Source organism: Ranitomeya imitator, chromosome 10 (assembly GCF_032444005.1).
Source record: "Ranitomeya imitator isolate aRanImi1 chromosome 10, aRanImi1.pri, whole genome shotgun sequence".
In the NCBI taxonomy this organism is placed as follows: domain Eukaryota; kingdom Metazoa; phylum Chordata; class Amphibia; order Anura; family Dendrobatidae; genus Ranitomeya; species Ranitomeya imitator.
In genome coordinates, this window is record NC_091291.1 from 72,680,532 (window position 1) to 72,750,601 (window position 70,070).

At 45.6% G+C, this 70,070-nt stretch overlaps 1 protein-coding gene across 1 annotated transcript; it reads left to right on the forward strand.

Annotated features, from left to right (window-relative positions):
• Positions 1 to 28,905: 28,905 nt before the first annotated feature.
• On the forward strand, positions 28,906 to 59,428 carry FOXR1 (forkhead box R1). The gene is made up of 6 exons (XM_069741179.1): positions 28,906 to 29,026; positions 48,725 to 48,814; positions 52,290 to 52,465; positions 53,184 to 53,383; positions 57,377 to 57,609; positions 59,223 to 59,428. Exons 1-6 carry the CDS (start codon positions 28,906 to 28,908, stop codon positions 59,249 to 59,251), a joined length of 849 nt encoding a protein of 282 aa, XP_069597280.1. The 3' UTR covers positions 59,252 to 59,428.
• Positions 59,429 to 70,070: the final 10,642 nt, after the last annotated feature.

Here is a 70,070-nt window from a genome sequence, read left to right on the forward strand (position 1 = left end):
CGCAGTTTTGTGTTTTTCCAAGGGTAACAGGAGAAATTGGACCCTAAGGGTATGTTCACACGTTCAGGATTTCCATCCTTTTTTTTTCAGGACAGTTTTTTTTAAAAACTGCAGCTCTTGGCAGAAAACGCAGGTCCTTTTTTTGGTCCTTTTTTTGTCCTTTTTTGATGCGTTTTTTGATGCGTTTTTTTATCCTTTTTTTTATGCAGTTTTCTATGCAGAGACTGTGTGTTTCCTAGGAAGCTTTTTAGGGCTAAAATGGCTGAAAATACCCTAACCCTACCCCTAACCCTACCCCTAACCCTACCCCTAACCCTACCCCTAACCCTACCCCTAACCCTACCCCTAACCCTACCCCTACCCCTATTCTAACCTTAGTGAAAAAAAAAAAAAAAAAATTTCTTAATTTTTTTATTGTCCCTACCAATGGGGGTGACAAAGTGGGGGGGGGTGTCATTTACTATTTTTTAATTTTGATCACTGAGATAGGTTATATCTCAGTGATCAAAATGCACTTTGGAGCGAATCTGCCAGCCGGCAGATTCGGCGGGCGCACTGCGCATGCGCCCGCCATTTTGCAAGATGGCGGCGCCCAGGGAGAAGACGGCCGGACGGACACCGGGACGCCGGGTAAGTATAAGGGGGGGAGATTAGGGCACGGGGGGGGGCATCGGAGCACTGGGGGGGGCATCGGAGCACGGGGGGGGGCATCGGAGCACGGGGGGGCAGCCACACTCCGCCCACGCACTTCCGCCCGCTCCCCCGCACTTCCTGCTGCAGCGGTTCTGCACATCAAATCGCAGTAAAACCCGCAGATATATTTTTGATCTGCGGGTTTTACTGCGATTTTGACCTCACAATGGAGGTCTATGGGTGCAGAACCGCTGCGGTTCAGGAAAAAGAAGTGACATGCTCCTTCTTTTTTGCCGCAGCTATTCTGCGCGGCTTTTTAAACGAAATTACGGACCATGTGCACAGCAGTGACTGTTTTCCATAGGGTTACATTGTTATGTACCCTGCATGGAAAACTGCTGCGGAACCGCAGCGGCAATACCGCTGCGGTTCCGCAGTAAAAAACGCACTGTGTGAACATGGCCTAAATGTTGTTGTCCAATTTGTCCTGAGTATGCTGATACCCGATATGTGGAGGGGAACCACCGTTTGAGCGCACGACAGAGCTCGGAAGAGAAGGAGCATCATTTGGAATGCAGATTTAGATGGAATGGTCTGCAGGCATCACATTGCGTTTGCAGAGCCCCTGATGTACCTAAACAGTAGAAACCCCCCACAAGTGACCCCGTATTGGAAACTAGACCCCTCTAGGAACTTATCTAGATGGGTTGAGCGAAACGGGTCGTTCATTTTCAAAAGTTGCCGACTTTTGGCAAAGTCGGGTTTCATGAAACCCGATCCGACCCCTGTGCGGGGTCGGCCATGCGGTATGCGACTTTCGCGCCAAAGTCGCGTTTCAATGACGCGAAAAGCGCCATTTCTCAGCCAATGAAGGTAAACGCAGAGTGTGGGCAGCGTGATGACATAGGTCCTGGTCCCCACCATCTTAGAGAAGGGCATTGCAGTGATTGGCTTGCTGTCTGCGGCGTCACAGGGGCTATAAAGGGGCGTTCCCGCCGACCGCCATGTTACTGCTGCTGATCTGAGCTTAGGGAGAGGTTGCTGCCGCTTCGTCAGAAGCAGGGATAGCGTTAGGCAGGGTCCATTAACCCCCAAACCGCTTGTGCTGTAGCGATTTGCACTGTCCAACACCACCTTCGGTGTGCAGGGACAGTGGAAGCTACATTTTTTTTTTTCCCCCCTCAGCGCTGTAGCTCATTGGGCTGCCCTAGAAGGCTCCCTGATAGCTGCATTGCTGTGTGTACGCCGCTGTGCAAACCAACTGCTTTTTTCAAAGCACAAATCCTCTTGTTCCTTCCTTTCTGCACAGCTATCTTTTTTGTTTGTCCACACTTTTTATTTAATTTGTGCATCAGTCCACTCCTTATTGCTGCCTGCCATACCTGGCTGAGATTACTGCAGGGAGATAGTAATTGAAGGACAGTTCCTTTTTTTTTTTTTTTTTTTTGTGGGAGATTAAGATTGACATTTCTGCTAGAGTGCCATCTCTGTCTGTGTCATCTCTCACTCAGTGGGCCATAGAAAGCCTATTTATTTTTTTGCTTGATTTGGGTTCCAAAATCTACCTGAAAAAATCACTACATCAATCAGTGGGAGAAAAATATTGGCCTCAGGGCTTGTGTGCCACTCCTGACTCCTGTGTGCATCATCACTCACTCAGTGGGCCATAGAAAGCCTATTTTTTTTTTTTTTTTGCTTTATTTGGGTTCTAAATTCTACCTGAAAAAATCAATAAATCAATCAGTGGGAGATTAATATTGGTCTTCGGGCTTGTGTGCCAGTCCTAAGCGTGCCATCTCTCTCACAAATAGTGGGCCATTGAAAGCCTATTTATTTATTTTTTTTTGGTTTTATAAATTCTCCCTGAAAAAAAAAGGGAGATTAATATTGGCCTTTGGGCTTGTGTGCCAGTCCTAAGCGTGCCATCTCTCTCTCTCAGATAGTGGGCCATAGAAAGCCTATTTATTATTTTTTTTATTGGGTTTATAAATTTTCCCTGAAAAAAAAAAAAAAAAAGTGGGAGATTAATATTGGCCTCTGGGCTTGTGTGCCACTCCTGACTCCTGTGTGTGCCATCTCTCACTCAGTGGGCCATAGAAAGCCTATTTTTTGTTTTATTTGTTTTCTAAATTCTCCCTGAAAAAATCATTTTATTTTATTTGGTTTCTAAATTCTTCCTGAAAAAATCATTTTTTTTAATTATTTTTTTTTCTAAAGTCTCCCTGAAAAAAAAAAAATCAAATCAGTGGGAGATTAATATTGCCCTTTCTGCTTGTGTGCCAGTCTTGACTCCTGGGTGTGCCATCTCTCTCTCTCTCTCTCCAATTGTGGGCCATAGAAAGCCTATTATTTTTTAGCTTGATTTGGGTTCCAAAATCTACCTGAAAAAATCACTACATCAATCATTGGGAGAACAATATTGGCCTCTGGGCTTATGTGCCACTCCTGACTCCTGTGTGCGTCATCTCTCACTCAGTGGGCCACAGAAAGCCTATTTTTTGTTTTATTTGTTTTCTAAATTCTCCCTAAAAAAATCATTTTATTTTATTTGGTTTCTAAATTCTTCCTGAAAAAATCATTTTTTTTTATTATTTTTTTTTTCTAAAGTCTCCCTGCAAAAAAAAAAAAAAAAACAAATCAGTGGGAGATTAATATTGCCCTTTCTGCTTGTGTGCCAGTCTTGACTCCTGGGTGTGCCATCTCTCTCTCTCTCCAATTGTGGGCCATAGAAAGCCTATTATTTTTTTTGCTTGATTTGGGTTCCAAAATCTACCTGAAAAAATCACTAAATCAATCAGTGGGAGATAAATATTGGCCTCTGGGCTTGTGTGCCACTCCTGACTCCTGTGTGCGTCATCTCTCACTCAGTGGGCCATAGAAAGCCTATTTTTTGTTTTATTTGTTTTCTAAATTCTCCCTGAAGAAATCATTTTATTTTATTTGGTTTCTAAATTCTTCCTGAAAAAAAAAAAAAAATCAGTGGGAGATTAATATTGCCCTTTCTGCTTGTGTGCCAGTCTTGACTCCTGGGTGTGCCATCTCCCTCTCTCTCTCCAATTGTGGGCCATAGAAAGACTATTATTTTTTTAGCTTGATTTGGGTTCCAAAATCTACCTGAAAAAATCACTACATCAATCATTGGGAGAACAATATTGGCCTCTGGGCTTGTGTGCCACTCCTGACTCCTGTGTGCGTCATCTCTCACTCAGTGGGCCATAGAAAGCCTATTTTTTGTTTTATTTGTTTTCTAAATTCTCCCTGAAGAAATCATTTTATTTTATTTGGTTTCTAAATTCTTCCTGAAAAAAAAACATTTTATTCTATTTTTTTTTTTTTCTAAAGTCTCCCTGAAAAAAAAAAAAAAAAAATCAGTGGGAGATTAATATTGCCCTTTCTGCTTGTGTGCCAGTCTTGACTCCTGGGTGTGCCATCTCTCTCTCTCTCTCCAATTGTGGGCCATAGAAAGACTATTATTTTTTTAGCTTGATTTGGGTTCCAAAATCTACCTGAAAAAATCACTACATCAATCATTGGGAGAACAATATTGGCCTCTGGGCTTGTGTGCCACTCCTGACTCCTGTGTGCGTCATCTCTCACTCAGTGGGCCATAGAAAGCCTATTTTTTGTTTTATTTGTTTTCTAAATTCTCCCTGAAAAAATCATTTTATTTTATTTGGTTTCTAAATTCTTCCTGAAAAAATCATTTTATTCTATTATTTTTTTTTTTCTAAAGTCTCCCTGAAAAAAAAAAAAAAAATCAGTGGGAGATTAATATTGCCCTTTCTGCTTGTGTGACAGTCTTGACTCCTGGGTGTGCCATCTTTCTCTCTCTCTCCAATTGTGGGCCATAGAAAGCCTATTATTTATTTTGCTTGATTTGGGTTCCAAAATCTACCTGAAAAAATCACTACATCAATCATTGGGAGAAAAATATTGGCCTCTGGGCTTGTGTGCCACTCCTGACTCCTGTGTGTGGCATCTCTCACTCAGTGGGGCATAGAAAGCCTTTTTTTTTTTTTTTTTTTTTTAATTTGGTTTCTAAATTGTCATTGGAAAAATCATTTTATGTTATTTGGTTTCTAAATTCTTCCTGAAAAAAATCATTTTATTTTATTTTGTTTCTAAAGTCTCCCTGAAAAAAAATAAAAAAATAAAAAAAAACAGTGGGAGATTAATATTAACATTTGTGCTTCAGTGACAGTCCTGCGTGTGTGGCATCTCTCTCATTTGGTGCCTCCAAAAACAGAGTGTGTAACATTGTGCCTGATTTTCGTTGTGGTCTCACCCACCTGTAAAGGGGTAGCTAAATCATACTGAAGTTATAGCTCACCGTGTAAGTTGTGTGACAGCAACAAATACCGTTAGTTTGGTTATGTTTTTAAAACAATGAGGAAGTCTGGTGGAAGAGGTCGTGGCCGGGGGCGTTCATTGTCAGCTGGTAATGAGGGTAGTGGTAGTGGTGGAGCATCAGGTGGTCGTGGGAAAAAAAATATTGCACCTAAGTCTGGAGCTGTGGAGCCAGGTTCGTCGTCTGGCTACACAAGGCCTCGAACGCTCCCTTTTCTGGGAGTAGGAAAACCGCTTTTAAAGCCGGAGCAGCAAGAGCAAGTTTTGGCTTATCTTGCTGACTCAGCCTCTAGCTCTTTTGCCTCCTCTCGTGAAACTGGTAAATGTAAAAGCAGCGCGTCGTTAGTGGATGTTCACGGTCAGGGACAAGTCGCTTCCTTGTCCTCTTCAGCAAAAACAACAACAGAGAAGAATGCAGCAGGCGACACAACGGGTTACTCCATGGAGCTCTTTACACATACCGTCCCTGGCTTAGAAAGTGAAGCAGTTAACAGGCCATGCCCATTACAAGTTGAATCTGACATGGAGTGCACTGATGCACAGCCACAGCCAGACTACTATGCTGGTCCTTTGACTCAGACCACAACATTGCCCTCGCAGGGTAATGATCAAGAATCAGACCCTGATGAGACTATGTTGCCCCATCACGAACGCTATACCACCGACCGACACGGTGACACAGACGAAGTTGCACACGAGCTACAAGAAGAGGTAATAGATGACCCAGTTCTTGACCCCGATTGGCAGCCATTGGGGGAACAGGGTGCAGGCGGCAGCAGTTCTGAAGCGGAGGAGTAGGGGCCGCAGCAGGCATCAACTGTTGTGAATTCTGTGGCTGAGTTCACTTCTGTGGTCACAAGTGGTATTGCAGTCTCTGGGCTTCCTCCCTCAGGTGTTTTGGTGAGCTCGTTGGCTGCCTTGCTATTTAGCTCCACCTGAGTCTGTCTTCCTTGCTCCTTGTCAATGTTCCAGTGTTGGATCTGAGCTACTGCATCTTTCCTTGGGCCTGCTGCTCTGCTAGATAAGTGCTTCTAGTTTGTTTTCTGTTTTTTCTGTCCAGCCTGCTATTAACTTTTGCTGGAAGCTCTTAGAAGCAAAGGGGTGCACCGCCGTGCTGTTAGTTCGGCACGGTGGGTCTTTTTGCCCCTTTGCGTGGTTTTCGTTTTAGGGTTTTTTGTAGACTGCATAGTTTTCTTTGCTATCCTCGCTCTGTCTAGAATATCGGGCCTCACTTTGCTGAATCTATTTCATTCCTACGTTTGTCTTTTCATCTTGCTAACAGTCATTATATGTGGGGGGCTGCTTATTCCTTTGGGGTATTTCTCTGAGGTAAGTCAGGCTTGTATTTTTATCTTCAGGCTAGTCAGCTCCTCAGGCAGTGCCGAGTTGCATAGGTAGTGATAGGCGCAATCCACTGCTGCTTATAGTTGTGTGAGGATAGATCAGGTACTGCAGTCTACAGAGATTCCACGTCTCAGAGCTCGTCCTATTGTTTTTGGTTATTGCCAGATCTCTGTATGTGCGCTGATTACTGCACGCTGTGTTGCCTGATTGCCAGCCATAACAGTACAAGGAGCCTCACCAATGATTCCCAATAGAGGGAAAAAAGAAATCCTGACAGCATTTTTTTTTCTTAGCTCTGTCTTCAGTCTTTTTTTTCCCCTAGACATTAGAGTGCTTCAGGACACAGCTGTGGACATGGATATTCAGGGTCTGTGCTCTTCAATGGATAATCTCGTTGTAAATGTACAAAAGATTCAAGATACTATTGATCAGAAATCGATGCTAGAACCAAGAATTCCGATTCCTGATTTGTTTTTTGGTGACAGAACTAAGTTCCTGAGCTTCAGAAATAATTGTAAGCTATTTTTGGCCTTGAAACCTCATTCTTCTGGTAATCCTATTCAACAGGTTTTGATTATTATTTCTTTTTTGCGCGGCGACCCACAGGACTGGGCGTTTTCTCTTGCACCAGGAGATTCTGCATTGAGTAATGTTGATGCATTTTTCCAGGCGCTGGGATTGCTTTACGATGAGCCTAATTCAGTGGATCGGGCTGAGAAAAATCTGCTGGCTTTATGCCAGGGTCAGGATGATGTAGAAGTATATTGTCAGAAATTTAGGAAGTGGTCAGTACTCACTCTGTGGAATGAATCTGCACTAGCGGCTTTGTTCAGAAAGGGTCTCTCTGAAGCTCTTAAGGATGTAATGGTGGGATTTCCTATGCCTGCTGGTTTGAATGAGTCTATGTCCTTGGCCATTCAGATCGGTCGTCGCTTGCGCGAGCGTAAATCTGTGCACCATCTGGCGGTATTGTCTGAGAGTAAACCTGAGCCTATGCAGTGCGACAGGACGATGACTAAAGTAGAACGGCAAGAACACAGACGTCTGAACAGACTGTGTTTCTATTGTGGTGATTCTACTCATGCTATTTCTAATTGTCCTAAACGCACTAGGCGGTTCGATAGCTCTGCCGTTATTGGTACTGTACAGTCCAAATTCCTTTTGTCCATTACCTTAATGTGCTCTTTGTCATCGTATTCTGTCATGGCGTTTGTGGATTCAGGCGCTGCCCTGAATCTGATGGATTTGGATTATGCTAAACGTTGTGGATTTTTCTTGGAGCCTTTGCGGTGTCCTATTCCGTTGAGAGGAATTGATGCTACACCTTTGGCCAAGAATAAGCCTCAGTACTGGGCCCAGCTGACCATGTGCATTGCTCCTGCACATCAGGAAGTTATTCGCTTTCTGGTACTGCATAATTTGCATGATGTGGTCGTGTTGGGGTTGCCATGGCTACAAACCCATAATCCAGTATTGGATTGGAACTCTATGTCGGTAACCAGCTGGGGTTGTCAGGGAGTACATGGTGATGTTCCATTTTTGTCTATTTCGTCATCCATTCCTTCTGACATCCCAGAGTTCTTGTCGGACTTTCAGGATGTATTTGAAGAGTCCAAGTCTGATGCCCTACCTCCGCATAGGAATTGTGATTGTGCTATCGATTTGATTCCTGGTAGTAAATTCCCTAAGGGTCGTTTATTTAATTTGTCCGTACCTGAACACACCGCTATGCGCAGTTATGTGAAGGAGTCCCTGGAGAAGGGCCATATTCGCCCATCGTCGTCACCATTGGGAGCAGGGTTCTTTTTTGTAGCCAAGAAGGATGGTTCGCTAAGACCGTGTATTGATTACCGCCTTCTTAATAAGATCACTGTTAAGTTTCAGTATCCCTTGCCATTGATTTCTGACTTGTTTGCTCGGATTAAGGGGGCTAGTTGGTTTACTAAGATTGATCTTCGTGGTGCGTATAATCTGGTGAGAATCAGGCAGGGAGATGAATGGAAAACGGCATTTAATACGCCCGAGGGTCATTTTGAGTATCTGGTGATGCCGTTCGGACTTGCCAATGCTCCATCTGTTTTTCAGTCTTTTATGCATGACATTTTCCGTGAGTATCTGGATAAATTCTTGATTGTTTACTTGGATGACATTTTGATCTTCTCAGATGATTGGGAGTCTCATGTGAAGCAAGTCAGAATGGTTTTCCAGGTACTGCGTGCTAATTCCTTGTTCGTGAAGGGATCAAAGTGTCTCTTCGGTGTGCAGAAAGTTTCATTTTTGGGGTTCATCTTTTCCCCTTCTACTATCGAGATGGATCCGGTTAAGGTTCAGGCCATCCAGGATTGGACTCAGCCGACATCTCTAAAAAGTCTGCAGAAATTCCTGGGCTTTGCTAATTTTTATCGTCGCTTCATCTGTAATTTTTCTAGCATTGCCAGACCATTGACCGATTTGATCAAGAAGGGTGCTGATTTGGTTAATTGGTCTTCTGCTGCCGTGGAAGCTTTTCAGGAGTTGAAGCGTCGTTTTTGCTGTGCCCCTGTGTTGTGTCAACCTGATGTTTCTCTTCCGTTCCAGGTCGAGGTTGATGCTTCTGAGATTGGTGCAGGGGCGGTTTTGTCACAGAGAGGTTCTGGTTGCTCAGTGTTCAAACCATGTGCTTTCTTTTCCAGGAAATTTTCTGCTGCTGAGCGTAATTATGATGTGGGCAACCGAGAGTTGCTGGCCATGAAGTGGGCATTCGAGGAGTGGCGTCATTGGCTTGAGGGTGCTAAGCATCGCGTGGTGGTTTTGACTGATCATAAGAACCTTACTTATCTTGAGTCTGCCAAGCGCTTGAATCCTAGACAGGCCCGTTGGTCGTTATTTTTTGCTCGTTTTGATTTTGTGATTTCATACCTTCCGGGCTCTAAAAATGTGAAGGCGGATGCTCTGTCTAGGAGTTTTGTGCCCGACTCTCCGGGGTTATCTGAGCCGGCGAGTATCCTCAAGGAAGGAGTCATTGTGTCTGCCATCTCCCCTGATTTGCGGAGAGTGTTGCAGAAATTTCAGGCTAATAAACCTGATCGTTGTCCGGCCGAGAAACTGTTCGTCCCTGATAGGTGGACTAGTAAAGTTATCTCTGAACTTCATTGTTCGGTGCTGGCCGGTCATCCAGGAATCTTTGGTACCAGGGAGTTGGTTGCTAGATCCTTCTGGTGGCCATCTCTGTCGCGGGATGTGCGTGCTTTTGTGCAGTCCTGTGGAATTTGTGCTAGGGCTAAGCCCTGCTGTTCACGTGCCAGTGGGTTGCTTTTGCCCTTGCCGGTCCCGAAGAGGCCTTGGACACATATTTCGATGGATTTCATTTCTGACCTTCCCGTTTCTCAAAAAATGTCGGTCATTTGGGTGGTCTGTGATCGCTTTTCTAAAATGGTCCATCTGGTGCCCTTGGTTAAATTGCCTTCCTCCTCTGATTTGGTGCCTTTGTTCTTCCAGCATGTGGTTCGTTTACATGGCATTCCTGAGAATATTGTTTCTGACAGAGGTTCCCAGTTTGTCTCGAGGTTCTGGCGAGCCTTTTGTGGTAGGATGGGCATTGACCTATCTTTCTCCTCGGCCTTCCATCCTCAGACTAACGGCCAGACCGAACGAACCAATCAGACCTTGGAAACATATCTGAGATGTTTTGTTTCCGCTGACCAGGATGATTGGGTGTCATTTTTGCCGTTGGCTGAGTTCGCCCTTAATAATCGGGCCAGCTCGGCTACCTTGGTCTCTCCATTTTTCTGCAATTCTGGGTTCCATCCTCGTTTCTCTTCAGGACAGGTTGAGTCTTCGGACTGTCCTGGTGTGGATTCTGTGGTGGACAGGTTGCAGCAGATCTGGACTCAGGTAGTGGACAATTTGACCTTGTCCCAGGAGAAGGCTCAGCTTTTCGCTAATCGCAGACGCCGTGTGGGACCCCGACTTCGTGTTGGGGATCTGGTTTGGTTATCTTCTCGTCATATTCCTATGAAGGTTTCCTCTCCTAAATTTAAACCTCGTTTTATTGGTCCGTATAGGATTTCTGAGATTCTCAATCCGGTGTCTTTTCGTCTGATCCTCCCAGACTCCTTTTCCATACATAATGTATTCCATAGGTCGTTGTTGAGGAGATACGTGGCACCTATGGTTCCATCTGTGGAGCCTCCTGCCCCTGTTTTGGTGGAGGGGGAATTGGAGTATATTGTGGAGAAGATTTTGGATTCTCGTGTCTCTAGACGGAAACTCCAGTATCTGGTCAAATGGAAGGGTTATGCTCAGGAAGATAATTCCTGGGTTTTTGCCTCTGATGTCCATGCCCCAGATCTTGTTCGTGCCTTTCATGTGGCTCATCCTGGTCGGCCTGGGGGTTCTGGTGAGGGTTCGGTGACCCCTCCTCAAGGGGGGGGTACTGTTGTGAATTCTGTGGCTGAGTTCACTTCTGTGGTCACAAGTGGTATTGCAGTCTCTGGGCTTCCTCCCTCAGGTGTTTTGGTGAGCTCGTTGGCTGCCTTGCTATTTAGCTCCACCTGAGTCTGTCTTCCTTGCTCCTTGTCAATGTTCCAGTGTTGGATCTGAGCTACTGCATCTTTCCTTGGGCCTGCTGCTCTGCTAGATAAGTGCTTCTAGTTTGTTTTCTGTTTTTTCTGTCCAGCCTGCTATTAACTTTTGCTGGAAGCTCTGAGAAGCAAAGGGGTGCACCGCCGTGCTGTTAGTTCGGCACGGTGGGTCTTTTTGCCCCTTTGCGTGGTTTTCGTTTTAGGGTTTTTTGTAGACTGCATAGTTCTCTTTGCTATCCTCGCTCTGTCTAGAATATCGGGCCTCACTTTGCTGAATCTATTTCATTCCTACGTTTGTCTTTTCATCTTGCTAACAGTCATTATATGTGGGGGGCTGCTTATTCCTTTGGGGTATTTCTCTGAGGTAAGTCAGGCTTGTATTTCTATCTTCAGGCTAGTCAGCTCCTCAGGCAGTGCCGAGTTGCATAGGTAGTGATAGGCGCAATCCACTGCTGCTTATAGTTGTGTGAGGATAGATCAGGTACTGCAGTCTACAGAGATTCCACGTCTCAGAGCTCGTCCTATTGTTTTTGGTTATTGCCAGATCTCTGTATGTGCGCTGATTACTGCACGCTGTGTTGCCTGATTGCCAGCCATAACAATCAACATCGCAACAGGTTCCATCTGCCGGGCCCGTATCTTGCCCAAAACGCGTGGCAAAGCCAAAACCTGTTGGAGGACAGCGTGGCCATCCGGTTAAAGCTCAGTCTGCAATGCCTGAAAAGGTATCCGATGCTAGAAAGAGTGCAGTCTGGCATTTTTTTAAACAACATCCAATTGATCAGCGCAAAGTCATCTGTCAAAAATGTTCAACTACCTTAAGCAGAGGGCAGAATCTGAAAAGTCTCAATACAAGTTGCATGCATAGACATTTAACCACCATGCATTTGCAAGCTTGGACTAACTACCAAACGTCCCTTAAGGTTGTAGCACCCTCGGCCAATGAAGCTAGTCATCAACGCAACATCCCTTCCGGCAGTGTAGGGCCACCATTTTCCGCACCACCTGCAGTATCTGTGCAGGTTTCTTTGCCAGGCCAAAGCAGTCAGGGTCAGGGAATCACCAGTTTCGTAGTAGGAAACACTGCATCTAGGGCACCGGCGGCAACAATACCATCTCCCACCGTCTCTCAGTCTGCCATGTCCACCGGCACCCCCGCTAGTTCCACGATCTCCAGCTCTCCAGTCCAGCTCACCCTACATGAGACTATGGTTAGAAAAAGGAAGTACTTAGCCTCGCATCCGCGTACACAGGGTTTGAACGCCCACATAGCTAGACTAATCTCGTTAGAGATGATGCCCTACCGGTTAGTTGAAAGCCAAGCTTTCAAAGCCCTGATGGACTACGCTGTACCACGCTACGAGCTACCCAGTCAACACTTATTTTCCAGAAAAGCCATCCCAGCCCTCCACCAGCATGTTAAAGAGCGCATCGTCCATGCACTCAGGCAATCTGTGAGCACAAAGGTGCACCTGACAACAGATGCATGGACCAGTAGGCATGGCCAGGGACGTTACGTGTCCATCACGGCACACTGGGTGAATGTTGTGGATGCAGGGTCCACGGGGACAGCAAGTTTGGGACAGTTCTGCCTAGCCCACGGTCTAGGAAACAGTTGGCTGTAGCCGTTCGCACCCCCTCCTCCTCGTCCTCCTGCAGAAGCGAGAGCTCGTCCACAGACCGCAGTCGCACAACCACTCCATCCGCAGCTGCCACTGTTGCACACCAGGTCTCCCATTATGGGGCAGCTACTGGCAAACGTCAGCAGGCTGTATTGGCTATGAAGTGTTTGGGCGACAACAGACACACCGCGGAAGTTCTGTCCGAGTTCTTGCAGAAAGAAACGCAGTCGTGGCTGGGCACTGTAGATCTTGAGGCAGGCAAGGTAGTGAGTGATCACGGAAGGAATTTCATGGCTGCCATCTCCCTTTCCCAACACATTCCTTGCCTGGCTCACACCTTAAACCTGGTGGTGCAGTGCTTCCTGAAAAGTTATCCGGGGTTATCCGACCTGCTCCTCAAAGTGCGTGGACTTTGCTCACATATCCGCCGTTCGCCCGTACACTCCAGCCGTATGCAGACCTATCAGCGTTCTTTGAACCTTCCCCAGCATCGCCTAATCATAGACGTTGCAACAAGGTGGAACTCAACACTGCACATGCTTCAGAGACTGTGCGAACAGAGGCGGGCTGTTATGTTTTTGTGGGAGGATACACATACACGGGCAGGCAGTAGGATGGCAGACATGGAGTTGTCAGGTGTGCAGTGGTCGAAGATTCAAGACATGTGTCAAGTCCTTCAGTGTTTTGAGGAATGCACACGGCTGGTTAGTGCAGACAACGCCATAATAAGCATGAGCATCCCCCTAATGCGTCTGCTGATGCAAAGTTTGACGCACATAAAGGATCAGGCGTCTGCAGCTGAGGAAGAGGAAAGCCTTGATGACAGTCAGCCATTGTCTGGCCAGGGCAGTGTACAGGACGAGGTAGCGGGCGAAGAGGAGGAGGAGGACGAGGAGGATGATGGGGATGATTATATTTTTAATGAGGAAGCTTTTCCGGGGCCACTGGAAATTGTTGGCGCGGCAAGGCCGGGTTCTGGTTTTTTGAGGGACACAAGTGACGTGGATTTGCCTGAAACTGCCCCTCAACCAAGCACAACCGCAGATTTGAGAACTGGAACTTTGGCCCACATGGCGGATTATGCCTTACGTATCCTCAAAAGGGACACACGCATTACTAAAATGATGAACGATGACGATTACTGGTTGGCCTGCCTCCTTGATCCTCGCTATAAAGGCAAATTGCAAAATATAATGCCACATGACAACTTGGAAATAATATTAGCAACCAAACAATCAACTCTTGTTGACCGTTTGCTTCTGGCATTCCCTGCACACAGCGCCCGTGATCGTTCTCACACGAGCTGCAGGGGCCAGCAGACCAGAGGTGTTAGAGGGGCAGAAATCAGAAGTGGCGTTGGCCAGAGGGGTTTTCTGACCAGGTTGTGGAGTGATTTTGCTATGACCGCAGACAGGACAGGTACTGCAGCATCAATTCAAAGTGACAGGAGACAACATTTGTCCAGTATGGTTACAAACTATTTTTCATCCCTTATCAACGTTCTCCCTCAACCGTCATTCCCATTTGATTACTGGGCATCCAAATTAGACACCTGGCCAGAATTGGCAGAATATGCATTGCAGGAGCTTGCTTGCCCGGCAGCTAGTGTCCTATCAGAAAGAGTATTCAGTGCTGCAGGTTCAATACTAACAGAAAAAAGGACTCGTCTGGCTACCCAAAATGTAGATTATCTAACCTTCATTAAAATGAACCACAACTGGATTTCGAAATCTTTTGCCCCACCTTGCCCGGCTGACACCTAGCTTTCCTATGAAAAGGTCTTGCCTGTGGACTATTCTGAATGACTTTTCCAATCTCGTAATTTTCTGCACCTGATTGTCCAGCATACGACATGTTTACACCTCACTAAATGGCCAAACTCCCCACACGGGGCCGTGGTATCGCCACTTGGCGCCAGCACCCGTGAGAGTGCTGTTTGTCTGAAGAGGTGGGTGTGCCCGCTTTTGGTCGACGGCACTGCCACTGGGTCCCTCATAGTACAATAAAGTGTCCCTGGCGGTGGTGGTGCGCACCCAACGTCAGACACACCATTGTAATATGAGGGGCCCTGGGCCTGTACCGCCGGCCACAAGACAGTTCCCCCCCCCCAGCTCAAACAGTGCTCTACCACTTGCAAAATTATCTCTCACAGCTCCACCAATGTTTAGTCTATGCGCTGACATCCTTCAATGCCTGGCACTGACAATACCATTGTATTGACATTTTTGTTATGTTAGGCCTTCGAAGCCTGTCTGCGGTCCCTCCTTCCACTAGGCCTCCACTGACCATTGTACTGCTGCCCGTGTACCCCTGGAACCAATTTTAAATTGCCAACAGCCCTATTTTTTTATGTTAGGCCTTCGAAGCCTGTCTGCGGTCCCTCCTTCCACTAGGCCTCCACTGACCATTGTACTGCTGCCCTTGTACCACTGGAACCAATTTTAAATTGCCAACAGCCCTATTTTTTTATGTTAGGCCTTCAAAGCCGTTCTGCGGTCCCTCCTTCCACTAGGCCTCCACTGACCATTGTACTGCTGCCCTTGTACCACTGGAACCAATTTTAAATTGCCAACAGCCCTATTTTTTTATGTTAGGCCTTCGAAGCCTGTCTGCGGTCCCTCCTTCCACTAGGCCTCCACTGACCATTGTACTGCTGCCCTTGTACCACTGGAACCAATTTTAAATTGCCAATAGCCCTATTTTTTTATGTTAGGCCTTCGAAGCCTGTCTGCGGTCCCTCCTTCCACTAGACCTCCACTGACCACACCACTGCTGCCCGTGTACCCCTGGAACCAATTTAAAATTGCCGACAGCCAGCCCAATTTTATTATGTTAGGCCTTCGAAGCCTGTCTGCGGTCCGTTCTTTCTACTACTACTACACTGACCAGGCCACTGCTGCCCGTGTTCCCCTGGAACCAATTTAAAATTGCCTACAGCCATCTGTTATTATGTTAGGCCTTCGATGCCTGTTTGCGGTCACTCCTTCCACTAGGCCTCCACTGACCACACCACTGCTGCCCATGTACCCCTGGAACCAATTTAAAATTGCCTACAGACAGCCCAATTTTTTTATTTTAGGCCTTCGATGCCTGTCTGCGGTCCGTTTTTTCTACTACTACTACACTGACCAGGCCACTGCTGCCCGTATTCCCCTGGAACCAATTTAAAATTGCCTACAGCCATGTGTTATTATGTTAGGCGTTCGATGCCTGTCTGCGGTCACTCCTTCCACTAGGCCTCCACTGACCACACCACTGCTGCCCGTGTACTCCTGGAACCAATTTAAAATTGCCTACAGCCAGCCCAATTTTATTATGTTAGGCCTTCGAAGCCTGTCTGCGGTCCGTTCTTTCTACTACTACTACACTGACCAGGCCACTGCTGCCCGTGTTCCCCTGGAACCAATTTAAAATTGCCTACAGCCATGTGTTATTATGTTAGGCCTTCGATGTCTGTCTGCGGTCACTGCTTCCACTAGGCCTCCACTGACCACACCACTGCTGCCCGTGTACCCCTGGAACCAATTTAAAATTGCCTACAGCCAGCCCAATTTTTTTATGTTAGGCCTTCGAAGCCTGTCTGCGGTCCGTTCTTTCTACTACTACTACACTGACCAGGCCACTGCTGCCCGTGTTCCCCTGGAACCAATTTAAAATTGCCTACAGCCATCTGTTATTATGTTAGGCCTTCGATGCCTGTTTGCGGTCACTCCTTCCACTAGGCCTCCACTGACCACACCACTGCTGCCCGTGTACCCATGGAACCAATTTAAAATTGCCTACAGCCATCTGTTATTATGTTAGGCCTTCGAAGCGTGTCTGCAGTCACTCCTTCCACTAGGCCTCCACTGAGCACACCACTGCTGCCCATGTACCCCTGGAACCAATTTAAAATTGCCTACAGCCATCTGTTATTATGTTAGGCCTTTGATGCCTGTCTGCGGTCACTCCTTCCACTAGGCCTCCACTGACCACACCACTGCTGCCCGTGTACCCCTGGAACCAATTTAAAATTGCCTACAGCCATCTGTTATTATGTTAGGCCTTCGAAGCCTGTCTGCGGTCCTTCCTTCCAATAGTTCTCCACTGACCAGACCAATGCTGGCCGTGTACCCCTGGAACCCAGCTGAAAGTGCATGTAGCCTCCTTTTTTTTCTTTGTTTTATATTTAGAAAGCCCAGATGAACTACGCTGTGCAACGGTTCAAGCTACCCAGTCGATATTTCTTTTGCGAGAAAAGCCATCCCAGCCCTCCAGCGGCATGAAAAAGTCTGCATTGTCATAGCACTCAGGCAATCAAACAGTAGAAAGGTGCACCTGACAAGAGACGCATGGACCAGTAGGCATGTCCACAAAAAGTTACGTGCCCATTACGGCGCACTGGGTTAATGTGTTGGATGCATGGTCCACAGGGGACAGCCTACAAAGTCTGTCTGCAGTCCCTAATTCCAATTTTCCTCCGCTGACCACACCACTGCTGCCCGTGTACCCCTGGAACCAATTTTACAGTGTCTACAGCCTAATTTTGTTATGTTAGGCCTACTACGCCTGTCTGCGGTCCCTCCTTCCAATACTCGTCCACTGACCACACCACTGCTGCCCGTGGACCCCTGGAACCTATTTTTAATTGCATAGAGCATCCTTTTTTTAATAGTAGGCGTACAAAGTCTGTCTGCGGTCCACTATTGAAATTGTCCTCCACTGCCCAGAGCACTGCTGCTTGTGTACCCCTGTAACTTTTTTAAGCTGCAGTGAGCCACATTTTTGGGTTAAGTCCTACTACTTGTGTCTGTCTGCGCCACTCAATTCAGCTGTGTTCCTTTGAAAAAAGCTGAGCGTCAATAGTCTTGTTTTCAGCCTCTAGGAATTTTAAAACTGCATTGGGGGTACAACTTTGGTAGGGCCTACTAACGGTGTCTGCCCCCCCAAGGTGTGCCCCAGGTTTCCTCGCCATTGCTTCGATCTTAATGCTCTCGTTTAGTAGTTGTTGGAAACTACACTGTATTAGGCCTACAAATTGGGTATGGGGTGTAGAGAGATGGTGTGTTCCACTCCAAGGTGTTCCCCAGGTTTCCTCTCCATTGCTTCGATCTTCATGCTCTCGTTTAGTAGTTGTTGGAAACTACACTGTATTAGGCCTACAAATTGGGTATGGGGTGTAGAGAGATGGTGTGTTCCACTCCAAGGTGTTCCCCAGGTTTCCTCGCCAATGCTTCGATCTTCATGCTCTCGTTTAGTAGTTGTTGGAAACTACACTGCATTAGGCCTACAAATTGGGTATGGGGTGTAGAGAGATGGTGTGTTCCACTCCAAGGTGTTCCCCAGGTTTCCTCGCCAATGCTTCGATCTTCATGCTCTCGTTTAGTAGTTGTTGGAAACTACACTGCATTAGGCCTACAAATTGGGTATGGGGTGTAGAGAGATGGTGTGTTCCACTCCAAGGTGTTCTCCAGGTTGCCTTTCCTGAGCTTTGATCTTCCGGCTCTCGTTTAGTAGTTGTTGGAAACTACACTGCATTAGGCCTACAAATTGGGTATGGGGTGTAGAGAGATGGTGTGTTACACTCCAAGGTGTTCCCCAGGTTTCCTCTCCATTGCTTCGATCTTCATGCTCTCGTTTAGTAGTTGTTGGAAACTACGCTGCATTAGGCCTACAAATTGGGTATGGGGTGTAGAGAGATGGTGTGTTCCACTCCAAGGTGTTCTCCAGGTTGCCTTTCCTGAGCTTCGATCTTCCGGCTCTCGTTTAGTAGTTGTTGGAAACTACACTGCATTAGGCCTACAAATTGGGTATGGGGTGTAGAGAGATGGTGTGTTACACTCCAAGGTGTTCCCCAGGTTTCCTCTCCATTGCTTCGATCTTCATGCTCTCGTTTAGTAGTTGTTGGAAACTACGCTGCATTAGGCCTACAAATTGGGTATGGGGTGTAGAGAGATGGTGTGTTCCACTCCAAGGTTTTCTCCAGGTTGCCTTTCCTGAGCTTCGATCTTCCGGCTCTCGTTTAGTAGTTGTTGGAAACTACACTGCATTAGGCCTACAAATTGGGTATGGGGTGTAGAGAGATGGTGTGTTACACTCCAAGGTGTTCCCCAGGTTTCCTCTCCATTGCTTCGATCTTCATGCTCTCGTTTAGTAGTTGTTGGAAACTACGCTGCATTAGGCCTACAAATTGGGTATGGGGTGTAGAGAGATGGTGTGTTCCACTCCAAGGTGTTCTCCAGGTTGCCTTTCCTGAGCTTCGATCTTCCGGCTCTCGTTTAGTAGTTGTTGGAAACTACACTGCATTAGGCCTACAAATTGGGTATGGGGTGTAGAGAGATGGTGTGTTACACTCCAAGGTGTTCCCCAGGTTTCCTCTCCATTGCTTCGATCTTCATGCTCTCGTTTAGTAGTTGTTGGAAACTACGCTGCATTAGGCCTACAAATTGGGTATGGGGTGTAGAGAGATGGTGTGTTCCACTCCAAGGTGTTCTCCAGGTTGCCTTTCCTGAGCTTCGATCTTCCGGCTCTCGTTTAGTAGTTGTTGGAAACTACACTGCATTAAGCCTACAAATTGGGTATGGGGTGTAGAGAGATGGTGTGTTACACTCCAAGGTGTTCCCCAGGTTTCCTCTCCATTGCTTCGATCTTCATGCTCTCGTTTAGTAGTTGTTGGAAACTACGCTGCATTAGGCCTACAAATTGGGTATGGGGTGTAGAGAGATGGTGTGTTCCACTCCAAGGTGTTCTCCAGGTTGCCTTTCCTGAGCTTCGATCTTCCGGCTCTCGTTTAGTAGTTGTTGGAAACTACACTGCATTAGGCCTACAAATTGGGTATGGGGTGTAGAGAGATGGTGTGTTACACTCCAAGGTGTTCCCCAGGTTTCCTCTCCATTGCTTCGATCTTCATGCTCTCGTTTAGTAGTTGTTGGAAACTACGCTGCATTAGGCCTACAAATTGGGTATGGGGTGTAGAGAGATGGTGTGTTCCACTCCAAGGTGTTCTCCAGGTTGCCTTTCCTGAGCTTCGATCTTCTGGCTCTCGTTTAGTAGTTGTTGGAAACTACGCTGCATTAGGCCTACAAATTGGGTATGGGGTGTAGAGAGATGGTGTGTTCCACTCCAAGGTGTTCCCCAGGTTTCCTCTCCATTGCTTCGATCTTCATGCTCTCGTTTAGTAGTTGTTGGAAACTACACTGCATTAGGCCTACAAATTGGGTATGGGGTGTAGAGAGATGGTGTGTTCCACTCCAAGGTGTTCCCCAGGTTTCCTGTCCATTGCTTCGATCTTCATGCTCTCGTTTAGTAGTTGTTGGAAACTACACTGCTTTAGGCCTACTAATTGGGTATGGGGTGTAGAGAGATGGTGTGTTCCACTCCAAGGTGTTCCCCAGGTTTCGTCCACATTGCTTCGGTCTTCCGACTCTCGTTTAGTAGTTGTAGAAAACTACACTGCATTAGGCCTACAAATTGGGTATGGGGTGTAGAGAGACGGTGTGTTACACTCCAAGGTGTTCCCCAGGTTTCGTCCACATTGCTTCGATCTTCCGACTCTCGTTTAGTAGTTGTTGAAAACTACACTGCATTAGGCCTACAATTTGGGTATGGGGTGTAGAGAGATGGTGTGTTACACTCCAAGGTGTTCTCCAGGTTGCCTTTCCTGAACTTCTATCTTCAGGCTCTCATTAAATTGTGGTTAAATGGAACAACTCTATTTGGCGTACTAGTTGGTTTGGGGCCTACTATCGGTGTCTGCCACTCCTTGCTGTTCTCCTGGTTTCCTGTCCTGAAATTCCATTTTCAGGCTCTCGTTAAGTAGTTGTTAATGTTAGACTGCATTTGGCCTACTAGTTGGGTTGGGGCCTACTATCGGTGTCTGCCACTCCTTGCTGTTCTCCTCCACTGAACAAAGCTGTGCCGCCTGTTTACTATGGTTGCCAATTTTGAACTGCATTTCGACTACTTACTGATTTGGGCCTACTCTCTGTGTCAGCCTCTCATTCCTGTTGTCCTCCACTGCAATGCCCCCTGGTTAGTGTTACCAATTTTGAACTGCATTTAGCCAACTTTATTCTTTGGGCCTATATCTGTGTTTCCTCCTCATCCTGCCCATTGCCCAGCCAGTGATAGATGAGTCTGCTGGTACATTGACCCATAACGCAAAATTCCCCGTGCACGCTACACAGCAAGATTGTGACCCTGCTGAAAGTCAGGTATCTCTTCCCGCATACCATACCACCTTACACGGGGACAAAGAGGAAGGTGCAGATGAAAGTGCAGGTTCCTTCATCAGGTGGGGGGAGGAATACTAGTTGGCGACGTCACTGGCACAGGGCCTCTCATAGTACGCAAAAGTGTTGCTGCCGGTGGGAGGCGCCCCCGCCGTGCAAACACACCGCTGTACTTTGAGGGGCCCTGTGCCAGTGCCAATGCCAACGAGTGGGCCCCCCCTGCTTGCTCAGGATCACAGCACTTGCAAAGTTGAAATACTTACCTCTCCCTGCTCCACTGCCGTGACGTGGTCCAGATTTACTGGGCCCACTAATTACTTGAACCAGCCCTACCCCCCACAAATTTAGCCAAATGACCCCCAATTTCAAATGCCTTCCAATTATTATAAGCTAAATTACGATTGACAAGCTTCTGTAACAAGAATGGATGTTTTTGCCATTAAAATGGGCAGTGTAGGTGTTTTCCTGGCCTCCACTCACTGCCGACTATGCTCCCCCATTGACTTGCATTGGGTTTCGTGTTTCGGGCGATACCCGACTTTTCGCCATAATCGGCCGATTCCACTCGACTCGACTTCTAAGATAGTCGGGTTTCGCGAAACACGACTCGACTCTAAAAAGGTCAAGGTCGCTCAACCCTAGTTGTGAGAACTTTGATCCCCCAAGTGTTTCACTACAGTTTATAACGCAGAGCCGTGAAAATAAAAAATCTTTTTTGTTTCCACAAAAATTATTTTTTAGCCCCCAGTTTTGTATTTTCCCAAGGGTAACAGGAGAAATTGCATCCCAAAAGTTGTCCTATTTTTCCTGACTACGCTGATACCTAATATGTTGGGGTAAACCCCTGTTTGGGTGCACAGGAGAGCTCGGAAGGGAAGGAGCACTGTTTTACTTTTTCAAAGCAGAATTGGCTGGAATTGAGATCGGACGCCATGTCGTGTTTGGAGAGCCCCTGATGTGCCTAAACAGTGGAAACCCCCAATTATAACTGAAACCCTAATCCAAACACAACCCTAATCCCAACGGTAACCCTAACCACACCTCCAACCCTGACACACCCCTAACCCTAATCCCAACCCCAACGGTAAATGTAATCCAAACCCTAACTTTAGCCCCAACCCTAACTGTAGCCTTAACCCTTGCCCTAACCCTAACCCCAGCCCTAACCCTAGCCCTAACCCTAATGGGAAAATGGAAATAAATACATTTTTTTAATTTTTTTATTTTCCCCTAACTGAGGGCGTGATGAAGGGGGGTTGATTTACTTTTATAGCGGGTTTTTTAGCGGATTTTTATGATTGGCAGCCGTCACACACTAAAAGACGCTTTTTATTGCAAAAAATATTTTTTGCATTACCACATTTTGAGAGCTACAATTTTTCCATATTTGAGTCCACAGAGTCATGTGAGGTCTTGTTTTTTGCGGGACGAGTTGACGTTTTTATCGGTAACATTTTCGGGCACGTGACATTTTTGATCGCTTTTTATTCCGATTTTTGTGAGGCAGAATGACTGAAAACCAGCTATTCATTAACTTCTTTTGGGGGAGACGTTTATACCGTTCCGCGTTTCGTAAAATTGATAAAGCAGTTTTATTCTTCGGGTCAGTACGATTACAGCGACACCTCATTTATATCATTTTTTTATGTTTTGGCGCTTTTATACGATCAAAACTATTTTATAGAAAAAATCTTTTTGCATCGCTTTATTCTGAGTACTATAAGTTTTTTATTTTTTCGCTGATGATGCTGTATGGTGGCTCGTTTTTTGCGGGACAAGATGACGTTTTCAGCGGTACCATGGTTATTTATATCTGTCTTTTTGATCACGTGTTATTCCACTTTTTGTTTGGCGGTATGAGAATAAAGCGTTGTTTTTTGCCTTTTTTTTACGGTGTTCACTGAAGGGGTTAACTAGTGATATAGTTTTATAGGTGGGGTCGTTACGGACGCGGCGATACTAAATATGTGTACTTTTGTTTTTTTTTCTTTTATTTAGATAAAGAAATGTATTTATAGAAACAATATTTTTTTTTGGGGGGGGGGAATTTTTTTAAAAATTTTTTTTACACATTGGAATATTTTTTTTTACACAATAACATTGCCCCAGGGGGGGGCATCATATTGTAGTGTAAGATCGCTGATCTGACACTTTGCTGTGCACGGTGTCAGATCAGCGATCTGACGTGCACAGCTGCAGGCTTCACAGTGCCTGCTCTGAGCAGGCGCTGTGAAGCCACCTCCCTCCCTGCAGGACCCGGATGCCGTGGCCATCTTGGATCCGGGCCTGCAGCGAGGAAGGAGAGGTAAGAGACCCCAGCAGCATCGCGATCACATCGCGTTGCTCCGAGGGTCTCAGGGAAGCCCGCAGGGAGCCCCCTCCCTGTGCAATGCTTCCCTATACCGCCGGCATGTTTGATCGCGGTGTGCCGGGGGTTAATGTGCCGGGGGCGGTCCGTGACCGCTCCTGGCACATAGCGCCGGATGTCAGCTGCGATAGGCAGCTGAAACCCGGCCGCGATCAGCCGCGCTCTCCCCGTGAGCGCGGCCGATCGCTATGACGTACTATCCCGTCGAGGGTCAGATAGGCGCAGGGCACCTCGACGGGATAGTACGTCTAAGGTCAGAGAGGGGTTAATGAAATAAACACACAGGTTGTTGTAATATTTTATTCCACTCTCAATCCACCTGGGAACTTTTCTGAATATTTTCCCAGCCTCGAAGTCATATGAGGACATCCAGCAGAGGGCACATCACCGCGAATGAAGGTAACTACAGGTCATTGACCTACATTACCTTCATTCCCCGGGGTTTTACAGGCAGGAGCACAGCTGCATTATAGCAGAGCTCCTGGGTGTAAAATAATTTAACCCCTTCAGATGGATTTACATCGTGGGGCATATCGACGGAAGGTATGAGATATTGTTGGTATATTATTTTTAATTTGTTACAGGTCGAGGGTCTTCAGGTGGATTGAGAGTGGAATAAAATATTACAACAACCTGTGTGTTTATTTCATTAAAATACTTTGCAATATTGTGTGTGTTTTTTTTAACCATTTCATGCTATTGGATTAATAATGGATAGGTGTCATAATTGACGCATCTCCATTATTATAAAGAAGAAAGAGCAGCATCCATACCAGGTGATGTTAATCCAAAAAAGTTCTTTATTCCGCCATGATAAAAATACAACGTTTCGGCCTGGTTGGCCTTTGTCAAGTATACACATTGTCCAAAGTAGCCATCTTAAATAGTGTGAAACCCACATGAGCTTCAATCACCATCAAGGGGCGGCCTTTATTAAATATACATTTAATGTGCTTAAATATCAAATACTATACATATATCTACTAAGTAACAGCTAAACAGCACCATCACTACCCATATCCTATGAAAATATATACAGGAAAAGCATAAAATTCAAAATCACATATATAAACAAACGTCACAAAGGTGCACAGTCCAATGATTGCATTTGTTGTCTGGTTGCTATATCGACATCTCCCTGTGGGATTGGATGAGAAAGGGGATTGGCCTATGGACATTATGCGATTGGTGGAGATGTCAATATAGCAACCAGACAACAAATGCAATCATTGGACTGTGCACCTTTGTGACGTTTGTTTATATATGTGATTTTGAATTTTATGCTTTTCCTGTATATATTTTCATAGGATATGGGTAGTGATGGTGCTGTTTAGCTGTTACTTAGTAGATATATGAATAGTATTTGATATTTAAGCACATTAAATGTATATTTAATAAAGGCCGCCCCTTAATGGTGATTGGAGCTCATGTGGGTTTCACACTATTTAAGATGGCTACTTTGGACAATGTGTATACTTGACAAAGGCCAACCAGGCCGAAACGTTGTATTTTTATCATGGCGGAATAAAGAACTTTTTTGGATTAACATCACCTGGTATGGATGCTGCTCTTTCTTCTTTATATGCGTTTTTGTCCGATTGGATCCTTGGATTTTGGAGCGTGCATCCCCTGTCTGAGTGCTGATGGTTGACCTTGTTATGCATCTCCATTACTAATCTGGCTTAATGTCACCTTACAATAGCAAGGTGACATTAACCCTTCATTACCCCATATCCCACCGCTACACGGGAATGGGAAGAGAGTGGCCAAGTGCCAGAATAGGCGTATCTTTCAGATGTGCCTTTTCTGGGGTGGCTGGGGGCAGGTGTTTTTAGCCAGGGGGGGGCAATAACCGTGGACCCTCTCCAGGCTATTAATATCTGCCCTCAGTCACTAGCTTTACTACTCTGGCGGAATCAATTGCGCGGGAGCCCACGACAATTTTTTTCGCCATTTAACCCTTTAATAGCTACAGCGCCCAAATTTTGCACATACACACTACTAACATTAGTAGTGTGGAATATGCAAAAAAAAGGGATATGAGATGGTTTACTGTATGTAAACCATGTCTCATATCATGTCGGGTTTAGGAAGGAGATAGCTTAAAAGCCGGTAATTCAATTGCCGGCTTTTGCTATCTCGCGCTGGATGAAATATTAATATATATGTGTCTCAGTGACATATATATATATATATATATATATATATATATAACAGTACATATGTTTTTATGTTTTTTGGAGCACATGGATCCATTGTATATCCGTATGTCGGTTTTGCAATCCTGCGAGAAAATCTCGCATTACGGATGCCATACGGATTACATACGGAGGATGACATGCGCAAAATACGCTGACACACCCTGCCTACGGATGAGATACAGACCACTATTTTGGGGACTTTTCTGCGTATTACGGCCGTAAATTACGGACCGTATTTTTATACGCTGAGTATCAATATGTTCCCATACACTCCCTGACAGAAGTTATGTCGCTTATCCATGTTATGTAAATAAAAGCTTATAACCTGACGTTAAATTCATCCATTGGTTGTACAAATTATTCTTTTGAAAGCTGAAACCCTCCGAAATGTGGTTTAGGTTGAGAAAATAAATTGGCATCAATGCAGAAATATTGATCAGTTAATGGACAAAGAATGGTCAGATTTTGGTAAGACAAAAGTTTTGTCCGACCCGGCCCGAGTACCCTTGAGGGCGCTCCATGTGCACCTAGCCTAAGCGATTTTAGGGCTATACACAACAACCCCATGAATTGCTTGGTGGCCACTGTCTGAAGTCTGCAGTACATTCACTTCTATGGGATATAAAGGTCAGTACTTGTGTACTAAGCAATCTGCAGGGCTGCTGTGTTCTGCCTGTACATGGCTTAGGACCGGCCGCTGCAGTTTTCAGCTGATAGGAGGGTGTGCTGGGGTCAGGCCTCCATTGATCTCATATTGAAGAACTATCCAGCTGATAATCAGTCTGGAGACCTCATTTGACTGTGTTCTCCCCTCTGCAGTAATGCCATACATGTTGTCATAAGTGTAGTTTGGGCACGCTGCTGGGCTCGGAGAAGGAGCCATTTGGCTTCTCAAGCTTCGATTTTATTGGATTGGTTTCTTGGGAGCCATGTCGCTTTTCCAGCACCTGTTTTTTGCGGGATGAGATGACGATTTTATTGGTGTCTTATGGGGGTACATAACTTTTATTATTTAATTTGATTTTCATTTCAGTTTTTGAAAAACTGAATGAACAAATAAAAAGCAATTCAGGAACTCGAATTTCTTTTTACGCCATTTTATGTAGTTCATCGTGAGGTAAAGGTGATAAGGCAGCTTTATTCTTCAGGTCATGTGACACCAGGGTTATTTAGCATTGGCTATTTTTGCACATTAAAATACTAATTTACAAGAAAAGTATTTGTTATTGCATCGGCATATTCTGAGAATTTTTTTGACGATGGATCTACTTTTTTTTTTGCTGGACAAGATGATGTTTTTATTGATGTTATTCTATCTCATGTGTGTCACTGTGACAAAAAAAGCGATATTTTTGTCTCGTTTTTTATTATTATTTTTTTCCAAGGAGTTCACCAAATGGGATAAATAATATGACACTTTTATAGATTGTTTTGTTCCAGATGCAGCAATACCAAATATGTGTATTTTTTTCCTTCATTTTTTTTTTTTTAAACTGCATTTTTTTTTATTGCAAAATATCTATCAATTTCATTTTTAAAAAATTTTTACGAACTTTATTTCACTTTTTTATTTTACTTTTTCACCTAGATCCAGTATGGGACATCTACTTTCCCTGGTCTGATCGGTGATCTAATACTCAGCGATGCTTTTGCATTGCAGGGCATTGGAGGTGTCAATCACACACAGACAGGAGGCAAGGCAGGACTTTGCAGGCCACCGTACCTGGGTGACCCTGTGGAAATCATTTGGCCTGGGGTCACCATGGAGACCATCAGCAACGCACGATCACAATCACATTGTGCCGATCATCAGAGGAATAAGGGAGCCCCCTTCCTCTATAAGCAGATTGCTGCTGCTATTGACAGTGGCATCCGAGGGGTAAACGCTCCCAATCGGAGCTAGCATGTCGTGGGCATTACTGCAGGGTGTCAGCTATGATCTATTTCTGACACCTACTGATAATTTTGCCTGCTCTGCTAATGTGATCACCGTATCGTACTTGCACGGCGGTTTGCAGGAACGCACTTCCCACAAGACCATACGTGTACAGCGCATGTCGTCAGGGGGTTAACCTGCATGGTAGTAGCATTCAGTAACGGTGCGGCTGCTGCACTGAACATCCTGCTTTATTCCCCCGGCAGCCTCTGGCTTTCAGTCATGGAGAGGCAGCTTCATTCACCGATCAGTACAAGGTGAGTGGCGGCTGTAACCACGCTTCGGCACTGACTGACAGCCGGCTTTCAGTGTGGCGGTTACATGACTGCTGAATGCTGTTACCCTGCAGATTGTCCCCATGTCTGCATGTTAATAGCGTTTTTTGACATGACAGGTTCCCTTTAAATCTAGACGTGCTGCCTTCTGATGAAATGACTTCAGGCACTTAGAAATGACTTCAGGCAGTTATTCAGTGGAAACACCGCCTGGGGCTGTATCAACAAAGGGGCCGGCACATGTGGAAAATGGTGAGCCCGCTCCCGCTACATTGTCACTGACACTGCCCCATCTGATGAGACAACCCCAGCGAGGATTCAGCACCTGGGCAAAATCTTGGCAAGGGAACAATGGAATGACCTGTCCGAGAGAAAGTGCTTGGAGAAGTAAGGAGACAGTCATGGCAGCTGGAAGTGCAATGTCCATTCACTGCACTTACCACCAAGCGTTCAGAGATAGATTGCTCTGCAATCTACAAATACTATAAGGCTATGTGCACAAGTAGGAAAAGTGGTGCAGAATTTTCTACACAAAATTCGCATCTCCTGGCAGAATCCGCAGCTGCTTTTTATGCAGATTTTGTGCGGGTTTTTATGTGGAATTGATGCGGATTTTGTGCGGTTTTTGCCACTGCGAATTTTTAACATGGAGGGGTCCAGAAACGCTGCAGATCCACACAAAAGAAGTGGCATGCACTTCTTTGAAATCCGCAGCAATTCCACACTGATTTTCCCGCACCATGTGCACAGCTCTTTTTTATCCCATTGAATAACATTGTACTGTACATCACAGTGCGGATCCGCAGCAAATTCGCATCGTGTGCACATAGCCTAAGGCCAGTCTCACACGTCCAGATATTTCCAATACCGGAAGAAACGGTCCCGGAGCTATCCGTGTCCGTGTGTCATTTGTGTGCTGTCCGTGTATTGAAACAATTTGTTTCAATTTTAACCCTATGACTTTTAAAAAAAAAGCACACGGACGGCATCAGTGTGTGGTATGTGTTTAAACGCACCCATTGACTTTAATGGGTCCATGTGGTCCGTGAGCTCCCACGAACACTGACATGTCTCCGTGTTTTGCTCACAGTCTGTGAAAACACGCTGACATCTGCAGAGACACATTCATTTTTATGTGTCTACGTGTGTCAGTGTCTCCGGTACGTGAGGAAACTGTCACCTCACGCACCGGAGCCACTGACGTGTGAAACCGGCCTAAGAAAGGTCTTCATGTAATAGGCCTTGAGGGGCCTTTACCAACATGCCTTTAGTTAGGGGTCTAGTGTCCTAATGACAGGTCCCCTTTAAATGTGAGTGGGTGGGTTTATGTTGTACCCTTACTAAACACCTGCTAATTCTGAATGCATGAGGCTGAACACAGTGTGGCTGTGTGAGGAGCCAGGCAGCATGTACTTACACTTCTCAGACAGAGCAAGATATGAAAACCTTCATTTATCAACTGGTCTGGAAGACTGGGACATGGTGGAGGAAATGCAGCAGTGTGTGACTATTGACCAGTACTTTGTGGGTAAGAGCGTGGCCCTAATGTGGCTGGTGGGTAAGAGCGCGGCCCTTATGTGGCTGGTGGATGTGCTGTCTGGGAAGGTGCGACTCCATGCTGACTCTGTATAAAAATGTACAGGAACATCCGAGCTCTAATCATAGGTTACTGATGTGTGAGCCACAAAGTGTTTGTAATGCATTCATTGTGGAGCAAAATTCTCTGAAACTGAAAGAACCTGATTCATTGCTGCACAAACTGCAGGCAGGATGGATCCGAGCCTGGTATGTCGTTCTATCAAAGCTTTGGCATCTCAGAAACAATATACTTTATAGACCCATCAGTGTTGTATAGCTGGAGACATAAGTAATCCGAGACTGCCTGTGACCACCTTCTCCTGCTGACTGACAGGTCTCTGTTATGGAAAGACCCATCGATCACCTGCAGCAGCGGTGGGAGCAGCCGGCCCAGAGAGAGACCTGTCAATGATCTGGAGCAGCGCGGGATCTTTAAAGAAGTTGTCCACTACAATTTTTTTTTTTTTCATAAATCTTGCTATTATGTGCCACTGAAAACATCCACTGTGTCTATTTTAGCAATATAACCTGTTATCATGCTGTAGCAGCACATCTTCAGTGCTGGATCCAGCTCTCATGGGGTTAATCGACAACTTCCTTTCTCCTGAGTTATTGTGCTCTAATACTACAAGTTCCATGATGCATTGCACTGCCACGAAGCCCGAACCTAGCACACCCCCTCCAAAACACACCCAAACCCTCCCTCCTCTCCCTTCAAAAAGATTTGTGATGTCATTTCTGTCCAACCCACACTCCATTACACACAGATAGATGGATAGATAGATATGTATTTCCATATCCATGTTTCTAAACCCCTTCACCCCTGGAGCTTTTTTCGTTTATCGCTCCCCTTATTTCCAGAGCCATAATGTTTCGCTCAATGTGGCCATGTGAGGGCTTATCTTTTGCGGGACAAGTTCTACTTTTGAACGACACCATTGGTTTTACCATGTCGTGTAACAGAAAATGTGAAAAAAATTCAAAGTGCGATGAAATTGCAAAAAAGTGCAATCCCACACTTGTTTTTTGCTTGCCTTTTTGCTAGGTTCACTAAATGCTAAGGCTGTGTCATGTGCACACGTTGCGGATTTGATTGCAGATCCGCAGCGTTTTTTGCTGCACAGAATTGCATCAAATCCACAGTGTAGTGCACAACCAATGTAAGTCTATGGGAGCCGCAGACTTGTTGTGCACATGCTGCGGAAAAGGCCGCACCGAAACACAGCTTTTTTTTTTCTCCGCAGCATGTCACTTCTTTTGTGCCGAACTGCAGCAGTTCTGCACCCTTAGGCTGCCGTCACACTATCAGTATTTGGTCAGTATTTTACATCAGTATTTGTAAGCCAAAACCAGGAGTGGAACAATTAGAGGAAAACTATAATAGAAACATATTCACCACTTCTGCATTTATCACCCACTCCTGGTTTACAAATACTGATGTAAAATACTGACCAAATACTGCTAGTGTGACGGCAGCCTTAGACATTCATTGAGTCGGGCACATCCGCAGCAAAACCGCAGATGTAAAAAAGATCTGCAGTTCTGCTGCGGATGTGGGTCTGAGAAACGCTGAAGTTCGGGAGGAGGGAAGTGTGTGGGCGGTGACTGTGTATGTGTGTGCGGGCGGGGTCTGTGGGCTGTTCGGGTGTGTGCGGGACTGTTCAGATGTGAGCAGGTGGGGTCTGCAGGATGTTCGGATGTGTGTGACGCTGTGCGGGACTGATCAGGTGTGTGCGGGACTGTTTGGGTGTGCGCGTGGGGTCTTTTGAGGTGTGTGTGCAGGCATCATCCGATGGGACTACAAGTACGCAGCATCCAATCTGCAGCTAATTTGGATGTAATCCGGACGGTGGACACACACCCTACACTAGCCATACATCTATCAATAGATATATCTATCTAGATATATCTATAGATAGATATATGAATAGATAGATGTATGCATCTATAGATCTATCTATATGTAGATCTGTCTATCCATTTAATCTATCTGTGTGTAATTGAGTGCGGGTTGGACAAATGTAAAAGAGGAGATTGGACAATAATGACATCACAAATCTTTTTTTTTTTCTTCAATAATGCATCTTTATTTAGCTTACAAAAACGCACCAAAGAAAAATTAAAAAATGCATCAAAACCGCGCAAAAAATGCACCAAAAACTGCATCAAAACCGCGCAAAAAATGCACCAAAAACTGCATCAAAACCGCGCAAAAAATGCACCAAAAACTGCATCAAAACTGCACCAAAAATGCACCAAGAACTGCATCAAAACCGCACAAAAAACCCACACTAAAACCGCGCAAACAACGTGAAAAAAATGCATAAAAAACGCAGGTGCATTTTCTGCAAGGAGATGCAGATTTTGTGAAGAAAATTCTGCACCCAAATCTGCAACGTGTGCACACAGCATTAAACTGCCCTTCCATTATGATTCTCCATGTCATTACGAGTTCATAGACACCAAACATGTCTAGGTTTTTTTTATCTAAGTGGTGAAAAAAAATCCAAACTTTGTTAAAAATAAATAAAATAATTGCGCCATTTTCCGATACCCATATTTTCTGAGATATCGGGTCAGGTGAGGGCTAATTTTTTGCGTGCTGAACTGACGTTTTTAATGATACCACTTTTATGCAGATACGTTCTTTTGATCACCAGTTATTGCATTTTAATGCAATGTCGCGGTGACCAAAAAAACATAATTTTGGCTTTTGATTTTTTTTTTTTCTCGCTACGTAGTTTAGCGATCATGTAAATTTTTTTTTTTTTTTTTTTTTTTTTTACTGAAAACAGCTGACATGTTGCGGCTTTTGAAGTGGGCTCACCGCCGAAGCCCACCTCAAAGCGGGGGATACTGCCAGCTGACGTACTATTCCGTCAGCTGGCAGAAAGGGGATAGTGAACAATATGTTTCAGTTAAAAAAAAAAATGGCGTGGGCTCCCGTGCAATTTTCTGCGCCAGAGGGGGAAAGCAGACGGCCGGGGGCCAATATTTGTAGCCTGGGAAGGGGGTAATACCCATGGCCCCTCCAAGGCTATGAATATCAGCCCGCAGCTGTCTGCGTAGCCTTTACTGGCTATTAAAATAGGGGGACCCCCCCCAAAAAAAGACGTGGGGTCCCCCTATATTTTATAGCCAGAAAGGCTACACAGACAGCTGCGGGCTGATATTCATAGCGTAGAGAGGGGCCATGGCTATTGCCCCCCCCCAGCTCCAAATACCAGTCCGCAGCTGCCCCAGAAATGGCGCATCTGTGAGATGCGCCAATTCCGGCACTTAGCCCCACTCTTCCCACTCCCGTGTAGCGGTGGGATATGGGATAATAAGGGGTTAATGTCACCTTGCTATTGTAAGGTGACAGTAAGCCGGGTTAATAATGGAGAGGCGTCAATGACGCCTATCCATTATTAATCCTATAGTAGTGAAAGGGTTAAAAAAAAAAAAAAAAAAAGACGGCCAGAAAAAAGTATTTTAATATTCTTCATTTAACCATACTTTCCATACTTCAGCGCCTGCAAAAAACGTAAAATAATAAACAGTATACTACCTGTCCGCCGTAGTCCAATTAATAACGAGTGTCCCACGACGATCTCCCCTATAGAACAGTGACATCGGGTGATGTCACTGCTCTATAGGACCCTCAGTGACACACTGACAGGAGACAATGGCTCCTGCAGTGCATCACTGAGAGGTTACCTTAGGATAAAGTGTCACTTTATGGCAATAGCTGCGTGGGAAAATTTCTCACCCAGCAATGCCATAAGTGAGACTAGGGACTATTTTCTCACAGGGGCATAGGAATACATTGTGGGAAATACATTATGGAAGGATACCTACCATCATTGTATTCCTGGAGAGCGGTCACATCAGATGATACTGCTGCTCTCCACGGGAGATCGTCGTGGGACACTCGTTTTAATTGGATATCTGCGGATCAGGGAGTATATTGTTTGTTTATTATTTTACCATTTTTTACAGGTGACACTGGCTTCGGGGATCAAAGTGACAAGTGATGGTGAGTATGTAATCTATGTTATATGTACTGTATGTCAATATGTATGTTGTATGTACTGTTTGTTGCATGGCGCATGTTGGCGCATGTGCATGTCATCGCATGGCGCATGTCGCCGCATGGTGCATATCGCATGTGCATGTCGTCACATGGTGCATGGCGCATGTCGTCGCATGGTGCATGTCACATGGTGCATGTCGCTGCATGTCACATGGTGCATGTCGCTGCATGTCACATGGTGCATGTGCATGTCGTCGCATGGCGTTTGTTGCATGGCGCATGTCGTCGCATGCCAAATGTCGCATGTCATCGCATGTTGTCGCATAGCGGATGTCGGCGCATGCCATATGTCGCATGTTGTCGCATAGCGATTGTCAGCGCATGTCATATGTCGCATGTCGTCACTTGTCGCATGTTGTCACATGTTGCATGTCACATGGTGTATGTTGTATGTCTGTACTGTATATGTGTATGTGTTTTTTTTTTTACATTCAACACATTAGCTGGATGATGGGACTACTACTGTCCCATCATTGGCTAATGTGTCACTTACTGTCACTGTAGCAGGCAGAGCCCGATGGGACTTGTAGTCCCATCGGACGATGCCTGCACACAGACACACAGCAATGACGCCCACCCGCCGCAGACCCCAGCACGGCCAGCGGACCCATCGGACCGCCCGGCGCAGCCCCACGGCACATCCCGGCGCAGCCCCACGGCACATCTTGGCGCCAGCACCGGCGCTGCACCACAGCACATCCCAGGGCCGGCACATCCCGCAGACTCCCCAGCGCCCTCCCCCAGCACAGCCCTGCAGCCCCCAGCACAGACCTGCAGCCCCCAGCGCCGCCCACAGCCCAGTCACTCTTGATGAGTGACCGCTGTCTGTGGCGGCTGGTCACGCCTGCTCATGACGTCACGTCAATTTCCAGAGTCTGGAAATTGACGTGACGTCGATGGAAATTAGCGGCGGCTGCAGCCTGGGGGGTCACGTGACCTGCTCACAGGCGAAAACTGCGACGGAAGGTATTTACACAATTCATTAGGGGGGATACATTGGGGGGTTAATTGAAAGTAGTGGACAACCCCTTTAAGGTCTCCGATGTCCCGTGTTTTTCAAATACGCAAAGAAATGGAGTGTCATCAGTGTTTGATCAGTGTCAGGTTTTAACCATCAGTTTCATCACTGATTTTTCACATATGAATAAATAAAATACAAAGCTTCTTCTGTAAATTGAGTGTTAATCACGGACCGCGCAGGATTGCACTCTGATGCTGTCTGGTACAATGAACCCATAGACTTGCACGGTGACAAATTCCCTTTAAAAATGTACTTAGTCTGGTTTCACACTGGTGTTCGGCTGGTCTGCGTATGGCTGCGTACATCCTCCGTTAAGCTCCGCCTACTTCCACATGCGTCCTGCGTACCTATCTTTTAACAATGTGGTCGGCAGGCACGTCAAAGCACCGCATGCGGATGCATCCGCATCCAATGCATGTCCCTGCGTACCCATTGTAAGGCCGGGATCACACATATGCGAGATGCTCGCAGGTGAAATCGCTCCTCTGGCGCCGGCACTCCAGAGCGGAGCGTACAGCCGCACAGCAACACATGGAGCTGCACGCTCCGCTCCCAAGTGCCGGTGCCAGAGGAGGGATTTCCCCTGCGAGACTCGGCCGTATCTTGCGTATGTGTGATCCAGGCCTTAAATACAGGTACACAGGACGCAGGCGGAGCTTAACGGAGGATATACGCAGCCATACACAGACCAGCCAAACGCAAGTGTGAACTTAGCCTTAGAGCTTGTGTGCACATTGCAGATTTGCTAGCTAAACCTGATGCCAAAAAAGTGAGGGAGGAACCGGACGTGTCATGCACACGTTGCTTATTTGTGACTTGCAGATTTGGCGCAGAAAATAATTTTCAGCGTGTGAATTCTCTGTGTTTCCCTGCATATTTCACCACGGACTTCTCTCAAATCAGTCAAATACGCAGCAAAAACTTAAGCGTGCATGTTGCAGCTGCGCCTTTCCTGTCAAGAGACACAGAAATTTCTGCATCCATTTAATAACGTGTGCCCATAGCCTAAAAGTTATTTCTTGCGCTCTTCAGGTTTGCTATGGCTACTGGCCAGACATACATCATCTCTGGGAGTCTGCAGCATTGCATGTGGGTTTTCTTTACTGGGAGAGGGGGTGGCAATCCTGAAGGGAAAAAAAAAAAAAAATTATATACGGTATATATATATATATATATATATATATATATATATATATATATATATATATATATATATATATATATATAATTTTTTTTTTTTTTTGAATGTGTGAAAAAATCCAAAAGCTTGCATAAGTTTGCTACCAATAATCATTCACACATCGTATTTCTCCATGTCTGAGAAAAATAGATCAGTGGGTTTGATTATTTCATAAATGGAGAAAAAAAAAATTCTTCACCTTGCCCTATTCTGAAAGACTGTGAAAATCTGACCTCATTCAGATGTCATCCAAGTGCAGTCCAATATTTTTATTTTTAAACACTGACCCATTGACTTGCATTGCCAATTTTGATCCAACCCTCAGATCAACATCTGACATATCTCTGTGATTTTCTGAGGACTGGATTTTCCTCTCGGCACATGAAAAATCGCAGACGTGACTGGCCCCATAGACTATCACACGAACCATGAAAACTTGGGTAGCACTTGTGTGTGAAGGTGGCCTGACAGTAATCAAGCCATTTACAATCGATTGCTAAGGCCACGTGCACACACTCAGTGTTTGGTGAGGGTTTTTTTTGTTTTTGTTTTTTTACCTTAGTATCTGTAAGCCAAAACCAGCAGTGGGTGATAATACAGAAGTGGTGACGTGTTTCTATGATATTTTCCCTCTGATTGTTCCATTCCTGATCTTCGCTTACACATACTGAGGTAAAATACCGAACGTGGCCTAATGTTACTTCTTTGCTCTACTACTGCGCATGTGAAACGCCCGCCAGGGCCGTGGGGTACTCGGTACCGGGTTCGGTACATAAAGGGATGTCACGGCAGGAGCAAACCCGGTCCATGGCCGTCAGCGCCCAAGTAAAAAGGAGGGTCTTTAATGGGATTTGTGAGATAATAAGAGTTTGACGCCACCTGTGGTATTCGGTCAGGGATGACCGACGCTTCAGGAGTCCACAGGGGTGATATTATGGCAGCTGGGATGGTGTAGCTTCCCACAGGGTCCCCGGGGCTCCCGGTGTAATAGATGAAGATGGTGAGTGGTGCGATAAAGAACGGAAGACACAGTTGCGCAGTCTCTTTACCTGGTTTACTGATGGTAGCAGGCAGCCCCAGTCCAGAGCACCAGATCACAGGTACATGCAGGGTCCAGCCGGCTTGGAAGCGAGTTCGGAGTCCCCTTTAACCAGGTGGAGATAAAAGCCTTCCTTTTAGCGCGGTGGTATTGTAGTCCCTTACTGCCTAAGGCTTCTGGCAAGGTCATCTCGGTTCTCTCTGTCCCCCTTTATGTAGTACTCAAACCCGTATGACAGGTGACTCTAGCCTGTTTACAGGGTCTCTATAACGACCCAGGCTCTGTGTCACTGTGTCTCCTGGGTGTTAGTGCAGACAAGTTACATGTAGTCTAGTTGTCCTACGGGTTTCTGCTGTGCCTCCTTGCGTATGACACAACCTCAGTCTTCCAGTTACCGGTGTTGGCGCTCTATCAGGGAGGTAGCCCAGTCGCTTCTATTCTCCCTTGTTATCGCTCTCCTGTGCTTCGCTCTCCAGGACGTTCGCTACAAGCTGTTCTTCCTTCTGTATCTCGCTATCTATGAGCTGCAGCATTTCAGGCTACACGGCCCCTCACTCGTCCTTCTGCCTCAGACTGCTCCCGTCTCCTGTCTGGCACCAACTGTCAACTCTTCCCAACTGCCAGGCAACTGACTCCTTCTCCCGACCAGAGAGGGCAAGTCCCCCCTGAAGTCGGGTGTAGAGCTCCCCCTTCTGGCCTGGAGTCAGAATGGTGTTGTATGTGCTGATTACCTGTCAAAAGGGATCCTTCATCGCTTCCAAGCATGACATCACTCTCCCTGTGAGGAAAGCAATGCCACTGTGACAACCAGGACCCTGGAGAGTCACACATGCACAGTATGAACCAAGCGTCTCCAAGACTTCCAGGAAAAGAGAGAGCGCATGGAAAAGAGCCAGCGGTCAGTATGTGACCCTCCAAGGCGCTTTTCCCTAGCTCAGCCAGTCGGTCAGCTCGATTACAAGTCGGAGTAGCAGCTATTCGCTCTGAGCCTTTACTTCAGGAAGGAGCAGCAGTCACCACCGTTCTGATTTATGGCACGGAGCGGTGCGCTCTGTGTGAAGGGCTTCAGGTTAGCCCTGGTCAGTGCATTATCCTACACTGATGGCTATTAGGAGGATTTATTATTATTATTATTATTTATATAGCGCCATTAATTCCATGGTGCTGTACATGAGAAAAGGGGTTACAGATAACGTTTACAGTAAACAAATTTACAGTGACAGACTGGTGCAGAGGGGAGAGGACCCTGTCCTTACATTCTACGGGTTATGTGGTCAGACATAGCACACATCATACATCTTACTGTTATTACACTTGTTGAACCTTTTTTAGCTGTGAACTGGAACATTGAGTAGTGATAGGAATATGGCTGCATCCATATTGCATCAGTATTTGCTCAGTATGCCATCAGTATTCCATCCATACTGCATCCATTCTTTTTTTTTTTCTTCACGTGTAATAGAGTGTAGGGTTGAGTATGTCACCACGGAAGAGACAGACCAACTGTTGAGGGGAATTTATTAACAGGAGTAAGATTCTCCTCGCAAGGAGTAAGCAGAGGGTTAATAGAGATACAGTTAAGCTGAATCGAAAGGGTTAACGAGTGTTCTTGTAACTTATCAATCCAGGGCGGTCCTGACTGGAGGGTCCTTATTCCAACGTGGGTACAGTCACCAGCAGCGCTTGAGATCCTGAAGTCTCTGTCTCCTGGGAACTGGAGACTCCGGGGTTAAGTCTTTGCAGTCTTTTCTCCCAGGGAAGCTGGAAGTAACACAGCCACTCTGCTGCGAGTCTCTGTATATTAGGCTGACAGTCTCTCTGCAGTAGCAATGCTACACACACTGAGCAGTTTACTTGTTGCACTCGGGGGTCCTGACTTGTCACTGCGGTCACCGGGGCTGCGCGCTCAGGTCACTGTCAGGGGATACATCTTCTCTGATTACGGAGGCTTCCAAGTACACACTCTCACATCCAGCCTTCCCTACGGCTGGTATCTCGGCCTCAGTGCCCTCACGGGGAGCACTCTCTTTCGGGGAGTACGGCGCTGCAGCCTGCTCTCTCTCTCTGGCGCCTGTCCCCTCTGTCCCGCGCACTCTGCTCTCCCGCTCTTTTTCTGACCACACCCCTCTCTCTTCCTCTTTGCCCCCAGCTATCACATGGTCGCGTCTGTCCAGGGCAGAAAGTCTTCCCCCTCAACAACCCAGCTGTCTGACTAAGTGGTTCCAGGTAAGGAGCAGAGAAAGCAACCTCCTTACATATATACTACAATTTTCTGCTGAGACATCCCAGAAGGATCACGGGGTCATTGCTACTGATGCAGCACACTCATGACGAGATTTAGTCTGTCCATATTAGGGCTCATACTCACCTGCGAGAAACTCGGATGAGTCTCACACCTCAATACCCGGCACTCAGATCGGAGCGTGCGGCCGCATAGGAATACATGCAGCCGCATGCTCCGCTCCTGAGTGCCGGGAATTGACGTCTGAGACTCATCTGAGTTTGTCACAGGTAAGTATGAGCTCTTACAGATTAATACTACAGGGACACTTGTCTTACAGGCCGTTGGCTTCTTCCACACTTTTTTTTTTTTTTTTTTTTTACAAAAAAGTTGCATATCTTTACCATTTTTTTTTTCGTGAGGTTGTAGGGACCAGGATGCAAAAAATCCTATGGCCAGATGACACTTTAACATCTGTAGTGTAATGATAAAATCCCCACATATGATGCATTTTGGATGGAGTTCTCACCTGATAATGGCTCGCCTTCCTCTGTGCATTTGTTTTTTCTTCTTTATAATGATGACCATGTAAGGCTGAATTAATTTCTCGCACGCAGAGTTTGATGGAAATATATATATATATTTTTATATTCTTTGCTTAAGGCGATCCTGTCAGATCCCATGGCTGTCCCCATCCTCCATTCTAGCCGCATACAGGACAATGCCTCTGCTCTACATGTGTAATGTGAATACTAACCTTGCATTCCCGGAGCAATGTGCATATATACCGCAGGGTGACGTGCTGATGAGCCAGAAGACCAGCTGCCATTTCTTCCCTGCACTAGTCCAGCCTTGCATCTTCTCATCATGCCGCCCAGGGTGTGATTCACAGCCTGTATTCATTCCAATGGACTATGCTGACACTCTGAGGCCACTTTGTTTTTTTTGGCAAATGTTGCACATTTTTCTTGTGATTGTGGCAACACAATGTACCGTGACTTCCACATGTGAGCACAGTCGAATGTAGGCTGTAGTGATGAGCGAACGTGCTGGGATGAGGTGTTATCCGACCATGCTTGGGAGATAACCGAGTGTATTCAGCATACTCAAATAATATGTTCAAATCCCCCGCACCTGCATGTCTTGTGCCTGTTCGACAGCCATAACACATACAGGAATTGCTTTACAGTGTTGCAGGTGTCGAAGTCACGAAACATCCAGAGGCGGGGACTCAAAAGATTTTATTCGATAACGGTGAAGACCCTCGGTCAGCACGCGAGCATGCTTGGATCACGCCCTATCCCAGCACGTACAGTTAGGTCCATATATATTTGGATAGAGACAACATTTTTCTAATTTTGGTTATAGACATTACCACAATGAATTTTAAACAAAACAATTCAGATGCAGTTGAAGTTCAGACTTTCAGCTTTCATTTGAGGGTATCCACATTAAAATTGGATGAAGGGTTTAGGAGTTTTTAAAGGGACCAAAAGTAATTGGACAGATTCAATAACGTTACATAAAACGTTGATTTTTAGTACATGTTTGAAAACTCTTTGTTGGCAATGACTGCCCGAAGTCTTGAACTCATGGACATCACCACCAGACGCTGTGTTTCCTCCTTTTTGCTGCTCTGCGAGGCCTTCACTGCAGTGGTTTTCAGTTGCTGGTGGTTTGTGGGACTTTCTGTCTGAAGTTTAGTCTTTAACAAGTGAAATGCATGCTCAATTGGGTTGAGATCAGGTAAATGACTTGGCCATTCAGGAATATTCCACTTCTTTGCTTTAATAAACTCCTGGGTTGCTTTGGCTTTGTGTTTTGGGTCATTGTCCATCTGTAGTATGAAATGACGACCAATCAGTTTGGCTGCATGTGGCTGGATCTGAGCACACAGTATGGCTCTGAATACCTCAGACTTCATTCGGCTGCTTCTGTCCTGTGTCACATCATCAATAAACACTAGTGACCCAGTGCCACTGGCAGCCATGCATGCCCGCGCCATCACACTGCCGCCGCCGTGTTTTACAAATGATGTGGTATGCTTTGGATCATGAGCTTTACCACGCCTTCGCCATACTTTTCTCTTTCTGTCATTCTGGTAGAGGTTGATCTTGGTTTCATCTGTCCAAAGAATGTTCTTCCAGAACTGTGCTGGCTTTTTTAGATGTTTTTTAGCCTTTTTATTCTTGATGCTTATGAGTGGCTTGCACCGTGCAGTGAACCCTCTGTAGTTACTTTCATGCAATCTTCTCTTTATGGTAGATTTGGATATTGATACGCCGACCTCCTGGAGAGTGTTGGTCACTTGGTCGGCTGTTGTGAAGGGGTTTCTCTTCACCATGGAGATTATTCTACGATCATCCACCACTGTTGTCTTCCGTGGGCGCCCAGGTCTTTTTGCATTGATGAGTTCACCAGTGCTTTCTTTCTTTCTCAGGATGTACCAAACTGTAGATTTTGCCACTCCTAATATTGTAGCAATTTCTCGGATGGGTTTTTTCTGTTTTCGCAGCTTAAGGGTATGTGCACACGTCAGGATTTTTTCTTGACAAAATCCTGAGAATTCTGCCAGAAATCCGCGTGCTTTTTTCGCGCGGAATTTGCGCGTTTTTGACGTGTTTTTTGCGCGGATTTTTCCGGAATGTCCATTTTGATAGGAAATCTGCAGAAAATCCGCAAAAAGATAGAGCATGTCCGGATTTTTTGCGGTATGCGTTATTTTTTGCGGGAAAAAACGCTAACATATGCACAAAATGCGGAATGCATTCTAAATGATAGGATGCATAATGATAGCGTTTTTTTAGCGGATTTATAGCGTTTTTATTGCGAAATTCCGCAAAAAAACGCTAAAAATCCTGACGTGTGCACATACCCTAAGGATGGCTTGTTTCACCTGCATGGAGAGCTCCTTTGACTGCATGTTTACTTCACAGCAAAACCTTCCAAATGCAGCACCACACCTCAAATCAACTCCAGGCCTTTTATCTGCTTAATTGAGAATGACATAACGAAGGGATTGCCCACACCTGTCCATGAAATAGCCTTGGAGTCAATTGTCCAATTACTTTTGGTCCCTTTAAAAACAGGGTGATACATGTTAAGGGGCTGAAACTCCTAAACCCTTCATCCAATTTTAATGTGGATACTCTCAAATGAAAGCTGAAAGTCTGAACTTCAACTGCATCTGAATTGTTTTGTTTAAATTTCATTGTGGTAATGTCTATAACCAAAATTAGAAAAATGTCTCTGTCCAAATATACTGTATATATGGACCTAACTGTATGCTAAGCACTAGTAGGCTGTCAGTTGTACCCAATGAGATGTGATTATAAGATCTGGGGCAAGATTAGGCCAGGGGAGAGATGCCTTGCCGAACTAGTCCTGTCTCATTCATGTATCTGAGGTTAGTGTCACGCCTACTTTTCTTTTTTCTTCTTTTTTTTTTTCCCCCTCTTATCTGAGAAAGTCAGACCAATACAATCCCTGACAAAAATTATGTAATCACCGGCCTTGGAGGATGTTCATTCCGTTGTTTAACCTCTTAGTGACAGAGCCAATTTGGTACTTAATGACCGAGCCAATTTTTGCAATTCTGACCACTGTCACTTTATGAGGTTATAACTCTGGAACGCTTCAACGGATCCCGCTGATTCTGAGATTGTTTTTTCATGACATATTGTACTTCATGTTAGTGGTAACATTTCTTCGATATTACTTGCGATTATTTATGAAAAAAACGGAAATATGGCGAAAATGTTTAAAATTTGCAATTTTCAAACTTTGTATTTTGTATCTGAGATGTTTTGTTTCCGCTGACCAGGATGATTGGGTGTCATTTTTGCCGTTGGCTGAGTTCGCCCTTAATAATCGGGCCAGCTCGGCTACCTTGGTCTCTCCATTTTTCTGCAATTCTGGGTTCCATCCTCGTTTCTCTTCAGGACAGGTTGAGTCTTCGGACTGTCCTGGTGTGGATTCTGTGGTGGACAGGTTGCAGCAGATCTGGACTCATGTAGTGGAGAATTTGACCTTGTCCCAGGAGAAGGCTCAGCTTTTCGCTAATCGCAGACGCCGTGTGGGACCCCGACTTCGTGTTGGGGATCTGGTTTGGTTATCTTCTCGTCATATTCCTATGAAGGTTTCCTCTCCTAAATTTAAACCTCGTTTTATTGGTCCGTATAGGATTTCTGAGATTCTCAATCCGGTGTCTTTTCGTCTGATCCTCCCAGACTCCTTTTCCATACATAATGTATTCCATAGGTCGTTGTTGAGGAGATACGTGGCACCTATGGTTCCATCTGTGGAGCCTCCTGCCCCTGTTTTGGTGGAGGGGGAATTGGAGTATATTGTGGAGAAGATTTTGGATTCTCGTGTCTCTAGACGGAAACTCCAGTATCTGGTCAAATGGAAGGGTTATGCTCAGGAAGATAATTCCTGGGTTTTTGCCTCTGATGTCCATGCCCCAGATCTTGTTCGTGCCTTTCATGTGGCTCGTCCTGGTCGGCCTGGGGGTTCTGGTGAGGGTTCGGTGACCCCTCCTCAAGGGGGGGATACTGTTGTGAATTCTGTGGCTGAGTTCACTTCTGTGGTCACAAGTGGTATTGCAGTCTCTGGGTTTCCTCCCTCAGGTGTTTTGGTGAGCTCGTTGGCTGCCTTGCTATTTAGCTCCACCTGAGTCTGTCTTCCTTGCTCCTTGTCAATGTTCCAGTGTTGGATCTGAGCTACTGCATCTTTCCTTGGGCCTGCTGCTCTGCTAGATAAGTGCTTCTAGTTTGTTTTCTGTTTTTTCTGTCCAGCTTGCTATTAACTTTTGCTGGAAGCTCTGAGAAGCAAAGGGGTGCACCGCCGTGCTGTTAGTTCGGCACGGTGGGTCTTTTTGTCCCTTTGCGTGGTTTTCGTTTTAGGGTTTTTTGTAGACTGCATAGTTCTCTTTGCTTACTTATGAGGTAAGTCAGGCTTGTATTTCTATCTTCAGGCTAGTCAGCTCCTCAGGCAGTGCCGAGTTGCATAGGTAGTGATAGGCGCAATCCACTGCTGCTTATAGTTGTGTGAGGATAGATCAGGTACTGCAGTCTACAGAGATTCCACGTCTCAGAGCTCGTCCTATTGTTTTTGGTAATTGCCAGATCTCTGTATGTGCGCTGATTACTGCACGCTGTGTTGCCTGATTGCCAGCCATAACATAACCCTTTACGTGCTTCACAGGAACTGAAACAATGTGGAAGGAAAAAAAATGAACATTTAACTTTTTTTTGCAAACATCTTAATTCAGAACCATTTTTTTTATTTTCACAAGTGTAAAAACAGAAATGTAACTATAAATTGTTATGCAATTTCTCCTGAATACGCCAATACCCCATATGTGGTGGTAAACCACTGTTTGGGCGCACCGCAGAGCTTGGAAGTGAAGGAGCGCCGTTTTACTTTTTCAATGTAGAATTGGCTGGAATTGAGATTGGACGCCATGTCGCATTTGGAGAGCCCCTGATGTGCCTAAACAGTAGAAACCCCCCACAAGTGACACCATTTTGGAAACTAGACCCCTTAAGGAACTTATCTAGATGTGTGGTGAGAACTTTGAATGCCCAAGTACTTCACAGAAGTTTAGAATGCAGAGTCGTGAAAATAAAAAATATTTTTTTTTCCACAAAAAAGATATTGTAGCCCCCAAGTTTTTATTTTCACAAGGGTAACAGGAGAAATTGGACCACTAAAGTTGTTGTCCAATTTATCCTGAGTATGCTGATGCCCCATATGTGGGGGTAACCCACTGTTTGGGCGCACGGCAGAGCTCAGAAGGGAGGGAGCACCATTTGACTTTTTGAGCGCAAAATTGGCTATCGTGTTTGGAGACCCCCTGATGTACCTAAACAGTGGAAACCCCCCAATTCTAGCTCCAACCCTAACCCCAACACACCCCTAACCCTAATCCCAACCTGATCCATAATCCTAATCACTAACCCTAACCATAATCACAACCCTTACCCCAAAACAACCCTAATGTCAACCCTAATCAAAACCCTAAATCCAACACACCCCTAATCCTAATCTCAACCCTAACCTCAAACCTAACCCTAATCCCAAGCGTAACCCTAATGCCAACCCTAACCCTAATACCAACCCTAATCCAAACCCTAACCCTAATCCCAACTCTAACCCTAACTTTAGCCCCAACCCTAACCCTAGCCCTAAGGCTACTTTCACACTTGCGTTGTTTGGCATCCGTCGCAATCCGTCGTTTTGGACAAGAAACGGATCCTGCAAATGTGCCCGCAGGATGCGTTTTTTGCCCATAGACTTGTATTGCCGACGGATCGTGACGGATGGCCACACGTCGTGCACTGGATCAGTGTTTTGGCGGACCGTCGGCACAAAAAAACGTTCAATGTAACGTTTTTTTGTACGTCGCATCCGCCATTTCTGACCGCGCATGCGTGGCCGTAACTCCGCCCCCTCCTCCCCAGGACATAGATTGGGCAGCGGATGCGTTGAAAAACTACATCCGCTGCCCACGTTGTGCACAATTTTCACAACGTGCGTCGGTATGTCGGGCCGATGCATTGCGACGGCCCCGTACCGACATAAGTGTGAAAGAAGCCTAACCCTAAATTTAGCCCCAACCCTAACCCTAAATTTAGCCCTAACCCTAGCCCTAACCCTACCCCAACCTCCTCTTTTACATTTGTCCCACCCACACTCCATTACACAGACAGATGGAATGAGATAGATAACTGTAGATAGATATATGGATAGTTAGTCTTTCTCTCTTTCTCTTTCTCTTTCTCTTTCTCTTTCTCTTTCTCTTTCTCTCTTCCATTTTTTTCAAAAATTCGCCTGATCCTGCCTGACAGAAACAAACTGATGTGTGAAAGTAGCCTAACTATCCATGTATCTGCATCTATCCATCAGGCAGGTTCCGGCAAATTTTCAAAAAAACAGATCCGTTGCAAATAGTGAAAAACCTGATGCAACTGACCTGTTTTTTTTTTTGTTTTTTTTTGTGAAAGAACGGAAAATGTACATGATTTCAATGGAAAAATGCATGAAAAACCAGATTCAGAGGCCAAATTCATCATTTCACATCTCAGTTTCATACATTTTTCACCGGACAGAAAAAAAACGTTTTTCTGTACGTTTTCTCCTTCCCCTGGAAACAGCTGTTCTGATGGACCCGCCAAAAAAAGGATGAGACGTGTGGCCATCAGGAGCAATCCGGCGCTAATACAACTCTATGAGAAAAAAAACGGATCCGGCGGTAAACCACGGATCTGTTTTTTCAAAACTCGCCGGATTGTGCCTGACGGCAAAAACCTGATGTGTGAAAGTAGCCAGATAGATATATGGATAGATATATATTTATGTATCTACAGATATATCTATCTATAAATATATCTATAGATAGATATAGCCATAGTTATCCATGTATAGATATATAGATTTATCTATGGATATATCTGTGAATATATCCATAGATATACAGTCATGGTCAAAAGTATTGACACCCCTGCAATTCTGTCAGATAATACTCAGTTTCTTCCTGAAAATGATTGCAAACACAAATTATTTGGTATTATTATCTTCATTTAATTTGTCTTAAATGAAAAAACACAGAAGAGAATGAAGCAAAAAGCAAAACATTGATCATTTCACACAAAACTCCAATAATGGGCCAGACAAAAGTATTGGCACCCTCAGCCAAATACTTGGTTGCACAACCTTTAGCCAAAATAACTGCGACCAACCGCTTCCGGTAACCATCAATGAGTTTCTTACAATGCTCTGCTGGAATTTTAGACCATTCTTCTTTGGCAAACTGCTCCAGGTCCCTGATATTTGAAGGGTGCCTTCTCCAAACTGCCATTTTTAGATCTCTGCACAGGTGTTCTATGGGATTCAGGTCTGGACTCATTGCTGGCCACCTTAGAAGTCTCCAGTGCTTTCTCTCAAACCATTTTCTAGTGCTTTTTGAAGTGTGTTTTGGGTCATCGTCCTGCTGGAAGACCCATGACCTCTGAGGGAGACCCAGCTTTCTCACACTGGGTCCTACATTATGCTGCAAAATTTGTTGGTAGTCTTCAGACTTCATAATGCCATGCACACTGTCAAGCAGTCCAGAGGCAGCAAAGCAACCCCAAAACATCAGGGAACCTCCGTCATGTTTGACTGTAGGGACCGTGTTCTTTTCTTTGAATGCCTCTTTTTTTTTCCTGTAAACTCTATGTTGATGCCTTTGCCCATAAAGCTCTTCTTTTTTCTCATCTGACCAGAGAACATTCTTCCAAAACGTTTTAGGCTTTTTAAGGTAAATTTTTGGCAAACTCCAGCCTGGATTTTTGATGTCTCGGGGTAAGAAGTGGGGTCTTCCTGGGTCTCCTACCATACAGTCCCTTTTCATTCAGACGCCGACGGATAGTACGGCTTGACACTGTTGTACCCTCGGACTGCACGGCAGCTTGAACTTGTTTTGATGTTAGTCGAGGTTCTTTATCCAACATCCGCACAATCTTGCGTTGAAATCTCTTGTCAATTTTACTTTTCCATTAACATCTAGTTAGGTTAGCCACAGTGCCATGGCCTTTAAACTTCTTGATGACACTGCGCACTGTAGACACAGGAACATTCAGGTCTTTGGAGATGGACTTGTAGCCTTGAGATTGCTCATGCTTCCTCACAATTTGGTTTCCCAAGTCCTCAGACAGTTCTTTGGTCTTCTTTCTTTTCTCCATGCTCAATGTGGTACACACAAGGACACAGGACAGAGGTTGAGTCAACTTTAATCCATGTCAACTGGCTGCAAGTGTGATTTACTTATTGCCAACACCTGTTAGGTGCCACAGGTAAGTTACAGGTGCTGTTAATTACACAAATTAGAGAAGCATCACATGGTTTTTCCAACAGTGCCAATACTTTTGTCCACCCCCTTTTTATGTTTGGTGTGGAATTATATCCAATTTGGCTTTAGGACAATTCTTTGTGTTTTTTCATTTAAGACAAATTAAATGAAGATAATAATACCAAATAATTTGTGATTACAATCATTTTCAGGAAGAAACTGAGTATTATCTGACAGAATTGCAGGGGTGTCAATACTTTTGGCCATGACTGTAGGCTCTCCAGGACTTTCAGTACAGACCATTCAGGTCCATACTCAGACATGTGACCCCCACCCTGGTCACATTATATACTTGTAACCACTCCCCTAGGTGGGAGTGTGTGTGGCTAGTTCAACCCGCCCATCTTTACTTCAGGCTGACAGTGCAGAGTATCTTCCTCTGCGACACACATACCGGCCATTCACAATAATGCCTGACTTTGACTCATCACCACAGTTATGCCTGCGATTGCCAACTGTTCTTATGGCCTCAATACGCCTCCATGTATATTCTGGGAAGACCATGCAGCGCCCCCTACCTGTAACAGGGATCACTGCATTACAGTACTCACTGTGTTTTTGAATTGCTGCTGTAAATATGGTGGTATGACAGGGGCATAGCCTTACTGCGGGATGATTTGTTGTTACATGACGTTTTAAATGTTTTTAACTTTGCAGTGTTGTAACTTTAATAAAGATTCTGGTATTGCTTATATGGTGCAATCCAGTCTTCCTATCCATGGACGATGAGCGGAAACTCTGCATCCTACTGGGGGAAGAGGAATCAACAGCGTAGATCGCCGCTCAATACATCACCATATGTCATAAGCTGAGAGGAACTTAAAACACCCCATTCCCGTAATCCCCAATCCCCTCCCATGTCACATCTATTTTCCTTGCTTTGGCAACACTAAATGTATTTTGGTCTTTCCAATAAAGCCTATTTGAGTTTGGTGATCCCCGTGTTCTGCGTGCTACACTTTTTTTTTTTTTCCTTGACCTATTATCGCAGACATATCGTGCATGCTGCAATTATTTATTTTCCCCAATAATGGCAGCATTACTAATCCACATAAAACACCCTATAAAGGAGTTGTCCTAGATACTCTATATTAGCTGAGGTTATTGATCTGGGGACCGGACAAGTTCCTTATTAAGACAATGCCATGAGTGGATCCGAAAGAAAAAGTATAAATAAAATCCAAATATTACAGCCATTTTCTTTCTAATTCTTGATCAGGTGTTGAGGAGAAGGTGGACCGAAACTCTATAAAAAGCCAACACGGCACCGAGGTGTCGCCACGCAGATCCGAGGACCGATCTCCAGAGAGTAAGCAGGACATAGTATGTCATAGATTGTAATGGGTTTAATGGCTTCAGTGGGATGCAGATTTATTGGGCATTTTATTATTAAACGGTTAGTGTGTGTGTGAGCATGTGTGTATATGTATGTGTGTGTGTATATATACTGTATTTATGAAAAATGCATAAAATTAGAGGTACAGACTCCATGTAATGCGTGTCCACACCAGTCCGACGTCCTCCTCATGAGTTGATTAATGACGATGCCTGTGTGGTATTGATACAAATTACGGGTACATTGATTTTATACTTGTAATTTCATGCCTATTTGGTTTTTTTTATATCTTCTTTGAATAACTTTTTAACCATAAAATTCTCACTTAGTCTATGTCCTGCTGGATCCTGTCTGTATTCCATCAAGACCTCCCCCCAATCAATAGTGCACAACGCTCAGTATTTTTCCCTGGGCTTATTTGCATGGATGCCCAGACATCACCAATGCTCCTGAGCGGCGGCTGCAGCTGGTTCCTTGTGCACTCGGCCCTATACATACACTGGCCCCCAGTATTGTGCCTGGTCACTGCACAACCCCCTGAGGAGAGCATACAGTGAGTGTTTTTTTTTTCCCTAAGAACATATATTTAAAATTTTGAATTTAAAAAATATTGTTTACTAAGTGCATATTGTGTGGGTCGTATATGCTTCAGCCTGCAAAGATGCCATCCATCAGCCACTGGGACCCATCATAAGGAAACCTATGCCACATGTGTTTGTGTAGTCACACTGTAGGAAGCTCAGATTGAGAACACAATGAATCTGCCGATGGCCACACGACCCTATCTGCTAGGGCTTTTCCTGGCTTTCTTTTGGTTAAATGCACAGACACAATGGCTCTGATTAGTTAAGGCCTGCGTTCTGTACACCAGTATTCATGAAGACTGCGTTAATCTTTGGCGCCTCCTACGACTGCCGGGGGCTCGTGTACATTTTAGGCATAATTTACGGCATATTTTTGATGAATTTGTCAGTCAAGCCGTACCCCTTCTTGTACAAGTTCTGCCTATTTTTCTAAAAGTTGAAGAAGCTGGTTGGAACTGTCAGAAAAAATGACAAAAGTTGGAACATGATTGGACCCAGTTACACCAAAAAATTGCAACATTTCAAGGAGCTTTATGCCAGAATACTGGTGACCGTGCCTTGATGAATTGGGCCTGTGTGTATTTTGCCTTTAGTTTGATCTTCAGTGATTTACCCATGTGTGATGCAAAAGTACAATATGTGAACTGGACAAATGATGCAACAAGAACCCATTGCATTGTAAGGAGGTGAAGCACAAGAAGAGTCCGGGGGCGGTTACCTTCTCGGCTCTGTGCCTGAAACCATTGAGCTGTGCTACAGGTTCCCCAGGGGGCAGACTGGGACAGGAAGGAAGCCGGGCAGAGAGCCGGAAAGGCATGCGTGCAAGGAACAGAGGAGCGTGAGCAGTGGTCAGAGCAGGGTGCAGCTGCGCTCTGGGAGAGAGAGAGCTCCCGGTCTGAGGACAAATACAGGGAGATTGCCCAGAAAGACTGCAACTTGAGAGTACATGAAAGCGGACTCTGCTGTGACTGGAGAGGGGTGCTTTGAGACCCGTGTAGAGACTGTGACCCCCTGGTCCCCATGGTATCTGTACAGAGACTGTGACCCCAGGTACCCATGGTATCAGTGCAGAGCCCCTGATTCCTGGTGAGAGACTTAATAATAGACTGACCATTGTTTTCCCGGGATAGACTGTGCTGTAAAAGCTAAAGACTGTGCATATCACATTAACCCCTTCATGACCGGGGGATTTTTCGTTTTTCCGTGTTCGTTTTTCGCTCCCCTCCTTCCCAGAGCCATAACTTTTTTATTTTTCTGTCAATTTGGCCATGCGAGGGCTTATTTTTTGCGGGACGAGTTGTACTTTTGAACGACATCATTGGTTTTAGCATGTCGTGTACTAGAAAACGGGGAAAAAATTCCAAGTGCGGTGAAATTGCAAAAAAAGTGCAATCCCACATTGGTTTTTTGTTTGGCTTTTTTGCTAGGTTCACTAAATGCTAAAACTGATCTGCCATTATGATTCTCCAGGTCATTACGAGTTCATAGACACCAAACATGACTAGGTTATTTTTTATCTAAGTGGTGAAAAAAAAATTCCAAACTTTGCTAAAAAAAAAAAAATTGCGCCATTTTCCGATACTCGTAGCGTCTCCATTTTTCATCATCTGGGGTCGGTTGAGGGCTTATTTTTTGCGTGCCGAGATGACTTTTTAATGATAGCATTTCGGTGCAGATACGTTCTTTTGATCGCCCGTTATTGCATTTTAATGCAATGTCGCGGCGACCAAAAAAACGTAATTCTGGCGTTTCTAATTTTTTTCCCGCTACGCTGTTTAGCGATCAGGTTAATACTTTTTTTTAATTGATAGATCGGGCGATTCTGAGCGCGGCGATACCAAATATGCGTAGATTTGATATTTTTTTTTTATTGATTTATTTTGATTGGGGCGAAAGGGGGGTGATTTAAACTTTTATGTTTTTTTTATTTTTTTCACATTTTTTTAAACTTTTTTTTTTTTTAACTTTTGCCATGCTTCAATAGCCTCCATGAGAGGCTAGAAGCAGGCATAGCACGATCGGCTCTGCTACATAGCAGCGATCTGCTGATCGCTGCTATGTAGCAGAATTGCCCGTGTGCTGTGAGCGCCGACCACAGGGTGGCGCTCACAGTGACGGGCAATCAGTAACCATAGAGGTCTCAAGGACCTCTATGGTTACCATTCACAAGCATCGCCGACCCCCGATCATGTGACGGGGGTCGGCGATGACGTCATTTCCGGCCACCCGGCCGGAAGCAGTAGTTAAATGCCGCTGTCTGCGTTTGACAGCGGCATTTAACTAGTTAATAGGTGCGGGCAGATCGCGATTCTGCCCGCGCCTATTACGGGCACATGTCAGCTGTTCAAAACAGCTGACATGTCCCGGCTTTGGTGCGGGCTCACCGCGGAGCCCTGCATCAAAGCAGGGGAGCCGGCATCGGACGGTATAGTACGTCCGATGCCGGTAAGGGGTTAATTCCCAAAACCCCAGGCAGCGGGCTCCTAGAGACTACTCAGCCCACGGACAACAGAGGGACGACACGTGCCGCTGTTTCTTGGCGCCTACGTTGGAGAAGACGACCCTTCAAGCAAGTCCTCATCAGACTGATAAGTGTTCTTTTCTCAAGAAATCCTGCTTACTTCTGTTACTGTTTGACTCCCATATTTTTGCACTGTTTTATTGCTAGTTATATTCCATTGCTTCCTCACTGCGAGGAGAACCTGATTCCTGTTATTAAACCCCTCAACTGCTGGTCTGTGTGTTCCGTGGTGACATACTCAGTACCTGCATACTATTACAGCATGTTTAGCGATTAAAAAGCATCTGCTGTATTTTAATATTTTCCATCTTAAAAAATATGCTTTTACTTTTTTCCCATCCAGAAAGCAGTTTTCATCCCACGCTATGGCTTATTGTAGACCCTAATGTGGTGATGCCATGCCCGGAGCGGTCTTCACCCCGTCCTGATCCTCCCGCTTCCTACAAGGCCCGGTCTCGTGTCCACTGTTCAGCCATAGAAGATGCTGATGATGAAGCATTAACATCCAGCAGTGAACTGGTAAGGCTACTTTCACACTAGCGTTGTTTGCTGTACGTCGCAATGCGTCGTTTTGGAGAAAAAACGCATCCTGCAAATGTGCCCGCAGGATGCTTTTTTTTTCTTTATAGACTTGCATTAGCGACGCATTGCGACGTGTTGCCACACGTCGCATCCTTCGTGCGACGGATGCGTCGTGATTTTGGCGGCCGCGATGCACAAAAAACATTCCATGTAACTTTTTTTGTGCGTCGAGTCCGCCATTTCCGACCACGCATGCGCGTCCAGAACTCCGCCCAATCCTCCCCGGACCTTACAATGGGGCAGCGGATGCGTTGTAAAACTGCATCCACTGCCCCTGTTCTTTGTTCGCAGTTTGCGTCGGGCCGACGCTAGTGTAAAAGTAGCCTAACATAACCTGTACTGCCACCTTTCTTTATATGTAAAGTGCTCTTATCATGGCCCAACATCAGCTAGATAAAGCCAGGGCCCTGGCAGTGTTTGAGATATATACTGTAAGCTATTGTGGTAATATCATTCTTTAAAATAAACAAGAATTATTTTAAGTGTTTAGAATTTTTTTTATAGTATTGTTTAATCCTTGTAAAGAAATCTGGAACACTGTCAACATGTAATAAAAAAAAAAGCCTAAAAAAAATAGGTAGTTTCAGGTTGTCTGCCCCTTCTTCCTACTTGCTGTGTTTCCATGTAACTGATCTCATGAATTCTCTTTTCCCAGTGTACAGAAGCCAACGTCTTTATGTCCAGCTCTCCTTCCGCTCGCATACAAAGACTCAAGTACAGGAAGGGTCAAGTACCAAAACCTCCATATGAAGCTTGGCCTCGTCCTCCCATCAACTACTGCAACTTGATCTCACTGGCTCTGAAGAACAGTGGGGACGGCAGCCTGAATGTCCAGCAAATCTACAGCTTCGTCAGGTAGTGACTCTGGAAACCATATACACCTGCCCTGGTATGAGTCAGTAGAAGAGAAACTTTGGGGGAGACTTACCCCTGTTCCATCCACCCAGTGATGCTTTCATGTTTGTTTTTTATCTATTGTGAGGGGGCTGCAGCTAAAGGCTTTTCTTAAACCTGAGAAACGTATTGTAAATAAGCAAAGTCACAAAATAGAATAAATGTATCAAAGATGTGAACCACTTGTTGGCACAATATATTGGAGCCTATGGAACAGCACTTGGAGCGCTCCCAGACGCAGGGCCGCGGGTTACTCGGTACCGGTCCTCTCTGTCTCAGTTCTTAGGTTGTCACGGTGGCTGGACCCGGTCCGTGACCCTGCTAAGGGGCGTCCAATAAAAGGGGTGATGAAAGACGGCTAATGTTTCGTGACGCCAGCTGTGGTATTCGGTCAAGTCGACCGACGCTGCTTGGGGTCCACTGGGGTGATGTGATGGCAGCTAGATGGTGTAACTTCCCACAAGTGAAGTATATCCCCAGGGCTTCCCAGTAGTGTAGGTGGTGATGGTGTGAGGTGCAGTCAATAATGAGGACACAGGGTTGCAGTCTCTTTACCTCTTTACTGGTGACTTTGGGATCCTCAATCCAGAGCACAGTAAACAGGGCTATCTGAGACCGGCCAGTCCGAAGGCACATCCAGAGTTCCCTTTGCAGGTGGAAATCAGTGCCTACCACTAGCGCCTGTGTGTTGTAGTTCTTCCCTGCTGAGCATTCGGGATAGTCCTCACAACTTCTGTTCTCGTTCTTTCTCTTTCTCTCTCTCTCTCCGTCCCCCAAGTTTATCTGGATAGGACGCACCCGTTTGACGGGAAGGCTCAGAACTATTCTGGGACCCTAGAGACGCCCCTCTCCACGCTTGCCCCCTGTGTCTGCTTAGGTGATGTATGGTAGACAGCCAACCTATAATTAACTGTCCTGCGGTATTTGAAGTAAGGCATAGAGTCAGTTACTTCCTCGGTGTTCCGGTCACCGGCTACGCGCCTCAGTAGGATGTTGCCGTTCTCGGGGCACGACTCCTACTGGCTCTCTTTTGTGCTTTGATCTCGTTTCTCACTTTCCACAATATCCTTCTCTTCGTATCCCTTTCTTAGGATACTGCCGCAAGGTAGTGCAGGCGCGGTTCCGTTGCTTTCTATTCGTTCTGCTAGGCCCCTGTCAGGAACCCACCCCTGACAGATCCTCCCTGGACTCTCCCAGGCTGCGTTCTGTCCTAACTTCCTATCCGACCCCTAGTTTTACCAGTATGAGGAGTGGCCTAATACATAGTGCCTTTTGCTCCCCCTAGTGGCCAGAGTGTGAAGTGTAATGTGTGCTTGTGATACCTGGTCAGGTGAACTCCTTTAGTGCAATCAGGCATAACATCACCATCCTTAGCGGCAGAGCGACATTAATGCAACGACCAGGACTCTGGGGCGTTGCACAGTCATATGGAAATGTCTAATATTAATAGTAAGTTATGTCTAATAAATCATACAATGTCAGCCATTTCCAGACAATTGTCATAGAGACCAACTACAAATCTCCCTCATGGAGGAGCATAACCCTCATGCAGCTGATCAACTGTGAAATAACCATGTATCCGTGTGATCCAGCGAGTGATGGCCGTGGTGTTTGTGTGTGATATTCCTCATTGCTGCAGTAAGTTTTTATAAAGTGACCTGTTTATTAGCGGAGGCCAGAGGTGGTCAGGATTACAGAAATAACCGACAAGCCGCCTGCGATGATTCTATAACATAGAAGTGAACAAGGGATACAGAAATGATGTAGCGCTGTCGCCCCGACCACCTCTAGCGGAGAGATAACAGCTGTTCTGCCTCGGTCATGAATAGCGGACACAGGGATGCACCTTTTATGCACCTTCTGGTGTGAAGGGGTAATATATACAGTGGGCTGAACATCTGCAAAGGATGAGGGTGGTCTGGCGGTCCTTAATCCATGGATCTACTATATAGCATCCCAATGTCAATGGTCGGTTGGGGAGAACCGGAACAAAGCTCTCCAGCGGGGATAATCATTGAACACGCGGTGGGGAAGGGCCCATTGTTAGCCAGTCTCGAAGCAGGTAGATTCAGAATTAACCCCCCCAAAATTCCCAACAATAGCTATGCTGGGGAAAGTCTGGCAGAAAATTTAAGCAATGGAGGGGAGTAACGGAATTTACGAGATATACGCCGATCTGGTTTGAGCCTAGGTTGGCAGAGCTCATGAGATTGCGGGGGTTCGTTCAGTGGAGGCACATTGGCATTTAGTTAGTCTCTTAGTTACTTGATGGGGATGTTATTAAAACATTCGAGACACTTAGGACGGAGTTTCCATTATCCCAGAAGATGTTCTTTCAGTACCTGCAGTTGAGACACGGCCTAAACTGTTAAATCAGGGGTCGCGCCTGATTCTGCAGCCCGATAGCTTGTTGAATCTTATTGGGCCTTGGAGGAGTACGAGGGGGTTCTTTACCTTGATGTATAGGGGTCTGATGGATACCTTTTTATTGAAGCATCCGTTAAGGAGAATTGGGTGTCGGACGTGGGACCTTTGTCGGAGTTCATACTTCAATATATCCCCAGGGCGTCCTTGAGTGAGGTTAAGGCCTGTTTCATACTTCCGTCTGCTGGCGGGCGTCGTAATGTGTTGTTGTGATGTATCTACGGACGTTGTACAAATAGTGAAAAACGTGTGTAACGCATCCAGTGTTTTGACGGATGCGTTACACACGTTGCTGCCTGAATTTCAATGGAGAAATTTAGAGAGAGAGAGAGATTTCCCCGGGTTGGAATATACTTCCAGGCATGCTCAGAAGTAAAAACTGCATCCGTCACTGGATTCCTGCGTTTCAGTGTGCGCAGGATCCAGTGTCCATAGGCTCCCATTCTGTGGAACGACGTATGCCGCAGGAGACGTTGGGGAACACTGCAGACAAAATGTTTCATGGAACGTTTTTTGGAAAAGACGAGCCGTCAAATTCAGCAGGATCCAGTGCATGACGGACGAAACATGGATGAGGAAGGCAGGTCTGAGATGTGACTCGAAATACCCAAGGTGCGGTGAGGAGGATGCAGATTTGATACATATGATGTGGTCCTGCGCTCGCCTCCAACCCTTTTGGGTGAGGGTGCTTAACTTGATTCAAGAGGTGACAGGGGTAAATGTTGTGCGTAACCCGCTGACTTACCTTCTCGGCTGTATGGATGATATTGCTACGGATGAATGTGGAAGGCTGACTATCGCAAGATTGTTGTCTGCTGCGAGAAAGCTTATTGCGATGCATTGGTTGGATGAAAAAACGCCAGGGGAAAAAGGAATTTATCAACAAGATACATTTTATTGTCCTTATGGAAAGGAATATATACAACAAGAGAGGTCAGAATACAAAATTTGAAAATGTGTGGTGCGGATGGATGGATCACCCAGTCATGGCGTCTGCTGAGTTACTGCAAAGTAGAATGGGGGTTGTTTAGTTGATTATGGGGGGACTTCTACATGTACAGGTGTGTTTTTGTAAAGCTTGATATCCTTTCTCAAGGGGTGATGTTGTCAGATGGTTTTTGGATAGCGGGCAAGGGATTGGGGGGAGGGGGGAGAGGGGTTGGTTAGGGGGTAAGCGTGTTGTTTAGTAAAATGAAAATGTGTTATCAGGTCATGTATCCAATGTACTTGTCTGAAAATTGTATCAGACTGTGTTAATGGCGTGTCATATGCTTTATTAAAAAATGTGATTAAAAAAAATAAATACAGTGGGCTGCCAGTCGCTGAGACGCCAATTCAAAACAAACAACCAATTTCCATATCTAACATTTACAGTGATGGTTGGATAAAAGGCTAATATGATGGTCTTGATGAATTGATTAAATTTACGGTAGTCAATGTTAAAGCAACTGACAAACTAATATCTGATTGGCTACTTTTTTTTTCCAATTGTATATTGTGTAATAGTTTACATTTACCCCCCCTTCTTAGAGAGCATTTCCCCTTTTTCCGGGTTGCTCCAGATGCCTGGAAGAACACTGTTCGGCACAACCTATGCTTCAGCAGCAGTTTTGAGAAGAGCGCTGGGTGGGTCTGTGCGGATGGACACCGGCGTTCCTGTCTGTGGAAACTAACACGACAAGGGAGGATGAAGTTCAGAAGCGACATGCGTGCCCTGTCCGAGGAGCTGCTGCTTGTGTTACGTAGAAGCATGAACAAGCCAGGTAATTGGAAGGTCCATTCCACCTGCTCCTACAGGCGCTAATGTCACAGGGCAATGCGTTTTAATACTTCCAATTATGTTCATATTTGGGAAATTTGTTGCAGATTTGTTTGTAACTCAAAATTTGATTTAGATAAATTTTCAGAATTTTTTGCAACAAATATGATGTAACTCACATATTCCTTAGTGAGAAAAATAGCTCCCAAAGAAAAACGAAGTGCAGAGAAGAAAATATGATTAAAAATTATATTTATTAACAAATTTTAAAAGCATAACAATCAAATACACCAAGTAGGGGCAAAAGGAAGACAGGGGGGATGTATGCCACCAGACAAAATCTGGGGAGACGAATCTACTCCAGGCCACCGTATGATATAATTTAAAACCCCGAGGGGTAACATATGATTTTTATAAATGGTGCCACCAATACATGTAACTGGGAAGCATAATATAGCACAAAAATTAACTCCACGCTGTAGAAAATGGATAATATATGACCACTGAAAATAATGCTCCTATAGTTACTGACACATGAGAACCTACAGTTCTATCCAGTTGTGCAAAAAGAGTTAATGCTAACAGGCTGGAGGGTAGATTCCCTATGAAAAGACATAGAAGGAGAGGTTCCTACTGAAAGGTGAAGGAGACTCGTACAGCTGGTCACTAGGTTCTTTACCTGCGTTTTGAATGGAGGTGCAGAGATGTGCCTAGCACAGGTGGCAGGAGGCAGGTGCGGATCCCCGGGCGCCTGGGGATCCGCACCTGCCTCCTGCCACCTGTGCTAGGCAAAATAAAGAACCTAGTGACCAGCTGTACGAGTCTCCTTCACCTTTCAGTAGGAACCTCTCCTTCTATGTCTTTTCATAGGGAATCTACCCTCCAGCCTGTTAGCATTAACTTTTTGCACAACTGGATAGAACTGTAGGTTCTCATGTGTCAGTAACTATAGGAGCATTATTTTCAGTGGTCATATATTATCCATTTTCTACAGCGTGGAGTTAATTTTTGTGCTATATTGTGCTTCCCAGTTACATGTATTGGTGGCACCATTTATAAACATCATATGTTACCCCTCGGGGTTTTAAATTTTATCATACGGTGGCCTGGAGTAGGTTCATCTCCCCAGATTTTGTCTGGTGGCATACATCCTCCCCTGTCTTCCTTTTGCCCCTACTTGGTGTATTTGATTGTTATGCTTTTAAAATTTGTTAATAAATATAATTTTTAATCATATTTTCTTCTCTGCACTTCGTTTTTCCTTGGGAGCTATTTTTCCCACTAAGGAATATGTGAGTTATTGTTATTTGAAGTGTCTTCAGCCTGTCTGAAATAGGACTATGGGAATTAACAAATATGATGTGTTTAAACATATCCCAATAATCAAAAATGCACTTCTTGGGGGAAAAAGATTCTGCTTTCAATACAAAGCATTGGTAGTTTTAGCAGGTTTCGGACATAAGAGCTAAACTTTCTTTAAAAAAAAATGTTTTTAAATATTTTTATTGTATTTTAATATTTAATGTGGTAAGAAATTGTAAAATGTCCTGCAAATGAACCAGATTAATGCATTGAGCCTAGTAAGCAATTTTTAATGATTTTTGTTTCATTTTGTAGCACTGATGGAACTGATGTTTGGGATGTGACGTGCCTACAGTCTTCATCTCTTCCAGACTGTATGATCTTGTCTGGATTCTCCACAGAGCTTAATCTATACTGGGATTACCGTAATTAAAAAAACTAATAATAATAATTTAAAGTATTCCTGAATTCAAGGGATTTTCTCAGTTATGTTGCACTTTATCAGATTTTTCTTCACATTAAAATAGTTATTTCGCTCCAATCTTTATCTGGTCTTTTTATTATTAGAATAACGAAGCTGCATTATATGGTCCAAATAATTGGAACACTTGTGTAAATCTATGACTTCAGCTTTTTTTTATGCAGTTCCAGTACCACAGGTGTAGAAAATCCACCCCATCGCCATGCTGTCAGCCTTCACTAACATTTATGGACGACTTGTCCTAAAGAGCTGACTGATACCAGTGCAGTCCTGTAATAGAAGTCACTAGTGATGAGTGAGTATACTCGTTGCTCAGGTTTTCCCAAGCACGCTCGCGTGATCTCCGAGTATTTGTGACTGATCGGAGATTTAGTTTTCATCGCCGCAGCTGAATGATTTACAGCTACTAGCCAGGCTGAGTACATTTGGGGGTTGCCTGATTGCTAGGGAATCCCCACATGTAATCAAGCTGGCTAATAGCTGTAAATCATTCAGCTGAGGCGATGAAAACTAAATCTCCGATCAGTCACAAATACTCGGAGATTACATGAGCATGCTCGGGAAAACCCAAGCAACGAGTATACTCTCTCATCACTAGAAGTCACCAGTGTAACAAGTCACTGTATGAAATATCTTCCCTCAAATGTTCCAACATAACCAGTGAATAAAAAGTGGAAGGGCTTGGGAACAGCAACTCTGCTATAAAATAAAGACCATATAAAGTTACAGAGCAGGGTCACCAAGTGCTGAGGGAAGAAAGGTCACCAACACTCTACTGACTTCCTTACTGTAGAGGCAAAACCTCCTCCGGCATTAACATCAGAATATCTAGGGAATTTGAAAATGGTAATTGGCTCACCTTCCAAGGAGGACAATTACCTGTGAAAACCACTTGTACTCACATAGAAACCCTGGAGGACTTGTTTGGTCCGGATGTGGTGCAGGGAGTGTAACAGCACACCAGGCTGCTATCCAGGTCAGAAATGGAAGAAGGGTCCATGAGGACTAGGTTCCAGAACCAATGGGAAAAATGCTACAACATAAGACAGTTATAACCCCTGAGGAAACCCATGCGAAACTCGCATTGAGGTTGTGGACACGTTAACCAAATACAGAGAAAATGGGGAAAGCAGGATGAGTTTATTTAAATTTACAATGTGCCTTATGATCTTTAGATTGTTTTAGAGTATGTGCCCATAGTCAGTAATTGTCAGCGCTTTGAACGTAGCACATGTCCGTTCCGTTCAAAACGCTGCCGGCTTTTGAATGCAGGTGATTCCGCATGTGTTCATTGAATCATGAGGAATCACCGCATCCAATAAATTGAATGGGTGACATTTATCTTGCCAGAGACTAGTGTCTCAAGATAAATAGACATGCTGCAGTCTGGAAAGACAAGGCGCATATCCGTCTCTGCTGCAGGTGATCCACAGGCGTCTCAGCATTGTAGCGTTTCCCTTACTTCGGGTCTTGGGGGACACTCGCTTGGCACGGGAATAACGCATACAGGCACAATTTTTCACACAAATTAAGTCCATTCCGGTTTATTAAAGCATCATAAACCGCACCGTAAGCCAGATTACACGTCACCAGCTTACACATCGTCTGTTACTTTAACACGTGTAGCTTTACAAAGCATTCAATAGCCACGCCTTAAGTCTTCAGTCACCAGGTGACTGCACAGTTCAGCAACTGTCATATATTAGTGCACAGTTCATTGTATCTATAATTTCCAACGGGATCAATAAAGTGTATCGTATCAACGGAACATATTAACCACCGACAGTCTGTTCCAATGGCGGACACGTCTCTGCCGTACTTTACAGGTTTTATCCCATACCAGGGGTTACCTCTCAAGAGCTTCGGCTCTACCCACTGACTCCTGCCAGTGCTGGTTGACAGGGAAACTGCCTCACTGGGATAACCGTCCTTGGGACCAGGGCCCTCGGATAGTCCAGACCCATAGTAGGAACTGTAGCTTCCCCAACACAGAAACCGTCTCAGGCTCTGTAGATGCAGCCTTTCCATGCGCTTCCAGGAAGTCCAGTCACAGGCACTTCCAACACACAGGCCATCAGTCCATGATCTTACCAGGTGCTTGCAGGACTCCAGTCAATTCGAGGAGAATCCAACACTCTGACCATTCCAGGACTCACACTCTTACCAGGTGCTTGCAGGACTCAAGTCCATGCCAGGACAATCCAACACCTCGAGCACTCGGTCCATAGCCTCAGCAGTGCATCCAGGACTCCAGTCCATTTCTGGACAATCCAACATACAGGCTATTGCAGGACTCACTATTCAGTGCTTCCAGGACTTCTCCAATGCCAGGAGACTCCAACACTGACCGTCCACTAGGTCCACGGACTCAGGTGCTTCCAGGAAGACTCTGTCACGAGGCAGAAATAGGAAAACAGGAGATGAGGATTCTGGGTGTTGTGAATTCTGTTGTCGGGCTCCCTCCTGTGGTCATGAATGGTACTTCGGCTGGTTCTGTCCATGGACTTCCTCTGGTGGGTGTTTCTGAGTTTCACAGGTGACGAGGTTAATTCGTTAGCTGCTGCTCTATTTAACTCCACTTAGATCTTTGCTCCACGCCACCTGTCAATGTTCCAGTATTGGTCTAGTTCACTCCTGGATCGTTCTTGTGACCTGTCATCCTTCAGAAGCTAAGTTCCAGCTTGTATTTCTTTGGTTTGCTATTTTTCTGTCCAGCTTGCTATTTATTTGTTGTCTTGCTTGCTGGAAGCTCTGGGACGCAGAGGGAGCGCCTCCGCACCGTGAGTCGGTGCGGAGGGTCTTTTTGCGCCCTCTGCGTGGTCTTTTTGTAGGTTTTTGTGCTGACCGCAAAGTAACCTTTCCTATCCTCGGTCTGTTCAGTAAGTCTGGCCTCACTTTGCGTAATCTATTTCATCTCTGTGTTTGTATTTTCATCTTTACTCACAGTCATTATATGTGGGGGGCTGCCTTTTCCTTTGGGGAATTTCTCTGAGGCAAGGTAGGCTTTATTTTCCTATCTTCAGGGCTAGCTAGTTTCTTAGGCTGTGCCGAGTTGCATAGGGAGCGTTAGGCGCAATCCACGGCTATTTCTAGTGTGGTTGATAGGTTTAGGGATTGCGGTCAGCAGAGTTCCCACGTCCCAGAGCTCGTCCTTTATTATCAGTAACTATCAGGTCATTCCGTGTGCTCTTAACCACCAGGTCCATTATTGTCCTGACCACCAGGTCATAACATCTGGGCCCCTGAACTGCCCCTCAGGCTAGGGGAAGCTCTGTCTTTCCTTAACTTGGGGGTACCCTTGAAGGTAATGAGGTCCAAGTCACCGACCTGTCCGTGTCTCCTGTTAAACCCTGTACTAAATCCCCAACCCCCACCCCACGGGGTGAACAGTGTAAACAGCACCACAAAGCAAATAAACAGGAATAAACAATATAAGAGTGAGGGGAACACGATACCAAAAGGTGAATGCACAAACTACAAAATAACAAAACTCAGAACTTAGCTTGTGCACGCCGCTGCAGACTCCACAACAAAGATAGTACAGCAACTGAGCTCCAAACACCAGACTTGGCTGACACCAGGGAGCTGCTACTGTGAGGTTGGTCTCCTGAAAGGAACTGTATAACCAGCTGAAGCACCAGGTGACCTTATAAAGGATGGTGGGAGTGGTCACATACATCAGCTGACCCAGCAGCAATGCAATGCAATAACACCAGCGGCCACCAGGGGGAGAAAACTGCTTTAACCCCCAATGACCAGAAAAGGAAAAAAGGTTTAAATCTGAGGGAAACCAGATCTGCCACAAATCAAAACATGGATCGTGACAGACTCCACTCACAGGAGACTCCAACACCGACTGTCCAGAACCTTGCACATGGACCAAACGGATCCATACATAGGAAAACCCCTGACACCCAACCTGGTCACATTACATACCTGTAACCACTCCCCTGGGTGGGAGTGTGGGCGTGTGGCTAGTTGGGAGGGTCAATCTCTCATAACTAGCCCTGCCAGTCTCCCATTAGAATTACACAATTACTTGTGGGACTACAGGTCCCAGCACATGAACTTAACATCAGACTGACAGCGCAGAGTGTTTTCCTCTGCAACACACACACTGGCTATTTACACTCCTGCCGGACTTTGTCTCATCACATTTATGCCTCCAAGCGCATCTTGAAGCGCACACACAGCGCCCCCTGGCCGTAACGTGGGACACCGCACCACAGCATGTATAGTGGACATGGGATTTCTTGAAATCCCATCCACTATGCTGTAACATCTGGATGCTGCGGATGTACGCAGTATCCAACTCGCAGCGTTTACTGACCGTGGGAACGTATCTTTATTTTTGCCCACTATTTGCTTGATCTGAGGTATTTTTTGTATTGATTGTTACCACCATCAGTATATGTATTTTATGTCCACCCTTGCTGACCCTCTCATCACGTTATGTGTGGACCCTGTTTCGCCCTTGCTATTCTGGAGTCTTCATCTCTGATTTTATCATTATAACTTGTTCATGACTATTTTTTTAATATTTTAATAATGTATACATATTTTTTTTTATTGGTGGATCTCTCGACTCCATAGCCCCTTTTGTAGGATACAGTGTATTACAGGAGTTTTGTCCTCCCTTTTATTTTGCAAGGGAATTTTTTTTTGTCTATAACCCTACTATTTTCAATTTGGTCAATTCCTTTTGTTCAGATATTAATTCTAACATTAACACAGAAAGCTGTTAAAAGACGGCTATTCTGCAGCTTCTGCTGACGTCACGTCTGCGGCTTCTCTTTTGCTCTGCTCTGTTAACAGGACCTGACTGCCGATTTTGTGCTGATTGACAGCGAGCTCCAGCATCTATGCAGCAGAAGCCGGCTGTCACAGTACGACGTCGGCAGTCACATTGGATCGCCCCCACGTAAGGGCACTGGGGTACTCGGTACCGGGTCCTTCAGTTCCCTCAGCTGGGATGTCACAGTGGCCCGACCCGGACCGTGGCCCTTTGAGGGGCGCCCAAATAAAAGGGTAGAGTTTATAGAATAACGGTAGTGTTCGTGACACCACTTGTGGTATTCGGTCAGGGTGACCAATGCTGCTTAGGGGTCCGCTGGGGTGATGGAATGAAAGCTAGATGGTATACCTTCCCACAGGTGAAGTATATCCCCAGGGCTTCCCAGAAGTGTAGATGTTGATGGTGGATGATGTAAGGCGCAGCAAATAACGAGGACACAATGGGTGCAGTCTCTTTACCTTTACTGAAGGCTTCAGCATCCACAGTCCAGAGTGCCGGATAACAAGGTAGGCAGAGTCCAGCCGGTCTGATGGCAATTCCAGAGTCCCCTTATCCAGGTGGAAATCAGTAGCCTTCCCCTTCCGCACGGTAACGTAGTAGGTCCTTACTTGCATTAGCTCCCATAGGGTCCTCACTCTTGTTACTTCTCTCTCTCTCTGTCCGCCAGATGGATAGGACATAACCCGTATGACTGTGGTGGCCTGAGGCTATTTTATAGGGACCCTAGCGTCGCCCATCCTCCGCGTTGCCACCTTGTCTGCTTAGGTTCTTAGGACGGACAGCCGAATTGGAATCGACTGCCCTGCCGGTCTCTGAAGTAAAGTGTAGAGTCTATTACTCCCTCGGTGTTCCGGCCACCGGATCTGCGCTCAGTGGGAGACAGCCTGCTCTTAGCTGGTCTCCCACTGGTGTTTTACTCCTGTTGCTATGACTTCTGTGCTCACTCACTATGGCACGCTTCCTTTCTTGTCCTTTCTTAGGAGGCTGCCACATGGGTTGCAGGCGCAGCTCCGTGTCCTTCTTTCCCTTTCCTGGGCCGAGCCCAGTCTGCTCCTCTCCTCCTACTCCTCCGAACTCCTACTTCGACTTTAACTGACCTCACTTCCTAACCAACCCCCAGTTGTACCCAAGTGTGAGGAGTGGCCTAATAGATAGAACCTTTTTCTCCCTCTGGTGGCCGGCGTGTGAAGTGTGTGTGGCTGTGATACCTGGCAGGGTGAACTCCTTTGGTGCCATCAGACGTAACATCGCTCCCCCTGGTGGAAGAACGACATTACTGCAACGACCAGGACTCTGGGGCGCTGCAACATCTTATTGATAGAGCAGACCGGAAGAGGATAGGGAGCGGTTGAATCGCCGTCAGTAGCGGGCAGTTACCGCTCTGAGCCGGATCCAGATAAAACATGCAGGTAATTGCTTAACTAGTTAGCAACTACCTGCCTGTTACATTTTTTGGCTCATAGTAAAAAAAAAAAAAAAAATTAGTCCTAGTTAAAACTAGATCAGTATATGGACACAAAGACTGAAAATGACTGTCTGAAGGAGGCTATAGATTTCCGCTGAGCAAGTGTTTGTCAAAGCCCCCAATACACTTTGGATAGTTGTCAGCCTAATGATGGTTTGTCTGGCAGCTATCTTGCTGGACTCTCTCATATACAAGAGTGCTCACCCTTCTGTGTTCTCTGAGAAAGCCAAAGCTAAACATCTCTAGCTGCTGCTTATCTTTTAGAGAACAAAAGGATCAGCAATCCAAGCCTGGATATGCGGGATGCTTATCTGCCACAACAGTTATCGGTCAGGGCAGACGTGCATCTAGGAACCACCAACATTACAGAATAATTGCAGTTTCAGGTCAGCACCATATGTATTTGTATTGCATGAACCTACAACTTCCAGTATGTCCTTAAAGGGAACCTGTCACCGCAAAATCGAGGGTGAGCTAAGCCCACCAGCATCAGGGGCTTATCTACAGCATTCTGTAATGCTCACGCAGCGTGAAGACCAGAAGAGGACGTCATCCTATGAAGATGGTAGGCCCCGGACCGGACCGCGACACCCACCGGATTGGACCGCCCGCCCAGGTGAGTATAATATAACCTTTTTTTCTCATCTTTTAGGATACATCAGGGCCTTATCTACAGCATTACAGAATGCTGTAGATAAGCCCCTGATGCCAGTGGGTTCAGCTCACCCTCGATTTTGGGGGTAACAGGTTCCCTTCAACAATAGTAAGGACATGCTGGGAGTTTATGTTACCAGCCATCATTAGAATGTGGACCATACAGGAATCACTCAGGCAGTATCACAAGCATACATTTATACAGCGCCCCAGGGTCCTGGTTGTTGCAGTAATGTCATTCTTCCACCAGGGGGAGTGATGTTACGTCTGAAGGCAATAAAGGAGATCGCAGGTATCACAAACCACACAACACACATCACACTCCAGTCCACCAGGGGGAGCTATGCTCCTATTTAGTAGGGCACTCTTCACAATTAGGTAAAACTGGTGGTCTGGATAGGAAGTTAGGCAGAAGCTGACTGGGCTTCACCCAGTGAGCTGCTATCTGGGTCCCTGAAAGGGGTGGGATCCTGTCAGAGGCCTAAACAGAAGGCCACAGAGCTGCGCCTGCCTACCTATGCGGACGCATCCAAAGAAAGAGACATTGAAGGGAATTGCGTTGCAGAGGGTGAGAAGCGAAGTCCTAGCAAAAGGAGAGGAAACCAGAAGGAGTTCTGCCCTTTAAAAGGCTGCCTCCTTCTGAGGCGCAGAAGCCAGTAGCCGGAACACCGAGGGAGTCATCGTCTCCAAGCCTGGCTCCAGAGACCGGCAGGACAGCTAATTCCATATTAGTTGCCCGACCCTTTACCCAGGAGGCACCGTGGCAACTGTGGGGGCCGGGGCATGCTAGAGTCCCTGTAAAAAGCCTCAGGCCATCAGTCATACGGGTTTGTCCTATCCATCTGGGGGACAGAGAGAAAGACATAACATCTACACTAGTTGCGAGGACCTTACGGAGAAGCTTAGCAGGAAGGGATACAACACTCAGGCGCTAGAGGAAGGTTACTGATTTCCACCTGGATAGAGGACTCTGGATTTGCCTTCAGACCATCCGGACTCTGCCTGCCCTGTGATCTGGTGCTCTGTACTGTGGATTCTGAAGCCTTCAGTAAAAAAGGTAAAGAGACTACAACCTTGTGTCCTCATTCTTCACTGCACCTCTCACCATCCACTGTCTACACCTCTGGGAAGCCCTGGGGACACACTTCACCTGTGGAAAGGTACACCATCTAGCTGCCATAACATCACCCCAAGTAGGCTGGCACGGCTGAGACACAGGGCTGGCAGAGACACAGCAGAGAATACAGGGCTGGCAGGCACGGCGGAGAACACAGGGCTGGCAGGCACGGCAGAGAACACAGGGCTGGCAGGCACGGTGTATGAGGGTGTGGTGTATGAAAGAACAGGTAGGGACCTGTTCTCACAGGAGGTGCAGGTACGGATATGATGTATGAAGGAACAGGTTGGGACCTGTTCACACAGGAGATGCAGGTACGGAAACAAGAAAAAAGGAATGGAGTGTGAAAGAACAGGTTGGGACCTGTTCACACAGGAGATGCAGGTACCGAAACAAGCAGGAAGGAATGGAGTGGGAAGGAACAGGTTGGGACCTGTTCACACAGGAGAGAACTGGAAGGCTGTGAATAGGAATGGTACAGCAGCAAGAGATAGCATAGAAACTAAAGCTAAGCAGAGCAGAACCGCAAGGAAAGAGGAGAGGAGCTGCAGCAAGAGATTACTGCAGCAACGGGAGTGGAGCAGAGTAGAATGGAGCAGAACCGCAGGAGTGCGGAGCAGAGGTAATGCCACAAAGGTACAGAGCAGGCAGAGCCACAAGAGTGCGGAGTGTAATCAGACTGAGAACACAAGGAAAGACACAACAGGGAAGGAAGCCACAGACAAGGAGACAGAGGTAGGACAAAGTACAGACAAGGCAAAGGAACAAGACTAGGTATAAGAACAAAGATACAGGGACCAGCATATTCTGCCTCCTGGAGGGCAGACAACAAGATCAAGGCAAGGAGAAAGGCCACAAGAGAGGGAGTAAAACAGAGCAAGGCCTGGCAAACTCAGAAGCAAAGCACAAACTGAGCTAACACATTGCACAGGCCCAGTCCACTAAGTGGAGCTGCACTAAATACTGGAAGCCTCTTAGTAATTGGTCAGGAACAGATTAGACAGGTGCACCTGATTCCTATAAGAACCAGAGAGTTCAGGCGCCGCCCCCCTATACACACAGCCAGGAAGCATGCAGAGAGCAGAGGAACAGAATATGGAGCTGGCAAAAAACAGAAACCACATCATGGCCTGGAGCAGTGGGTAGGATAATGTGAGAGATGAGAGGAAATGCACAACAAAACAAATGAGGAACGAATGGGTGGAAACTCGAGTCAACGTCTGTGACCGAACTGTAAGAAACCACCTAATGGAAATGGGATTTACATACAGAAAAGCTAAACGAAAGCCATCATTAACACCTAAACAGAAGAAAACAAGGTTACAATGGACTAAGGAAAAGCAATCGTGGACTGTGGATGACTGGATGAAAGTCATATTCAGTGATGAATCGTGAATCTGCATTGGGCAAGGTGATGATGCTGGAACTTTTGTTTGGTTCCGTTCCAATGAGATATATAAAGATGACTGCCTGAAGAGAACATGCAAATTTCCACAGTCATAGATGATATGGGGCTGCATGTCAGGTAAAGGCACTGGGGAGATGGCTGTCATTACATCCTCAATAAATGCACAGGTTTATGTTGATATTTTGGACACTTTTCTTATCCCATCAATTGAAAGGATGTTTGGGAATGATGAAATCATTTTTCAAGATGATAATGCATCCTGCCATAGAGCAAAAACTGTGAAAACATTCCTTGAAAAAAGACACATAAGGTCAATGTCATGGCCTGCAAATTGTCCGGATCTCAGTCCAATTGAAAATCTTTGGTGGAAGTTGAAGAAAATGGTCCATGACAAGGCTCCAACCTGCAAAGCTGATCTGGCAACAGCAACCAGAGACAGTTGGAGCTAGATTGATGAAGAGTCCTGTGTGACACTCATTAAGTCCATGCCTCAGAGACTGCAAGCTGTTATAAAAGCCAGAGGTGGTGCAACAAAATACTAGTGATGTGTTGGTGTGTTTTTTATTTGTTTGTTTTTCATGATTCCATAATTTTTTCCCTCATAATTGAGTGACTCTATAATTTTTACCCTAGGATGAGTGACTTACAGGCTCTGTCTGCGGATCCTCACTTCACCTTAGTTTTGGAGGATAGATAAATCTTGAAGCCTGACCAATCCTTTTTACATTGTCGTATCAAAATTCCATAGATCTCAAGTAATAACATTACCATCCTTCTGTCAGGTCCATAAAAATCCGAAGGAAGAAAGGTTTCATATCTTAGATGTCAGGAGATCCATTATGCAGTATTTAGCAGCTACGGAGTCATGGATGAAGATAGGGCTCTATTCATCTCCTTCTAGGGAACCAGAAAGGGGTGAAAATTTTCAAAAAGTACCTCATCGAGGTGGATAAGAGAAGCCATCGAGAGATCCTACACAGAGGCAGGTAGAGCAGTGCCAGAAAACCTAAATGCACACTCTACAAGAGCGATGGAAACGTCCAGGGTAAAAAAATCTGACGTGTCCATCAAGCAGATTTGTAAGGCTGTGTCTTGGTGTTCTCCTACTTCTTATAGGCACTATAGGCTAGATCTATCTGCCTCCTCTGACCTCACGTTTGGGAGAAGGGTTCTTGAGGCTGTGGTCCCTCCTTAAGTGGCACTGGTTCTCTGTAATTCTCTCGTTGGTGCTGTCATGGGTGAC

Bases quoted from the DNA above. Each gene is read 5' to 3' on its own strand.
- FOXR1 (XM_069741179.1), top strand. From the start codon at position 28,906: ATGTACTTACACTTCTCAGACAGAGCAAGATATGAAAACCTTCATTTA. The intron at 52,466-53,183 runs GTAAGGCTACTT...CTCTTTTCCCAG, and splicing joins TAACATCCAGCAGTGAACTG to TGTACAGAAGCCAACGTCTT. The intron at 57,610-59,222 runs GTAATTGGAAGG...TTCATTTTGTAG, and splicing joins TAGAAGCATGAACAAGCCAG to CACTGATGGAACTGATGTTT.